The 72,089-nt window shown below is 46.3% G+C and overlaps 1 long non-coding RNA gene across 1 annotated transcript; it reads left to right on the top strand.

Moving 5' to 3' along the window:
• The first annotated feature begins 12,330 nt into the window (after positions 1–12,330).
• On the top strand, positions 12,331–68,514 carry LOC143841869 (uncharacterized). The gene is made up of 4 exons (XR_013232913.1): positions 12,331–12,378; positions 13,672–13,877; positions 18,748–18,871; positions 68,216–68,514. It is a non-coding gene; the product is annotated as an uncharacterized LOC143841869 (long non-coding RNA).
• The last annotated feature ends 3,575 nt before the right edge of the window (positions 68,515–72,089 follow it).

The raw sequence follows: 72,089 nt of genomic DNA, 5'->3' as shown, positions 1-72,089 counted from the left end.
GGTGTAAGCAACTCAGCATGCCTGAACATTGGGGAGAGTGACTTCACTTTAAGTGTATATAGGTCTTATCTCCTTGAATGGCATGCCTCAATTTGTCTTAACCATGGAATTGCCTTCTGATCTCACCTTCTGTCTTTGTCCTCTCTTTCCTCTCCCTCTTCACGTTCACATGGCCTTCCATGGAGACACTTTTTCCTCTCCCTCTTCACATGGCCTTCCATGGAGAGCAACTCCGCATGCCTGGACACTGGGGAGAGTGACTTCACTTTAAGTGTATATAGGTCTTATCTCCTTGAATGGCGTGCCTCAATTTGTCTTAACCATGGAATTGCCTTCTGATCTCACCTTCTGTCACATGGCCTTCCGTGGAGACACATGTCTCTGCTGGTCTCTCCTGTAGATACGATTCTCTAATACAGCCGCACACATGAAGCTGAACAAGCTGGCCATTTGGGATGGAGAAAGTGCTCTTCAGGTGAGACTTCTTTCTCTTCTTTTCACCGTCAACTGAAGGTGAACTGGGTCTGCTTGACAGATTCAGTTGGGTAGCTGCGTGTGGTCTGAAGCAACAGAATGAAGTTGGATTCCAGTGGCACCTTTAATGGCCATGAAGCTTAATGCTGGGTACTAGCTTTCATGTGCATGCCCACTTCTTCAGATGCATTGGAACAGATTCCCTCAAACCTTACACAGAGGTAAAGAAAGGATGGGGTCAACATGCATAAGTGACTGGTCAATAAGCATAGTTGAGATCGTATTAAAAAGGGTCATGGCATTAGGAAGGTTGAGAACCACTGCCCCAGACGGTGTCAGGATCCTGAACCGGGGTGGGAACAGTGCGGGCAGAAAGAAAAGAAAACCCACAAGAATTAACACATAAATATTGTATGAGCATGGTAGACTTCCAGGGTTGGGTTCAGAGTCCCCACTCATGAAAATTGGCCCAGAGACCAAACTCAGAAACTGCCTTTCATATGTGTAGTGAGTACAGAAAGCGAAATTGCCTCATTAAAAATTGTATATGAGCATTTGTGCTGCATTCTGCTGTGCCTGCAGTGTTTTATAAATCTTTTCAAAAACAATTGTGGTTAGCAAAATGAAGTACTAACTGTTCTTCATGTTCACAGAGGTGAATTTTCTCGATCACTCCCACTATCCTTTTGCATTTCAAAGATGCCTTTGATGTGTGCCTAGGGAGATGCTAAAATGCAGAGTCCTCCCCCCCCCCCCGCCCTTCGAAGGGCTTCTCTGTATGACCCTACTATGCCTTCGTGATTAGAGTTAAACCATCTATAACTGAGCCTTGCTAATTAAATGAATAATTAAATGACTAAATACATCCGGTGTTTCATGAAAAATCTGATGAAAGTCGAAATGAAAACAGCTTAACAAATTCTGCACTGAGATCCCTGTATTCAAGGTGGAAGGTAATATAATGAATGGACGAAAGCTAGATTCTCTCGGTGACTTGAGGCTTTAATTTAAAAAAGGGGTGGGGTGGGGCAGGAGATTCTTATGAGTGCATCTCATCTCTTGCAAAAGATGCCCTCCCGTTTTGCATTTCTAGGCTCAAAACCACTGCAGATTAAGAAGAAGAGCTCAGGATCTTCCACACCCATTCTTGCACCAAAAATGTGGACTTGAAGGTTCCCACCTGAACTTCTGTACCATGGAAGTCTTGAAACATTCTGTAGCAGCCTGTCTCAACTTTTTAACTGTTGAGAAACCTCAGAAATGGTGCGATCGTGCAGAATATGGTTGGGAGGCATAGCTGCAGACACGCCCACCTGGGGCCCCTCCCCTTCCTACCCCCCTCCAGGCTCGTCATTGGCCATTTTGGGAGGGGGAGCAGGTCGACATGGCCATATATGGTCATATCACCCAATAAATGTTTAACAAATTTAAAAAATGTATTAAAAATTAATTAACTCCCTCCCGTTCAGGAAACCCTTCTGGGGCAATCAAGAAACCCCAGGGTTTTACAAAACCCTGGTCAAGAAAGCCTGAAGGAGGTACCCACTTGAAATCCTTACCATGGAAGTCATAAAACGTTTTATAGTCTCACATGAGCCCTAGTTAGTGGCTATTCTTGGAGGGGGCTGGCTGGGCTGAATATCAGCACCGGAAAGAGCTGCCTGGCTAGATATAATCATCACAAGGCAGTAAACAAGAAAGAAAGTAAATTAAGCAGACATAAAGCCTGAAACATGAAAGACATCCACAAATTAAAAGAAAACAAAAATGATGTGATGGGGGGAATTACTACTGGCGTTGCTTTGGAAACTCTGCCAGGGAAAAAGAATGAAGGTGTATTCTTTCCTGTGTGAACTGAACAGTTAGCCAGTGTAATATTGCATTTTTATTCGGGAGACCTTTAAAAAAACAAAAAAACGCTGTGGCTGAAGGATTTTGTTCCAAGCAAGTTCTTTGACAAGGGGCCCAGTTTTGGATGCCTTGCTGCAAAGTCCAAGGAAGGACCATTCTGATGCACGTAGCTGATTTTTGTCAGCGACGGGCACATCTGATGTCCATGCTTCAAAGACCGAGCTAATGATGGGTGCAAAGCTCCATGGGTCGCACATGGAAGCAGATGCCCCACAGGGGCTCTGGACAGCAGCTACAAGTTCCAGCTCTGCTGTTCTGTCAGCCAGATCCCAATGTCTTGGGGGGTTTGTCGTTGGCAGCAGTGTGCTTTTGACCAAAGGAGGCCATCTCTGCAAAATCTTATATTTTTCACTGCCGAAATGAGTGACATCTGTCATTTTTCAGAGCAGATTAAACTGGAAAGGAAAACAAAGTGCGGGCAAAGGGAGATCCTTCGCATGATGACTTCACGTTTTGCTGGGTCAGAATGGTATGGAGGGGCCTTTTGAAAAATGTGCCACCAGATACAAATAGTGCAGTTCTTGGGGAGTGGGTGAGAGAGAGTGATATTCCAAAAGAAGACCTCAAAAATGCAAGCTGAGCAAACCCGATAAGGTTCTCAGCAGCCTGGACAATGACTGTCAGCAACCAAGCATGTGTATGTGCACAAGGCAAGTGTGCAGATATGCTGTAGCCATGTGCATTACAATCACATGCCACTGTGCAATTCCAGATTTTCCCTAGGAAAACCCCAGACCAGCTTTTCTCAACTTTTTTACCATTGAGAAACCCCTGAAACATTATTCAGGCTTCAAAAACCCCATCAGTGGCACTATCATGCAGAATATTGCTGGGAAACATAGCTGTGTACCAGCTCACTTGGGGCCCCTCCCCTTTCCACTCCCTCCAGGCCCATGATTGGCCATTTTGGGGGTGGGTGGGTCCACATGACCATATATGGTCATATCACCCCTGTGATGAAATGCTTCCCTTGCAATTTCAAAAGGACAGTTTTTTCCCCCTCTGGGCTGGGGAGAGAGGGGAAGGGCTGCTAAACCCCTGTTCACCTTCCCTTTCACATGTTAATTGACTTGGCCAAGAAGCATTCTCGAAGGCAGGAAGCTCCTTGTTTTGTAATGGAAACTGGTTTTAATAATTTAAATGTTTAACTTATTGTAATGATATCCTGTGAGCCACCCCGAGCCCTTGGGAAAGGGCGGCATAAAACCGCTAAAATAAATCAATAACTATTTTGGCACCAATTATTTCTTAGGAGTACCTGTGTGTGTGTGTTTGTGTGTGGGGGTAAGGTAAAGGTAAAGGTATCCCCTGTGCAAGCACCGGGTCATGTCTGACCCTTGGGGTGATGCCCTCTAGCGTTTTCATGGCAGACTCAATACGGGGTGGTTTGCCAGTGCCTTCCCCAGTCATTACCGTTTAACCCCCAGCAAGCTGGGTACTCATTTCACCGACCTCGGAAGGATGGAAGGCTGAGTCAACCTTGAGCCGGCTGCTGGGATCGAACTCCCAGCCTCATGGGCAGAGCTTCAGATAGCATGTCGCTGCCTTACCACTCTGCGCCACAAGAGGCCCTCTTGTGTGTGGGGGTATCTGCCCACAAATTTAAACTCGTTGACTAAAAGGAAGCAGCATGGTACCAGCCCAGGGAATGGGGAGTGGCTGAAAACCTTCCAGAATAACAACCTCCACACAACAGAGATCAGTTCCCTTCAAGAAAACCACTGCTTTGGATGGTGGAGTCTGTCATTACATATCAATGCTGTCCCTCCCAAAACCCAGTCCTTTTCAGGCTCTGTCCCTTAAATCTCCAGACATTTCCCAACCCAGAGTTGGCAACCCTAAATGTAGCTGGCTTTTGCACCCTGGAGCTTGGTTGCAAATTGGCTGAAAAGTCCATCAAAATGGCGGCCGTTCCCTTTGCAGTTCCTTTCAGCTCTCTCTGTACCTGCGGCTGAGTCAGAAAGCAGGCGCTGAAAGCAGAGATGAAACACACATGGAGAATATACGGGGAAACCAAATAAATTTACAGCCTCAGTCCCCAAGTAGCTTGTGCTGACAAACACTGGAATGCCAAGATACGTTTGATGAGCCCACCACTAATAAAGAGGGACTTGGCTGCAGTCCCAGAGACCGCAATAAATTTCGCAACTATTAAGGCCACAGCAGTGCAGGAAAGTTAATGACAGTTATTTATGGACCTCCAGCTCAGGCCGAGAGATCTAAATCGCTGGTGCTAATTTTCAGCTTGTTGATCCAGTTGTGTGCTGCTTTATTAAATTTCATTCTCTTTGCCAGTCACTCCCACTGAGCTAGTCCTCCCGAGTGTGTTATTCCTCTCACTCACGATGTTGGCACGGCTTGCCAGGCCCTTGAGCAACCTTCAGATGTCGCATTTCCCCCTCTAATGCGGCTTAATTTCCATCCGTTATCAACAGAGGATTCTAGTCGTCGGTGCATCTTCAATCATTTTGCCCAACCAATCTGTAAGATCTGGCAAAGTTTCTGTTTTTCCTGTCTTGATGCATATAAAGTCCTAGCAGCAGTTACCATATAAACAAGCTCAGTATACATTTGAATATTATTTGGTGCCGTGTCCAATAATATATATTTTTGGATTTGATTTTCAATATCTTTTGCATCTTACTATGAATTATAGTTCAGTCGTTTGACCCATCTTGGCCTGGGCAGTGAGGAGAGAAACCGATATGGCAGAAAGAAGGAGGTCTCTTCGACATGGAATCTCTCAGGGGGACACCTGAGGTTTGGGCCAGCAGCCAGTTTGACCACGTGGTTACCTGGAGAACTGGAGCAACCTTTAAGGTAATGGAACCTGGGGAGAGCTAGAGGAGCCTGGCCTGCATTTTAACAACTAATAGGGCACATATAGTGAGAAGGGCCAAGGGATTCGCATTTTTAGCCAATTTCTTTCTTTATTTTTATATATTTTTCATTTTATAGACTCTCGGCCCAGCCGTGTTGTGGTGGCTTACAAAATATTTTGGAATCTCGTGCTTATTCTGGTGCTGTGCTAAAAGTAGGCTCGTAAACATTTCCTTTTAAATAAATACTTTATAACTTTGGACTCTGGTAGTGGTTCTTGGTACCATATAGACCTCTACCATCTCACACGTTATTGTAAAGGGAGGAAGGCTGGCAAGTGGCAAGCAGCTATTCCTGTAGGGATGCACCCAGGAGTAAATTGTCCCTGTGGTGGTCAGGTGCTGGGCAGCAGAAGCCACAGAGTCAAGGCCTTAATATTAGAAAAGAGAAGCTGAGAGTTTGAACCTTCTCAATTGGCCATCCTGTATTAAGGTCAGTGGTGGCAGTGGTTACCTGAGAGAGAGAAGCCTCTCCAGGAGGTGGACTGGACTGGGTGGAATAGGTCCTGCTACCTGAAGCAGGCTCGTTCCATTACAGGCTGTGTGTAATGGATTTGAATTGGGATTTTACAGGTTGTAGTGGAACACTAACCGTTGTACCCTATTGCCTGTCTTTTCTTCATAAATGTTGTCTTTGGAATACACATTTCAGAATTTTGAAGAAGTGAGTGGAGGCTATTTAATATCCTGGGCAGTTTGCTAAGATGGAGGGGTTGTAATGTTGTTGTTGTTGTTATATTATTATTATATTTCCCGCCACTCCCTACAGGCTCGTGGCGGGTAACAATAGTCTTAAAATCCCCCATTAAACCCCCTGTTAAAAGACTGTAAAAATACCCAACACAGCGGAAAATACCCCTCTCCCCTACCCAGACAAGGGCATTGGGGGATGGAGGGTGATGATGACTACTTCAAACCCCCCAGGGGGGCAATGTTCTTCCTTGTTTTGCTAAGAGCTTGGAGGAAGGGAACAAATTCTCTCCTTCCACACTAGCACATGCAAGCAAACAAGTTTCTCTCTAAAGAAATGTTATGACAATGCATCTGGAGGAATTGTCTAATGTGTGCGGTTTCTCCCCCCACCTTCCAAATGACCTAGAGGAAATACGAATTCCAAGCCATTGTATTGTGTGCTTTTTGAGAATATCTAGCATTATGATCGGATTTGTATCATCTGACTGGTTCATCTTATTTTTGGCAAGCTTTGTTGGGCTGAATGAAGATCTGTTCAGTTCCAAGGCAAAAGAAAGGAGCAAACGGGGGATGTGCATCGAGCTGTACAGAACTGCAAAGTATTTTTAGGTTTGTCAAATTCCCATTTTGTAAGGACCTTGCAACCTAATGTGTTTTACATGCTGTCGTGCCTCTACCAACCTAGAAGAAAAAGAAGAGCTGGGTTTTATACCTTGCTTTTCACTACTCAAAGGAGTCCCAAAGCAGCTTAGCTTAGGGGAAATGGGACAAAGAAAAAGGGTTAAACCTCTCAAACCAGTTCCCCTTTGAAACCCACAGCTCCAGTGGTCATATCACCCAATAATTGTTTTCTTCAAAATATAAAAAAATGAATTAACTCCCACCCATTCGGGAAAACCTTCCTGGGCCATCAAGAAACCCCAGGGTTGTACAACCCCCTGGTGGGGAAAGCCAGCTTTGGAGAAAAGCAGCATTGGAAGGTAAGCAGGAGGGTCTTTCCTTCCACTCACCCATCTTGGGCACTTTTTCAAATCACATACTGCCATCCCAGTACTAAACAAGCAAACCTCATGTCCCCCCAAGTACAACTGAAGACAAAACTCTAACACAGTGTGCAATGTGTTGTTACGGGTCCCCACTTGTGCAAAACTAATATTCCAGCGGAGCATGGGCATAATCGATGATTGGGGAAACTCCTCCTTTCAGCCATCATGTACAGCAAGAATCTGTGGGTTGCACCGATACCCATAAATACAGCTTGCACTCTGCAAGCAAAGATATGTGCCAAGCTGACACGTCCTCCTGCTTTTAGGTCGCTGTTGAAGTGGCAGCCAGGGATGTATCTAGGGTTGCCATCTGGAGTTGGGAAATACCTGGAGATTTGGGGGGTAGAGCCTGAGGAGTGCAAGGACTGGGGCATAAGATTCTAGAGCCTAGCGTCCAAAGTGGCTGTTTTCTCCAGGTGAACCGGTTGTTATTCCCCAACAGCTCCAGCCCCCACCTGGAGGCTGGCAACCCCACATGTGTCAAAGGATGCAGAATGACATCTGTGTTCGCTCACTGCAGTGCAGCACGCTAAACAGCTGTTTCTGTTCACGTTCCGTGTGGGGCGGGCGGGAGATGACCTTGCGGTGACTTTAACAGGGCCTAAGTGGTCCTGAGTGTTTGCCCTCTGCCTATTCCAACCCAGTTGTCTAATTATAGCGGCGGTTGTGGTCTGGCTGTGTTCTTATTAGCTGATTGCTGAGCACCGGCCGCTTGAAACGTTTCCGTCTCAACTCTCGAGAGAACGCCCAGAGAGCCAGCGAGACTGAATGGCTGTTAAAGAGACTTGAAAGTGGTTAGGGAAACCAGGGCATAAGCAGCTCGCCCCCTGACAGAATTGCCTGGTGTTTTCAACAGGAAAATTTTTAAAAATAGGTTGGACGGTAACGTCTCTTATGGAATGGCAGCAAGCTGCTTCTCTCCCCCCCCCCCCCCCGCCGCCGCCTCGCCTAGCCTAATGGATTAAGATTGCAAGTAAATGGAGACAGGCTTCAGAAGGAGGAAATTCATTACTTTCCCAGAGATCCTTCAGCTTTATCAGCGGCAAATCTTCCCCCTTCACATCAAAGTTAAACGAGAGCTTAACACCCTTGGCCTTGCTTTTGTAGGCTGTTACTTGGCGGGAAACCAGCTTAAGGATCTCCCTGAAGCCTGGTCTCCACAAGCAAAGGAAGTAGGGCCAGCCTCTCTGGAAACAAAGGAAGAGAAAAATGTGTTATCAGCAGGGTCCCTTTAAGCAAGTGCAGAAGCAGAAAGAAGGAGGTGGCACAAGGAGCCAAAGGAGTTTCAACCATGCCGGTGTGAACCTCTGGTTTTTCCTGGGTTGGGTTAATGGGCAAGCAGACACTTTCCCTACGAGTCACTGCTTGTTTAGCTTAACTTCTCTCCATCTGTATTTAGAGTTAATTTAAAAAACTGCTCCTGTGTAGGTGGACAGAAGTCTGAAGCCGATGGCCTCCTCGTCCCCTTGCCATTTAGCTGAGCCTGCCAAAGAATGAGCGCATTTGGTAGGGGTGAGCCTTCGTAGTGATGGCGTCATGTTGGCAAAGTCCAGGTAACACTCTGGTGTTTGGCCCAAAATGACTGCAGACAACATTTAGACAGCCAGACAGTTAGGACTCTCTCGTCTCCTCTTTCTATACATAGTTCTTTGTTCTTTCAGCAGCCTATTTCTCCTGCCCTCTTGATTGCCAACAGAGAAAATCTTACCTTGGGACCTTGGAGAAGACTGCCAGAGGCTGTAAACTACTGAATACTGACAGCTGAACTCCAGCTCTGTATGCAGAATGCCTGAGATTGCATCACTGGCATCTACAAGGGTCAGGCTGAAAGCGATGGAGAAGACCTTGACCTGAGGCCCTGGAGAGCTGCTTCCAGCAAGAGAGGATCTCACACTTAAGGAAGCTTCCTATATGTGGATAGACTTCGCTTTGTCTCCTGTAAGAATAGATCTTGGAGGACTTTCAGTGATTTGAAGAAAAGCATAGCTGTTTTTTTGTACCCTGTTTTTAACTATCTGAAGGAGTCTCAAAGTGGCATACAATTGCCTACCCTTCCTCTCCCCTCAACAGGCACCTTGTGAGGTAGGTGAGGCTGAGAGAGCTCTGCAAGAACTGAGACTGGCTGAAGGTCACCCAGCAGGCCTTAGGTGTCTCAGAGGGGCTGACAATCTCCTTCCTCTCCCCACAGCAGGCACCCTATGAGGTAGGTGAGACTGAAAGAACCCTGAGAAAACTGTGACTGACCCAAGGTCACCTAGCTTGCTGCATGTGGAGCAGCAGCGAATCAAACCTGGTTCCCCAGGAGAGAGTCTGCTGCTCTAAACCAGTATGCCTTATTGGCTCTCTTGAGACTGGATTGGACTGAGGATTTCTGTGCCAGCTCTCTAAAAAACCGCTGGAGTCAGCTCAGAAGAGCAAATCCAAGTTACAAGAACATGCCCAAATAAAGCTAAACCGTTGAGTCTATCTGCCAAATAAGCAACAGCATAGACACGTGAAAATAAAATTTAAAAGCTAGCCAGTACCATGATCAAACAATCCATTCGAAATAGAACTGCATTGTTTGAAATCCACCTTCCCATGGAAAAGGTACCTGTTCATAACAATATAATAATGATCTGGAAGCTAGAACCTATGGGAGTTGGCAGAAGTAGAGATCCCATGGACGAATCATCACATTTCCCCCCCCCCCCGTTGTTCTCTGCATTTTCTTTGCTCCTTAATTAAATGCCCTGTTATCAGCTCCTTGCTGAGTTCCAGTTGACTAGCCCGCCAGACCAAGATTACCGAGCGGTCCAGTTGAGAACCTCATCTGCTCAGCCAAGGTTGACTGCGGTGGTTGCTGCTTATAGCAGCATAATGACTTGCGAGTACAGCTAATCACAATAATGCAGAGATCAGTTCCCCCTAGAGAAAATGGCTGCTCAGGAGACCGGGCACTACAGCATTCTACCCGCCTAAAATCTATCCCCTCCCCAAAACCCGCTCACCTGCCCGCCCCAAGCTTTACTGCCAAATCTCTGGGGATTTATTTATTGATTTGATTTAATTTATTATTGTACTTATAGGCCACCATTCTCGGCCCAGCTGGCTTGTGGCGGTTTACATCAAAACATAAGAGCACAAACCTAAAAGCATAAGACTGAATAAAACCCACAGTACATCCAAAATGGCAGCAATTGACTAAGATCCCCCCCATACCCACCCTCAGCCCTTCCACTAGCATTCGCCGTTACCCTGGAGGATGTTTGCGGGCAATGGTTCGCCTGGGGGGCCGCAGACTACAAAGGCTGCAGAGGCTACCCAGAGTCGGAAACCTCACTGGCAAGAGAGAACCACCACTGAGGATGAGGACTACCTGTTACCTGTATACCTGGCAGCAACATCCAAACACACCTGTTCCTTCATCCTTCTCTGTTGTTGCTGCCCCGATACTAGCTCCTTCCTCTTTCCCTGTCACACTAGCACAAAGTAGCCCAAAGACCTTCCCTTTCCCGGGGCTTTCTGTACTAATATAGCCCCACCCCTTTTCATCATGGTGACAGAGCTGAGTGATTTTCCTTCCTCTTCTTTTCCTTCTTCCCCCACTAGATCAGGCTAGTGGTCCTTGTAGCATTTAAGATTGCCAAGCAGATCCCTCACTCCTGGCTCCATTACCCACTGCAGAGACCAGCTGAGGAAGAACCCTAAACCTAAACAAATCACATTCAGGCATGACAATATAATTGGGGGAAAACCTAGAAATGATGCAAGTCTTCTCTAGGAATCACTGGAGACTCTATGGTTTTACCATAGAGTTTCAGGTAATTCCTAGAGAGGCATGATATCACTTCTGGATTTTCCCTGGAAGTGATGTCATGCCAACACAGATGGTGCCCTCGGGATATATTGGTAAGTAAAAACATTTACCACTACACCACAAAGTTTAGAGTTATAGCCTAACCTACCCCCACCAAGCCTCAGGACCTTGCTGTACAGAAGATAGCTAGTGATTGAATTTTGATGGTCTATTTAATGAAGAAGTTTTGAATGAAGAAAACTAACTCTGTTAGAGTTTGGAGGGAAAAAAACGTGTGGGAGGAGGAGAGCACTAGTATTTAATAAGCTACCACTTGTTTAGCATAATTTCTCTCCATCTGTATTTAGAGTGAATAAAAAAACCTCCTGCTTCTGTGTAGGTGGACAGAAGTTGGAAGCGGATGACCTCGTCCTCTTGCCAATTTAGCTAAGCCTGCCAAAGAAATGAGCGCGTTTGCTAATCTACAGCCCAAAGTTTTGCTACTTGTTTCAGATTTGCAAAATGCTCATCATGATTGTCAGGGAACCTGTACAGATGAACAGCTGTCCTTCCTGCAGGTTACCAGAAATGAGGACATGGATTCCTGAATCCCTGGAAGTAGTTATGGCCGGGTTAAGGGCCCAGGTGCTTCTATCACCTGCTTATAAAGTGAGAATGAGGACCTTTATAGCTCTTCCAAACTGTGAATCTGCACCTTCGTGGGAATATTGTTTAGCCGTCAGGCCCTAGGCCAACTTGCACCTAGGCCAACTCTGCATAAGGAGCTCCTCGCTATGCCTACATCTTCAGGTACTCTGGACACTTCAGGGGAAGACATCCTGGTTTCTCTCTAGAAGTAGACTCATGTTCAAGTTCCTTTGGAACCAGTATGCCAAAAAACCTCTGGAGTGGACATATCCACTTCCTGCACTTCCAGAGTCTCCCCCAATTCCAACCATGTAGAAGACAAAGGACCAGTGCTGAATCCTAGACCAGACAGAGAAATGCATGCTTGGGTGCCTCCTGAAGTCTTCCTGAGCAGGCAGATGCAACTGTTTAGATCACAGGAGGATTAAGGACTTAAGTGTAGATCTTTGCAGGATCAGGGACCTGGCCCTGACCACAGGAAATGGTAGAACTCTCTGTTCCCTTTATAGCCCTGCAGTTGAGTCCCAGTCTTTCTTCTGGTTCAGCATTGTCTATCAACCAGCTTGTGCTTTGGTCTGGATAGTCATTCATTGCTTTCAAGGCCCTGCTTGCCCTTGTGGAGATTTCTAGGTCCCAGCTCCAGATTTGGCCCTTGGATTGTGATCTGCTTAAATTTTTCCCTGCTTGCCTGTCTCCTTTGAACCTTGCTGCCCAGTTTGCCAGGAGACAGTGGGATGCTACCCAAAGAGGGTTGCCGGCATTAAGCTGGACACCAGTGGGAGACTCACCAGCCAGATGGGGGCCCTTCCTGGGGACATAGTGATGTCACCAGTGATGCCATAATGTGTTGTCACATCACAGGCCATGTTGATGCCACCACCTGGGTCCCCCTTATTTTTCTTCTGCTACCCAGCTGAGTGGCATCAGGAATGGCGAGTGGGAGCAAGAGGTTTCTCTTTCTCAGAAGTGGGAGACCTGGCATCACTATCAAGAGAAGAACTTATTTCTTTATATTTATTTATTTATTATATTTATAATAAATAGGCTCAGGGCAGTTTACATTGAACCGTACTTGTTTTGTACTCCACTTTGTACTACCCAAAGGAGCCTCAAAGTGGCTTACAATCATCTACGCTTGCTCTCCCCACAGCAGACATCCTGTGAGGTAGGCGGGGCTGAGAGAGAGCTGTGAGGAAACGGGAACTGGCCCAAGGGCACCCAACAGACCTCATTTGTCTTGGAGGAGCTTACAATTGAATACTTTCCTGCTCCTCACAAAAGACACCCTGTGAGGTATGTGGGGCTGAGAGAGAGCTCTGTGGGAACTGAGACTGGCCCAAGGGCACTCAACAGGCCTCATTTGCCTTGGAGGAGCTTACAATTTTTATTTTCCTTTCTCCACAACAGATACCCTGTGAGTCAGGTGAGTCTAAGAGAGAGTTCTCAGGGAACTGTGATTGGTCCAAAGCAGGGGTAGTCAAACTGCGGCCCTCCAGATGTCCATGGACTACAATTCCCAGGATCCCCCTTCCTGCATTCGCTGGCAGGGGGCTCCTGGGAATTGTAGTCCATGGACATCTGGAGGGCCGCAGTTTGACTACCCCTGGTCCAAAGTCACCGAGCTGGCTGCATGTGGAGGAGTGGTGAAATCAAACATTCATTTGGCCCGTCCCATCCTTTATTGCCCTGAGGCAATATTGAACTCCCACTGAAGTAGGTGCAGATATGCAACTGAGCTGGGCATCTTCAAGACATGGATGATGTAAAACTCCTCATCTTTGGGTCGTCTCTCCTGTCATTTCATGCAGATGTTAAAGAACATAGTTGTGTATTGGAGAGAGGGCTTCAAGATGGAGTCTCGTGCTGCCTTCCCCATCGAAAATCTCTGTGGCGTGCTTTCCAGGAACGGAGCACAGAATGCCTTGGCTTGGCCAGGTGCCTCAAAGGGATATGACTAAAGGTGCAAAAACCACCAATGACCAAGAGGTTCAAGAAAGCCGATGGCATTCGCTATTCCCACCCGTTGGCCAGCACAGATCATCAATGAGGGTGATCTCGGCTATGTCCACGGAGGATAATAGGCTGGAAGAGGATAGTATGTATCAGTCAAAATTAGTATGGGAGTCCACTATCAGTACGGGAGTCCCGTGTATTTTCGCTTTAGCTTTAATGTGTCAGAGCTCACTTCCTGGAATGACGCATCATTCAAACGTACTCATAGTGTTCTTCATTCCTATTACAGCTCTTCATCGCTCTGGACTAGAGGACTCCAAGGGCAGCCTACTCAGATATGAGCTTCACCATACAAAACAAGTTATGGATTACTTATGTCTGCTCGCCTGTCTTCTGGCTTAAGTTGTCTATGAAAGGCAGGGTCTTTTCAGTTGTGGCACCTCGGCCCTGAACTTTCTTCCTCCCAGCCTTCTGCTTGGCGTGAAACTTGACAAGGTAAAGATATTTCTTTTCCTCCCCTGTTTGGATTTTTTTTCTCTGCCCCCTCCTCCAAACTGCCTTCTGGGCTGAAGAATATTCTTTAGCATTTTTCTACTATTGGTCTTTTAAGTATATAAAAATATCCCCTTGTTTATTTTAATTATTGCTGATCTCTCGCTTGCTCTCATTTTAGATATCAATATCTTGGTAACGATAATGACTGGGGAAGAGAATGGCAAACCACCCCGTACTGAGTCTGCCAAGAAAACGCTAGAGGGCGTCACCCCAAGGGTCAGACATGACTCAGTGCTTGCACAGGGGATACCTTTACCTTTATCTTCGTTTTCAGTATGTTGAAAACTTCTTTGGGGGCTGGCATATTTGAGAAGATGATGCACAAACATTTAAAATAAATATTTTTTTAGGCAAGTCTCTCTGTGTGCGTAGGGTGCTGTCAAGTTGCAGCCCACTCATGGTGACCTCATAGCAGAGGTGGCCAAACTGTGGCTTTCCGGCTGGCAGGGGCTCATGGGAATTGTAGTCCATGGACATTTGGAGAGCCATAGTTTCGCCACTCCTGCATAGGGTTTACAAGGCAAGAGTTATTCAGAGATGGTTTCCAATGACTGTCTCTGTGTTAGGACCTTGGCTTCCTTGGGTGTCTCCCAACCCAAAACTAATTAAGGCTGAACCTGCTTAGTTTCTGAGATGTTGTGTGATTGGGTTAGCTTGGCCTATCCAGATTAGGGCAAGGCAGAATGTAGGTTGCATAATTCCGCAATTTGCATACGTTATGCAAATAAAGCAAAGCTGCGTAGCCCCTCACTTTGCAGATGCTGTTCTGTACTATTTGGAGGAAATTGCTTTGAATTTCCTAGTGATGAGGAAGGCAGGGAGGAGCTTTGTAGGATACTTAAAGGACCGACTGTAGAGGACCGACTATGCCCTTGTAATTCAGGTGCAATTGAGTCGATTGCCCACATTATATTACCCTGTGACTTTTATAGGGTTGCCAGAAGCCGTTTAATCTTGCCCTTGCTATCTAGGTTCTCTGGATTTACAGATTATCATCGATTTATCACTTTGCTTGCAGATAAAGAGAACTCTATTTCTTACACGGTGGCAAAGTTTAGCTACACTGCCAGCGGAGTGCGGAAATCTTTGGTTACTGTTGATGCTGAGTGACCTGACTGTCAAAATGCTGTAATAATGTTTGTGGTTTTGTTTATTCCCTGATGCTGAGTGTCCTGGCTGTTAAAACGCTGTAACAATGTATGTGGTTTGTACATACTTTGATGCTGGTCAATGACCATAAACAAATAATCTTAATCTGTTTAAATTCTAATCCAGCCATTAGAAATCTTGTTTGCAAACTGGCAGAAGGCCTCACTGAGGTTTCTGATAGCTGAAATCACAACATGTAGTTTTTGTTTGACTAAGAAAGGGGAGTTTGTTCAGCACGTCTGCACCCAGTCCTTTGTCTGCCTTCACACAGCACTGAAGAATGCACACCTTAGATTATGAAAATAGTTTTTTCAGCTGCTTTTAAAACAACCCCTTCGTTTACCCAAAATCAAATTCCGGCAACCTTCCAGGATACTCAGAATTCACAGGCACCTTGCTGAAGACCTTAGAACCTGGGCAAGAAAAGCAATTTTATGTTCCAATTAGCATGTTTCATGGATGATTTGCATGCCAGCCGCACTGGCGGTATTTTTGTACCCAGAAGAATGTTCAGCCAATCTTCCCGATGCCTCGCGCTGAAAAAGGAACTTTCTTTTTGCCTTCGCCAATTTGTTTGATCATGTCAGAGACAGAATGAGTTCTGGAAACGTCTTAAGAAGCAGCGTCTTGATCCAGAGGGAAAGCGCCCAACAAGTTGAAATCGGGTCATCCACCCTTTGTATTCTTTTTTTTCATAGGAGAGATGGAAAAGGTGTTTTGAACAGAATGCAGTGAAAGGAATACAGAGAAATGAATGGGGGGAAAGATATGGGAAGTTGGGAAGGGGACCACGTTTTTCAAATTCTCTGCATATTGGGGGACTTATTTTCCAGTAATCTATGGGCTGTGTCAATGGAGGCATAACATCAAAATCACAAGTTGTCATAGTCCTGCTGTATACCGCATTGGTCAGACCACACCTGGAGTACTGTGTGTAGTTCTGGAGGCCTCACTTCTTAAAAAATGTGGACAAAATGGGGAGGGTTCAGAGGAGAGTGACCAGGATGATCCGGGGCCTGGGGACCAAGCCCTATGAGGAAAGGCTGAGGGATATGGCAATGTTCAGCCTGGAGAAGAGGAGGTTGAGAGGGGACATGATTGCTCTGTTTAAGTATTTGAAAAGTTGTCACTCAGAGGAGGAAAAGAGGCAGTTTCTGTGGGCAGCAGTGGGTAGGACTTGTGGTAATGTATTTAAACGATGGGTAGACCAGTCCTGGCTAGATATCATGAAAGAAATTTCACAGTCAGAGTAGTTCAGCAGTTGAGTTGGCTGCCTAAGGAGGTGGTGAGCTCCCCATCAGTGGCGGTCTGGACAGCTACTTATCATAGATGCTTCAGGCTGATCCTGCATTGAGCAGAGGGCTGGACTAGATTGTCTGTATGGCCCCTTCCAACTCTATGATCCCTATGATGTTAAGGAATCCCAGGTTATTGGCCCCAAAATTCTTGGGCAAGCAGAAGATTCTTGGAAGCATTCTATAGTAATGTTTTCATTTTCTGTAGGCTTCTGGCCATGTGGTTGACCTGATAGCCCAGGCAAGCATGATCCCATCAGATCTCAGAAGCTAAGAAGGACCAACCCTGGCTAATATTTGGATAGGGGCCCTCCCTCACAGGGTTCCCTCCCTCTCCTTCAGCCCTGCCTCTGCCCCTCTCAGGGAACTCTATGGCCTGGAGGTCCTTTGCAATTTCAGATGGTCTCCAGCTCTTACCTGGAGATTAATAAACAAAATTTGGCCACGTGGGGAGAAGATCAAACAGTAATGAGTTTGTGTAAGGCAAAAATGCCAACAAGAAATTGTATAGCTTCTGTTTGAATACAAAAAAAGATCTTATTTAGGGAATGAATCCTTCTTGGTTCTCACTTTCCATTAAACAAACCTATTTTCATCAAGCTTCATCAGGAGAATGAAATAATTTTTATCTGTAAACAAAACATAAAGAGTTATGTGATCATCCTAAATTGCAAAAAAACATAGAGATGTTGAAAAATAATCCTGCCTCATCCATTGAGCTGCAAAAAGGTACATACTCAAATGCTCTGTAAAGTGGGCCTTGGCTCCCTTAACGAAAAAAATTGCCCTTCTTTTCTGGCTACGGGCCTTCCAAATGTCTCTTTTGAACTAATTGGAATTCACTTGAAAAATGGACCACAGCGGACTACCAACTAGGAAATGGATGGTTGGATTTCAGTGGGACGCTGGGCAAAGAAGAATGGAGGGAGTGTCTCTGGCCAGAGTCACCTGCAAGGTCACTTTCCTTTTGGGGGAGAGAGAGAAAGAACTCTGGAGACTTTTACGATATCCTTCTAAACTGCATTGCAAAGGCATACCATCAAGCTTGCGTTACAGAACCAAGCAGACAGGCTGTGGCAGGCAAGACAAGTCCCAAAGCAAAACTTACCGCTGTGCAAGCCGTCTTCCCAGCCAGAAACCTATTATTGACTCCTGTAGTTAAGCTCCTGTAATGAAGAGAGAAGAGGAATTGCCATCTTGAAGCTGGCTGGCTTTGCTCCAGCCACCTTCTCTCTTCTTAATCTACTTCACGTGGTGGTTTTGAGGATAATACACTCCATATCCAACATGGATACCCCCTCTGAGTTCCTCGGGAAGAAGGCAGCACAAATATGAGGACGGGCGCTTGTGCCCAATCCAGTATTGTATTTGAGAAAAGTAACGTGGGAAGTTCCTCCGGTGTTCTGAAGTGGTTATCGTTGGGATGGTGCCATTGTGGTGTAGTGTTTAAGGCTAGTGGACTCTAATCTGGAGAACTGGATTTAATTCCCCACTCCTCCACATGAAGCCTGCTGGGTGACCTTGGGCCAGTCACAGTTCCCTCAGAGCTCTCTCTGCCTCACCTACCTTACGGGATGGGTGTCTGTTGGGAGAGGAAAGATAGATGACAGTAAGACAGACAGTTTGGTGTAGTGGTTAGGAGTGCGGACTTCTAATCTGGCATGCCGGGTTTGATTCTGCACTCACCCACATACAACCAGCTGGGTGACCTTGGGCTCGCCACAGCACTGATAAAGCTGTTCTGACAGAGCAGTGATATCAGGGCTCTCTCAGCCTCACCTACTTCACAGGGTGTCTGTTGTGGGGAGAGGAAAGGAAGGAGAATGTAAGCTGGTTTGAGCCTCCTTCGGGTAGAGAAAAGTGGCATATAAGAACCAACTCTTCTTCTTCTTCTTCTTCTTCTTCTTCTTCTTCTTCTTCTTCGCTCCTCTGAGACACATGAGGCCTGCTGGGTGACTTTGGCCAGTTACAGTTCCCTCAGAATTCTCTCTCAGCCTCACCTACCTCACAGAGTGTCTGATGAGGTAAGAGGAAAGGTAGACGATTGTAAGCTCCTCTGAGACACATGAAGCCTGCTGAGTGACCTTGGACCAGTCACCATTCTCAGAGAACTCTCTTAGTCTCACCTACCTTTCAAGGGGCCATGTTGTGCACAGAGGAAGTAAAGGTGATGGTAAGCCACTTTGAGACTCTGTAAAGTAGGGTGTAAAAACCAACACCTCCTCCTCCTTCACCTTCTTCGTCGTCTTCCTTTGCAACTTGGAGGGAGCTGTGAAAACTGGAGCAAAAGCAGGGCAGAAGAGGCAATAATTGGCCAAGGGAAATTTTTACTTCTGACTCCTGATCACGTTCTTCTTTTTTGACAGATTGACAGCCCTTGTCAACTTAATCAAGTTCCTGGCTAACAAGCTCAGGTGGCGTGTCTGATGCTGACGCAGCTGTCTTTTAATAATGCAGCATGATCCAGGAGCCGGATGGTGTCCTCCAGTGGTGAGTAGAACTGGCAAGTGCGCAGGCAATGATGCATGGAGGTGCCCCACCGTCGTGAGGTTTTATCTTCCCTGCCAGCTGATTTTTCGTCTTTTGCCGTCTATTGCCAGGGACTTCGGTGCCTATTAATCCGCTGCCAGGTCAGCCACGGCAGGATCTGCCTGCTTCCTATCTCCTGGTGCAGATGTGGGCTGAATGGGAAAGGTAGAAGCATGTATGTTGCCATTGATCCTTGATCAGACGGCGGAGGAGGATCGAAAAGTCGGGTTATAAAATGGCCCCGAATCGGAAATTGCCTGAAGTTTGCATATCGGTTTGTCTGGAATGGTTTAAAGCAGGGGTAGTCAAACTGCGGCCCTCCAGATGTCCATGGACTACAATTCCCAGGAGCCCTTGCCAGCATTCGCTGGCGAATGCTGGCAAGGGCTCCTGGGGATTGTAGTCCATGGACATCTGGAGGGCCGCAGTTTGACTACCCCTGTTTTAAAGGGAAGAAAGTTAATGTCCTGAAATGGCTGCGTTGCAGCCCAGATCTCGGTTCAATTGAGGATCTGTGGCAGGATTTGAAGATTGCTGTACACTAATGCTACCCATCTAGCTTGAAGGAGCTGGAGCAGTTTTTGCCTTGAAGAATGGGTAAATGGGTAAGCCGCCTCGAGCCTTCGGGGGGAGGCGGGGTATAAATACAACAACAACAACAAAAATCCCAGTGGCTAGAGGTGGGAAATTGATCAGAGGCCTGCCCCAAGAGGCTTGCAGCTGTAACTGCAGCAAAAAGTATTGACTTTGGGGGACGAATACTCACGCAAGATCATGGCTTCTGTTTTTCTTGTCTTGAGTCCTGTTGTGTCAGTGACAGCTGCTAACACGGTTTTGGTTTTATTCTCTCTTGCACTCTGTTTCCCTAGTATATATATTTAAAACATTACTCCTCACCTGGATTTGGGCTTTCCTCTTTGTGTGGCTCCACCTCCCATGGCAGCAATTTTGGGCTTGTGGCCACCATCTTGCATCAGCATTCCAAAAATATCCAAGGGCTCAAAAAGGTTAAGATGCTTTCTCTACTGGTATCTGCATGAACAGTGTGGCCTCTAAGGTGTACGCTGCATGGCAAATTCCAGGACACATTTTAGCTTCCCTGGTTATAGTACAGCCTTCCTCAACTTTTTTACTATTGAGAAACCCCTGAAAACTTCAGGCTTCAAGGAACCCCCAAAGTGGCACAGTTGTGCAGAATATGGTGGGGAAGCATAGCCGTGTATACGCCCACCCAGAGCACCTCCCCTCCCCACCCCCTTCAGGTGCATTATTGGCCATTTTGGGAAGGGTGGGTGGGTTGGCATGACCATATATAGTCATATCACCCAATAAATGTTTTTAAAATGTAAATATATCTATATCTATATCTATATCTATATCTATATCTATATCTATATCTATATCTATATCTATATCTATATCTATCTATCTATCTATCTATCTATCTATCTATCTATCTATCTATCTATCTATCTATCTATCTATCTATCTATCTATCTATCTATCTATCTATAGAGAGAATTAATTAACTCCTACGCATTCAGGAAACTCCTCCAGGATTGTCAGCCCCCTCCTGGGTTTCACAAAATCTTGATTGAGACAGCCTGGCATAGTGGTTAAGAACAGTGGCTTCTAATCTGGCAAGCTTGGTTTGATTCCCCGTTCCTCCCCATGCAGCCAGCTGGGTGACCTTGTGATCATCACAGCCCTGATAGTGCTGTTCTCATAGAGCAGTCCTGTCAGAGCTCTCTTAGCTCCAGCGACCTCACAGGGTATCTGTTCTGGGGAGAGGAAGGGAAGGAGATTGTAAGCTGCTTAGAGACTCCTCCGGGTAGTTAAAAGCAGGGTATAAAAGCCATCTCTCCTCCTTCTTTGGAGTGTGACTTTTGGCCTACATGCTATACATTATATCGAGGTTGCGTGTGGCTACCTGATAAAAAGGTCCTTTGCGAAAGCATCTTATCACACTTAAAAAAATTGTTGCCTAGGCTGTGTGACAGCCCAAGAAAAATACATCTTCTGTTTATCAAGCAAGTGAGAATAGGTAATTGCTTTCCCCAGCATCTCACAAAGGCTTGACTGATGGGGGTTATGGAATATTGTTATAGTTCAGCGGACAATTTATACCTCCTCGGGCTTATGTGGACCTTGGCCTGGCTGATGAAAAATGCTAACATGAGGCCGTAATGGGGGAAAGCTGTTTATTTCGCCCACACTGATGAAAAGAGGGAGAAGAGAAGGGTACACGAGCTGCCCTTTGATGTCCAGAAAAAGCCACCCATTTTATGGTCCAAGACTGTAAACATTGGAAAAATTGTGGGAAATTGGGAAAAAAGGGGGAAAATATTATGAAGTAAATGTACAGAGTGAATTTGGCGGTACCACAGGGAGATGTCTAATGCTGAACTCAGATGATTGTTCCATCCAGGTCAGTACTGGTCACTTTGGCAGTGGCTGCCCTGGGGTCCCAGAAGAGGTCATGGACATCACATACTCCCTAACCAGGGTTTTGCTGAAAACCTTGGGTTCCTTGATGGCCCTGGAAGGGTTTGCTGAATGGGTGGGAGAAAATTAATTTTGTATATATATATATATTTTAAAAAAATTAAACATTTGTCTGGTGACACGATCATATACAGTCATGTCAACCTGCCTCCCCTCCCAAAATGGCCAATGATGGGCCTGGAAGGAGAGGGGTCCTGGGTGGGCGTGTCCCCAGCTGTGCTTCCCAACCATATTCTACCAAATCGTTCCACTTCTGGGGTTTCTCGAAGCCTGAAGAATGTTTCAGGGGTTTCTCAATGGTACAAAAGTTGGGTAAGGCTGCCCTAACTGGAGATGCCGGGGATTGAACCTGGGACCTGAATATGAGCTTTGGCAGGTCACAGTTGAGTTTAACAAAATAGAAAAATGCGAGAAAAAACTCAGCCACCTGGCAGCCAGCAGCAAGAGGCAATGAGAAGGTTTCCTGTCCTCTGCAAGTCTAACGCTCAACCATGGAAGAGCAAGGACTACCTAATGAGAGAGATGCATTTTGTCTTATAACTGGGGAATAACAAACTCTTGAAGTGCTGGTAAATAGGGATTGGCTAGACCAGGGGTAGTCAAACTGTGGCCCTCCAGATGTCCATGGACCACAATTCCCAGAAGCCCCTGCCAGCGAATGCTGGCAGGGGCTTCTGGGAATTGTGGTCCATGGACATCTGGAGGGCCGCAGTTTGACTACCCCTGGGCTAGACCCAGATCACGAAACCCCAAATCCCACAAAAATAGCCCGCGTCATGGATTGTGAATCCAGTTCTCTGTAACAGCCTGCCTGAAGGGCTTTCCCCTCTCGGCCCAGTTTGGCAGCTGGTGGAAGGCCATCTTGTTTCGATAGGACTTTGACAACTATGAAGCTGTGGAGCAAAACAGAAGTTTGGCATCGATGTGTGAAGTTTAGTCTTCAGCTTTTCTTGTTTGCCTGCCTGTTCGGTCGGTCGGTATGCGGAATATGAGATACAAATTAACAAACGTACAAAACCGTTTTTGAGGAGCTGTGTGGAAAGGGTGAACGGGTGTCAAGGGAGCTTTAGGCAAAGCATTGATCGGAGATCAGAACATTGGGAAAGGGGGCCAGTTGGTGTGAGAGGAGTATCAATTGGCTTGAAATTAAATCCTTCTGAACTTGGAGCTTAGTGCGAACACAATGGCATTTAATTCCAGAAGAGTTTTATTGATGATAACTTTTATCGATTCCAGTGTGGTTTACTACCAGGCGGTGATGATTCAGAGCGCATCTATAATGTTAAATTATTAGGCTTTTGTCACAACAAGTCGGAGAAAGCCTGAGAGGGATAAACAATTGGGAAATCTTTTACTCCTCACAACTGTATTGCAGTATTCATCTTTACCTAGTCCTGAATCTCAGCAGTTAACAAATTGGCCTACAGGGCTGTCTTCTGAAGTTCAGGACTCTATGCACCCAGGAAGTTCAGGGCTATGCTGTTATTTATTTTATCATACAGCAGAATTCCATACAAGAAGCATAATATAAATATGTTGCCAAATAGGTACAATGTTTGTGCAAACTGATTGGGCAATCCCTCTAAATACAAATAACTTAAGTTTTCAATCTACTCAGTTGCAGCTGAAGAGAGTACAAAGAGCTTCGTCACATCTCCATCGAAAGCACAACGCTCACATTCCTGTAACAGATGGAAAATAGTTTGGCGGGCTGCACCACAATCACATTTGGGACTTGGCATTTTGCCCCATTTAAACATCAGGTCTGCACAACTGCCAAAGCCTGTTCGTGTTCTTTTAGCCATCTTCCATACTTTACATGGATGGTTGAATCCTGCAGGCCTCTCGTTGGTGTTTCTCAGGTTAATAATATTGGGTAGAACTGATTTCATCCAGGACCTATTCTGCACACAATAGATAATGCACTTTCAATGCACTTTAGAAGTGGATTTTCCTGTTCTGCGCAGGAAAATCCAGCTGCCAAAGCACATTAAAAGAGCATTATCCTATGTGTGCGGAATGGGCCCTGGTTGGCAACCATTCCTTCCCTTGATTGAATTTTTGTGATTGCAGGATTTGTGCTGAGCTTATTGCGGGGTGTCAGGACTTTGGATAGGCCCGCATTAGCCATGTCTGTGCGGATGGGCAGTTCTGCATTTTCAACAGTCTTTCTATATTCATGAAGAAGAGCATCTTGCCTTCGGAGATGCGGGGAGCGATGTGCCGCGTTGTAGGTAGCAAATAGCTTTGAGTTTGTTTAAGACATCCATGGATGGTTCTCATTGTTGTATTTGAGTTGGACATCAAATTTGCGTATGTAGGGGCTGTTGAGCTACAGTGAAGCACTCTATTCCAGCTGAGCATCTTAAGTGTTGTAGCAGATGCACCCCAAGTTATACCCCATGACATTTAGATCAGGAGTAGTCAAACTGCGGCCCGTCAGATGTCCATGGACTACAATTTCCATGAGCCCCTGCCAGCAAATGCTGGCAGGGGCTCATGGGAATTGTAGTCCATGGACATCTGGAGGGCCGCAGTTTGACTATCCCTGCTTTAGGGAATGTATGCAAGGTATTTTGGTGTATGGCTGTGTGTAAGTCAGGTACCATTAAGGTAGACATTCAGTGCACAGGTGGCAAGATTGTTATTGAGATGAAAACAGGAGCATTTCAGGGGGGAGGGGGGGTAGTACTTAGGGCAAGCTGCCAGTAATAGCCAGCAAAAATTTCGAGGTCCCTAGTCAGTATTTCTTCAGTCTTTTAAATTGATTTGTGTCTTACTGCAATGGCCAAGTCATCGCTGTAAGCACACTTCCTGGGAATCTTCTTGGAAACATCAGAGATATATAGATTGAAAAGGACTGGAGCAAAGACCCAGCCCTGGGGTAGACTGTTAGTTTCTCCGGCTTGCTAATTGACTGGCACATAATAACTTGGAAAGTCCTATTACTGTCTGTGTTATTTAGCAGTCGGGATAATGTTCCGCAGGAGGAAACATGCATCTACCCACATATCTGGGGGATACCGTATGAGGGTCAAGAATATTTTACTTCCTCCCTACCTGGTATGGAAGAGAGAGGGGCTGGCAATGCATTTTCCAAACCTATTTTCATGCACCATTCCAAGATATTATATATTATTAGGAGCTGTATCTCTTCATGGGATACAAGGTGGGGGGGAGGAGGTTGGAGTCCTCATTTTATAACCTTACTAGCTTTAAAGCTCATTGCATCCATAAATACAATGGGCACTAGCATCCCCCCCCCAGGCAGCCCTCCCGTGGCAGGCCTTTTTGGGGCAGGGGGGGAGGGCTGGTGGGAGGACTGGCGGGGGGGACAGGGCTTGGCGGGCCTTTTGGGGGGGAGGCATAGATTTGCCTCCTGGACTCCCCCACAGCCCCATAAAAGGCTGCTGAGGCTTGGAGAAGGGCAGGGGTTTTTGAGGCAGGGGGGGAGGGCTGGTGGGAACTCCGTCCCCCCCCCAGCAGCCCTCCTACTAACCATCTCCCCTGCCCCGAAAAGTCCTGCCCCGAAAAGAACTCCCTTTTCAACCTTCTCAACCACACGGCCAGTCTGACCAACCTTCTCTCCCGTCGGTGGTCAGGAGCAGACTGGCAGCGATTGTGCCAGATTGCCCCTTGCTGGGTTCATTGGCGGCCACTCCGGCCTCTGTTTCCAGTCGACAGGTCTGTGCGCATCCTGATTGGCCCATGGACTGGAACCAGAGACCGTACTGGCTCCGCCCAGGAGGCCGCTGCTCAAATATTAAGAGCAGCTAAGCGATAAAGTTTTGACTCCTGCCCTGGCCTGTCTTGGCCACAGAGAGATCAAAATCTAAAAAGTTACATTGTCCTGAACTTGTGAAAGAATTAGTGCTGGGAAATGTGTCTCTCCTGGCATGCCTTCTCCAATGCTCGTTTCTTTCTTCTCAAGCTCTTAAGATGCTGATTAGGTAAAATCCCATCTCCCTTGACTTATTTTTTTCTCAATTGACCTCAGCGTTCCCAGCCTCCTTGGGTAGTAATGAGCTTGCTCCGTTGCCCTCAACATTCCATCCCTGCTGGAGATAATGAACATACTCAGTCCCCTTTCAGCCCTTCTCTTCTTTCTTTTAAAATTACTGGCCTGTTATGCGCACACAGCTTACTCTTGATTTTCAGTGAAGTCGATTTGGTGGGGCTTTACTTTGAATCTGCACGCCACATCTTTCTCTCTCTCTGATTTTCTCTTGGAAATTGCTGAGTATATGTTCTGCATACCAATGAGGTAAACCTGATAGTGTTGCAGCAATACATTTTCTCTCAATTCTTGTGCAGCAAGGTTGGTCTCTTCTTATTGGTCAGTTATTGACCTCTCCTTATTGGTCTCGTTAATTTCTGGTGTTTTTTTCCTAGGAGTGGAATAAGTCTAGCAAAGTACCTTTTTCGCTAATCTTGAATCCCTGGGGGGGAACATTAGTGACAGGGAAAGCTTTAAACATTGTGAGTGTGTTTGTGAGTGTGTGTGTGTGTGAGCTATTTAAAGTTGAAAAATAGGCTTGCCCTCAGAAGGAGATACCATAATGTGGTGTTAAGTGCCTCTTTCTCCACACAAGTGAATCAGAGCAAATTTGGAGCAGCTAGGCTTGGAAATTTGCAACTCTCCTCCAGACCCTGGGGCAGGGTGGGTGAATGAGAGAGAGAGTCAGTGCAGTAGGCATGTTGAACAGGGCTGGGTAGGATGACCCCCTAACCTCTCCTGCAGCCAATCTTGCCGTAGGTAGGTAAGAAGGAAGGAAATGAAGAAGAAGAAGAGTTGGTTCCTATATGCCGCTTTTCTCTACCCGAAGGAGTCTTAAAGCGGCTTCCAATCGCCTTCCCTTTCCTCTCCCCACAACAGGCAGGCACCCTGCAAGGGAGGTGGGGCTGAGAGAGCCCTGATATTACTGAAGAAGAGTTGGTTCTTATATGCCACTTTTTTCTACCCGAAGGAGTCTCAAAGTGGCTTACATTCGCCTTTCCTTTCCTCTCCCCACACGAGACACCCTGTGAGGTGGGTGAGATTGAGGGAGCCCTGAGATTACTGCTTGGCCAGAACAGCTTTATCAGTGCTGTGGCAAGCCCAAGGTCACCCGCCTGGTTGCAGGTGGAGAAGTGGGGAATCAAACCCGGTTTGCCAGATTAGAAGTCCGCACTCCTAAATACTGCACCAAGCTGGCTAGCAGCCCAACATGTGTTGCCCTGGTCATACTCCTTCCCAGAAGGTGAACAACCAACCAAGCCTGTCAAAGCGATGGGAACAGCAGCAGCAGCAGCACAAGGGAGCTGAAGCCAGTAGAGCAGGTGGTATTGGTGGTGACTACTCTGGGCCAAACTCTGCACCCCACGTGCCCCTTTCCCTGGCTTGCAGTCAGTCAGTCAGTAACCTTTTATTGGCATAAAACCAGAAACTGGCTTAACATCCCTGGGGGTTGGATCTTCTGGACACATCAAGAATCCTGTTTCCCCAGCAGGGAAGAGAGCACTCTCTTTGACTTGCCAGAACATCACACAAGACAATCCTCTCCTCCTCCTCTCCTGCAGCCAGTCTTGTGCCTCCTGTCCAGCCCTGCTCAACCTGACCCCTGCACAGGCTTCCTCTTGCACACTCCATTTGCCCCAAGGGATGGGGGAGAGTTAAGAACTTCCAAGCCTCCCTGCTCTGGATTTGCTCTCATTCTGATAAAACATCCATTTGTGTGAAGAAAGAGGCACTTCCCAGCTGAACACAGGGCCTCCCCCTGAGGGCACACATCTTTTAAACAGCACACAGACGACGTTTATAACTTTCCCTGTTAGTAATATTTCCCCCTGGTGATCCAAGTTTAGTGAAGAAGTCACACAGCTTAATCCCGTTTATATAAAGATATTTAGGTGGATATACAACAGTGGAGCTTTATCACTGATGAAGAGGGGAGGAATGACAGATGGTGTGGAGTGAGAGGAAATACTCAATGTGGCTGTGGATAGGGAAAGTGTGTGTGTGTGTGTGTGTGTGTGTGTGTGTGTGTGTGTGAAAAGTGCCTTACGCTCTAGCACTTCCAACTTACTGGTGATCCCTGGCCCCAGGGAAGCTCGCTTGTCCTCAACCAAGGCCAGAGATTTTCCCATCCTGGCCCCCACCTGGCGGAACGAGCTCCCAGAGGAGATCAGGGCCCTGACGGAACTTGAACAGTTCCTCAAGGCCTGCAAAAGGGAGCTCCTTCACCAGGCATTTGGTTGAGATCAACCTGTACCATCACTTCCCAAGGGCCCTCCTCCTGAGCCTCCCTCCCACCATAATTCCACTCAACCCACTGGGCTATCAGTATGAGTTAATTTAATGTCTCCCACATTTTTTCCTACTGTTCCATGTTGCTTGTTGTTTCACTTCATTCACTATTGTTCATCTAAGTTATCTGTATGGTTTCGGTTCTGTTTTATTTGAACCGCCCTGAGCCTTCGGGGAGGGCAATATATAAATATAAATATAATAAATAAATCTGAATGAATTGTTATGGAGCTAAGCAAGGGGTGGAAATTGCCACAAAACCACTCTCAGAAAACATGGGGGAACAGCAAGCAGAAAACGAACTGAGGACCGAACGGAGGAAAATCGACGCAAAATGGAAAATAAAACCTGACAGACATGGGTAGTGAAACTGAGGGGAAATGCAGAATGGATAAGAAAATCTGAGGAACTTGCATGACAAAAGCATGGGAAACACCAGCTCATAAAAGGCCCTGGAATAGTTTTTTCCTGCAATCCCGAGGCATAGCCTAGATATGGAGAACCCCCACCTTGTTTATAGATGGCCTAGGCATGGGCCCATCGAGTTTGCTTTTGGAAGGGGTGATTAGGCATGACAAACAGTTCTATTGTAAATCCCCTCTCCAATTTTCGACATAAAAAGCAGAGAATAGTAGTTATTCAGGGTAGTAACAGAGGCTGTTGTAGCAAACAAAGCTGAGCTGAGATGGAGTAGAGTGACTGTGTAGAATTTAAGTAGCATGCATATGTGCTCTATAGATCCACCATATTTAATAGCTGCTTTCCCCCCCCCCCTCTGCTGTGTGGACTATGAAATGCAGCTGCCCATTGACAAGGTAGGGGTGCATACATACTTGGCGACTCCGCAGGTATGCAGAAAAATAGGACTGGGTAAATAATCAAAATGGAGAACAGTGAAAAGAGAGAGAATGGTCTAGAACAGGGGTAGTCAAACTGCGGCCCTCCAGATGCCCATGGACTACAATTCCCACAAGTCCCTGCCAGCGAATGCTGGCAGGGACTTGTGGGAATTGTAGTCCATGGGCATCTGGAGGGCCGCTGTTTGACTACCCCTGGCCTAGAAGGAAAAGCATGTTGGGAGCAGCCAAGTGTTTCTTTAAAGGGAGGGCAGGAGGAGACACCAGCTTGTTCCAACCCCCTTAGAGGAGATCTTTGGAGGGGCATTTCCACCTTACGCCCTCCCAGTGAATTCTTGTAGGTCCCCAGAGAATGCAGCGAAAGGCATGATGAGCTGCTGCAGCCAGATGGGTGCTAAATCAATTCAAGCGTTGAAGAAAATCAATCACAATGCTGGAAGTCAGGTAGGAGCTTTAATCTCTGTGTAATCTTGTTTAAAAAAAAACGCATTAAGAAAATACTTTTTACAGCTCTAAAGCTGCAGTCCTGGGCGAAGGTATTCCAGTATGAGACCTCTTCCGTTCCTATTTTGTCCACTTCATGTTTGCCATCCTCCCGTTTGCCCACCATAGCTGCTTTTTCATCTCTTGGATTGATGTTTGCCTTGTAGGATGCGGTTGCTAGGCAGCCCAGCAGTGGCATCTCTAATGTTGTGATCCTCTGGTGGTGGTTGTTTTCAAAGTCATGTCATAAATGCCCCACTGACATCAGTGTCACGCTTCCAGTCAACTTCTCAAATAAACAGGCTTGGCATCTTTAGCAAAAGCCGATTTGTCGAAAAGCAACAAACTGAGCGCATGATATTTTTTGCTAAGACTAATTGGCAATACCCGTACAGATCAATATACCCCTCATCGGCCCCATCTTCATGCCGTGTCATATCGCCCCACTTTGGAGGCTAACCTCCATTCTTTCCCAGGTACTTTTGTTACACCCAGGTGTGAACACCAACCCCCGGACCTCATGGATCCAAGGACAGTGTTGTAGATAGCACTGAAGCTTCCTCTCTCCCAACACCTGTCTATCAGCATAAAGTTAACACAGCCTACACAGAGACTGAAACGCTAATCAACCCCATGCTCCCAAACTTTTCCAGGCTCACGCAACACTCACTCCATCCACACTCTCACAGGAAACATTAGCACACAAACAGTAAAGAACATGACAGGGTGCTGATCCTGACAATCTGTTCCCGTTTTTTTTTTTTTTAAACCCTTCCATTAAAAAAGGAACGATTTAGATTCTTCTGCAAACCTGGAGGTTTGTAGAAACATCCTCCTTGTCCATCCCTTGTGTGGATTCCCAGCCTTCAAGCAGCATTAGTACATGTTAAGAACTCTCAGAAAAGCTCTAGGGATGTTTTTGATCTGCCCCCAGGATCCAGGCTCAGAATGAAATATACAGTAGCTGGAAATAGTTTTCCCAGAGCGTTTAGGTAACAGTACGGAGCTCTTGTTAGCGGTTCTGTGTGCATTTCATTTACCCATCCCACTACCCTTTGCATTCACAGGTTCTTCTCATTCTTGTAGAATTTCAGAAACCTGTCGAGAAAGCAAGATCTGTGTGGGCCTCCTAGGCAATGAGGGTTTCCTTGTACCAGCTGAGAGCCAGTTTGGTGTAGTGGTTAGGAGTGCGGACTTCTAATCTGGCATGCCAGGTTCGATTCTGCGCTCCCCCACATGCAACCAGCTGGGTGACCTTGGGCTCGCCACGGCACTGATAAAACTGTTCTGACCGAGCAGTGATATCAGGGCTCTCTCAGCCTCACCCACCCCACAGGGTCTGTTGTGGGGAGAGGAATGGGAAGGCTAAGCCGCTTTGAGCCTCCTTCGGGTAGGGAAAAGCGGCATATAAGAACCAACTCTTCTTCTTCTTCTTCTTCTTCTTCTTCTTCTTCTTCTTCTTCTTCTTCTTCTTCTTCTTCTTCTTCTTCTTCTTCTTTCATAGGAACAGTGCTGTCTCCAGCCAATGCATTTGCTTGAGGCCAACCAGCCCGAAAACACCTACTGCCCCCTCCCAGACACCCTGTCCCATGACCGAAGAATCTGACCAACCCAAAGCTGTGTCAATGTCCCTGTTCCTGTTTAAATAGTGTTCTGGTTGACATGTTATGTTATGGTTGTTATATTTGTTGCAATGTTCTATGTAATTACCCCATGATGTTATATGCAAACCGCCCAGAGCCGTATGGAAGGGCGGTATAATATAATAAATAAATGTCCTTGCTGCTAATGCTCTCTAAGCCAGTGGTTCTCAACCCTCCTAATGCCCTTTGGGTTGCTGAGGCTGCCACCACCGCTGCTGGTGGTGGCGGCGCGGCAGTGGTGGCGTGGCAGTGCAGTGGCGGCGGCAGCCTCGGCGACCCCTGGGGAAAGGGTTGATCGACCTATTGCTCTAAGCTCTCTTTGCATTCAGGAAGCAGAAGGACAAGCGGAAGAGGAGGAGGAGGATGTGGGATGCATCAGTTGCCAAACTGGTGTTGTCCTATTTTTCTCAAGAGTGTCAAGGAACAATGCCACGGGTATCGTGCCTGCCTCGCTCTTTCTTAGTTGAGTAACAGGAAACCGAAAGGACCAACATGAGAACACAGAAAATAAATCATGTTCTTTATGTTGGCAGCTTGAGGCCATTTCTGGTGTGATCTCTGTCTGATGTTGCTCTCTTCTCCAAGAGCTGGAAGTGACAGTGCTAGGCAAGTCACTGTTGTTGATTTTAGTCACTGGCATTATTTTGTAGTCTTCTTGGTTTATACTAATGCAGTTTGGTGACTATAAGGTAGGCAAAAAAGTCTGTGTCCGTGTGGACTTTGTCCTACTGTGATGACTTCTAGCCGCAGGTTTCTTATCCCAGTCTGGTTACTAGCTTTAGGGGGATCTCTGTAGGGTACAATCACGAACCAGCAATTCTCTCCCATGGGATGAAAAAAGGAGCTGAGACATTTTCCTTAGAAAAAAAATCCAAAGCTGTTTTATTAAAGTCCAAAGAAGGAGTACATCAGGGCACTTCATGAGAAAAGAACATTGCTAAGAACAAATGGCTAAGTTAAACTTAAGGTTCCTATAGGCATCTCCCCTCTCCTCCGACACACATATTTTGCGTGCCAAAATCCGTTCCCACCGAACACAGGCTTTAAGCTACAAAGAAAAGTTAGAACAAAGAAATGACACCGCACTGCTAACAAGCACTGGTGGGCTGTAGACTCCAGTCATCATATGCAGAGATAGGGCTGCAAAGGGCAGGGTCTCGCCAGAAGCAAAACAACCTGGGAACAAACTGAGAAAGGAGGAATTGAACCGGAAACCAAAGTGTAGAAAGAAACTGGATGTTGCAGGCATGTAGCCTAGGGGGGCTGCATGACAGGTACAATGCCATAGAACCCACTCACTCACCCAAGCAGCCATTTTCTACTGGGGAACTCATCTTTATAGTCTAGAGCAGTCTTCCCCAACCCCCGGGCCGCAGACCGGTATCAGACCGCAGCAGAGGGGGAGGGAGGGAGGGAGGTGTGGGCACCAGCGTGCCAGTGAGCACGCCTCCCTCTCCCGTGTGGCACGGTGCTCACTGCGCCAGGAGCAGCTGATCGCTCCCAGGCCCCTGCTCAGCGAGTGCCGCACCACAGGGGGGGGGAGGGAGGCGCCGGCGCCGGCACTGGCACCGGCACCCCTCCACAATTTGATGGAAATTCTACAATTACCAGGTTCAACTACCCAATCCTGTGTATGGAGAGTTTTCTCTCCAACCTGGATAATCTGTGATGGTAACAGGCTGATAGTATGTATGGCACATCTTGACCAACAGCTTTCATTGCTATTTTTCATGGGCTTCAGGCAGACAGACATCAGAACTCTTGGGTTTTTCCCCACTTATTTGTTAGCTTGAGCTGGCTATGTGCAATCTGAAGGTGGGCCACCTTGAGATAAGGCTAAGACTTGTTTAAGAACGGAAAGAATATTCTTTATTGTTAAAGAAATCTACGCGGTGAGAGGAAAGGACATGCATTAGAATCATAACATCATAGAATCCTGGAGTTGGAAGGGACCAGACAGGTTGTCTAGTAAGCCTCAATGTAGGATCAGCTGAAAGCATCCAGCATAAGTATCTGTCCACCTGCTGCTTGAAGACTGCCAGTGAGGGGGAGATCAGCACCTCCTTAGGCAGCAGATTCCACTGCTGAACTACTCGAACTATGAAAAATTTCCTCCTGATATTTAGCTGATATCATTCTGCATATAGTTTAAACCCATTACTGTGGGTCTTATCTTCTGCTGCAAATGGGAACCTTTCCCTGCCCTCCTCTTAGTGACAACCTTTCAGAGACTTCAAGAGAGCGATCATGTCCCCTCTCAATCTCCTGTTCTGCATGTTGAGCATTCCGGAGTCCCTCAGCCTTTCCTCATAGGGCTCAGTCCCCAAGCCCCAGATCATCCTCGACGCTCTGCTCTCCACCTTCTCCATTTTGGCCACATCCTTTTTGAAGTGAAGCTATCTTCCTATGGCCATTGCCAGTCTACCTTTGTATTTTATTTCCGTGACTGGTTGCTAATGGATCTTTTTTCTGTCATTTCAGACAGACCCATTTTAGTAACCGTCTCTTAGTAGAATTTAGTTACCTGTTCCTACAAACCCACTTGTGTCACATTCGCAAAGCATAGTTGAGTTGCTTTTGAAGGAATCTGCTTTCTTCCATTTTCTACCTCTTTGTTGTTATTATTTGTTTTATTTTATTTTATTAGATTTTTATACCGCTCTTTCCATACAGCCCAGGGCAGTTTACATGGAACGCTTTGGGAAACATAGAACATCATATATCTATAACTGAAACTCAAATACTTTGGCCACCTCATGAGAAGGAAGGACTCCCTGGAGAAGAGCCTGATGCTGGGAGTGATCGAGGGCAAAAGAAGAAGGGGACGACAGGGAATGAGGTGGCTGGATGGAGTCACTGAAGCAGTAGGTGCAAACTTAAATGGACTCCGGGGAATGGTAGAGGACAGGAAGGCCTGGAGGATCATTGTCCATGGGGTCACGATGGGTCAGACACGACTTCGCACCTAACAACAACCTCAATAAAATATCTATAACAGTCATAACATATCAGTAACCGTTCTAACACTAAATATAATTTTAGCAGATTACTATTGCTATGTCATTCAACAGTTTCAATAGAACAACCCCTAGGAAGGTCAGAATCTGTCAGGTGATGGAGGGTATGGCTTAAGGGGGATCACCAGATGTTTTTGGTCAGATGTGCTTCTGAATCGCCATGGCGTGCTGTTTAAAATGTCCACAGCGCTTCCTACAATGCCACTTTGTCTCCCTGCAATCTTCCTCGGATCTTTTTGTAGCATTCTAGGGTTGGGTGCTGTACTTCAGTGCTATAGCGGCACCATTGAGATGCCTTGTCTCCAGTTTTACAGCAGCATCAAGGGAGATGCTGTATTGGTTTATTGCTTCAGCACTCAACTTAGAACTTAAAAAGAAAACAACAACAACCTCCAAGGAAGATCTCATGGCAAAAAAGCCTGGAAGGAAAGTGGCTCTGTTTGAAATTACCTAGTGCTTCAGAGATGGCTTGCAAATGGAAGGAAATGTGCTACATGAAACCCCTGTCCTTGTATCCCTTTACTAAAAATTGGGCCAACAACAAATGACATCCGGCTTAGAGCCAGCTTGGTGTAGTGGTTAGGAGTGTGGACTTCTCTTCTGGCGAGCTGGGTTTGATTCCCCGCTCCACCCCCACATGCAGCCAGCTGGGTAACCTTGATAAAGAAGACCGAGCAGTAATATCAGGGCTGTCTCACCTTCCTCACAGGGTGTCTGTTGTGGGGAAAGGGAAGGTGAATATAAGTTGCTTTGAGCCTCCTTCGGGTAGAGAAAAGCGGCATATAAGAATCAACTCCTCCTCCTCCTCCTTCTAGAATGGTAATGTGAAAATCTTCTAAGATAGTCAAAGACTGATTGTTGACCTCTTGGAGGTTCAGAGGAAGAGAAGGGAAAGGGAGCCCCTAAGGCCCATTCATTATGCACGGAGTGAAAGGTCCGCATTCGGGGTGGAATGGCGGTGGCTAAAATCACCAATTATGCACGCTGCAGGCAGCCACCGGACGCAGAGTCAACGTATGCCGCCGAAAAAGCCGCATTAGCGAGATGCGGAAGAAAGTGGAGCTTCCCGGGACTATGGCGCAACCAGAAGGGCCTCTGGAGTAGCCGCGTGCATAATCAGATACTTTGGGTTTTGCTGCCATTGTGTTACGTCCCATACGTAAGCGGTTTGCTTCGCTTCCTCCTCCTCCTCCGCATTCTCCATGCTGCCGTTTCAGCGGCCGTGCATAATAGGCCTAAGAATAACATTCTAGATAACAATTGCCTATATATTCCACCTGCTACATGAAACTATCTCCTATTGCAGGGTTCCGCAGACCCCTGGGGGCCCACAGGAGCTCTGAAGGGGTGTCGTTGGAGCCCTGAAGCGGTTTGGCACAAGGCGGGCTGGGCCATCTTCTGAGCTCCTACTCTTCTTTTCGGCCTACATGAGGCAGAACTGGCATGGTAGTAGTAAAGGTGGGGGGAGGGAGCAAAAGGAAGGCTAAGGGTGCAATTAGTGATGTCACCTCTGGGGGCGTGGCAGCTGACATCCCTTCTGGAGCTCCTTGAACTCTGAAAAATCATGTCAGAGGCTCCCCCACAGTCGAAAGGTTGAAAAAGGCTGTTCTGTTGTGTTAGACCAGTGGTTCTCTACCTGGGGGTCAGAACCCCTTTGGGGGTCAAACGACCCTTTCACGGGGGTTGCGGCAAGGCAAGCAGCTTGGCAGGGGGAGTGCCATCCACACAACAGCCTTGCGAGGTAAATCAAAATAGAGCGTTCGTCTGTCTGGAGCAGCGGAAAAGAGCAAGATCAGCATGGTGGGACAAGAGGCAGAACTGAACTGAGAAACCCCAGAAAAAAACCCAATTTATATACAATCCTGAACAATGGATCTTCACGCCATTGGTCAGTTTTGGTTTAATTCCTGTGAAAGAACACTTGCATAATTTTATGGTTGGGGGTCACCACAACATGAGGAACGGTATTAAAGGGTTGCAGCACTAGGAAGGTTGAGAACCACTGTGTTAGACCCTTGGTCTATCAAGGCCTGCTATGACTTGCAGTGGCTTTTGGAACTGGAAATCATTGTTTGCTGTGCAATGGTTATTTCCTGCTTAGACTAGAAACAAGGAGGTGCTTAGGATTTTTTGCTAGGCTGCAGCCATCCTATTTGTCGACCGCTTCTATGTGATTTTCTCCTTTCTTCTTGTTTATATTTACTAGGCACAGTTCAATGTTTCCTTTGCTTCTTTTCTCTGCTGGATTTTTTTTCCCTTGCTAGTGATTTTCAGCCTGGGAAATGAGACAAAGCGCAAGGCCACATTTGATTGCCTGCCATGCGGCGGTGAGATCCTCTGCACAAAACAACTCCGGCTACAATAAGTGGAGTTCTCCCATGCTAGTTTTCATTGTTGTGTAACCGTGAGTCAAACCCTTTGGGCAATGTTTACTGTGGGTTTTGTTTTTGCCTTCCCTGAAAAATATGTGGCACATTGTGTGCTGGTTACTTGCCCTGGCTCTTAGCGATAGTTTCTACACTTTAGTCCAGGGGTAGTCAAACTGCGGCCCTCCAGATGTCCATGGACTACAATTCCCAGGAGCCCCTGCCAGCGAATGCTGGCAGGGGACTCCTGGGAATTGCAGTCCATGGACATCTGGAGGGCCACAGTTTGACTACCCGTGCTTTAGTCTATAGTTGTTTCAGCTCACGATGGAGTCCCACATGCCAGGTGTCTCCACATGGTAAGGCCTTTCTTGGGATGCCAGATTCAGCTTGGGAAATTCCCAAGGGCAGGAGATGGCAGAGTCTGGAGTGAGGAGGGCATGGAGCTGCATTGGGATCTCTATGGCATACTGTAGAGCAGGTTGTTGTTATTGTTAGTTGCGAAGTCATGTCCAACCCATCACAACCCCATGGACAATGATCCTCCAGGCCTTCCTGTAATGGCAGGAGCTCATGGGAATTGTAGTCCATGGACATCTGGAGGAGCATAGGTTGACTACTCTGGCTGTAGAGTCCAGCCTTGGAAGCTACCATCTCTGCTACATAGCCAGAAGATGAATTGTCATTCTGGGAGTATTTTGGGCCCCATGTTGAGGCTGATAACCTTCGGTGTTCCTGAAGAGTGATCTACCATGTAAACACATATGACCTCCATGCCATTGCAGAGCTACTCAGCTGGGTTCAGTTGGGCTTAGGAAGATGTTTTGGCCATGTTTGATACTGATGAGGAACATGTAGAACAGGCTGTCTCAACCAGGGTTTCATGAAACTTTGGAGTTTCTTGAAGGTCCTGGAAGTCAATGAATTTTTAATATATTAAAAAAATGTTCAACATTTATCAGGTGATATGACCATATATGGTCATGTCAACCCATCCACCTTCCCAAAATGGTCAAAGATGGGGCTGGAGAGGGTGGGAAGCCCCAGGTTGACATGTACACAGTTGTGTTTTCCAATCTCTGCATGATCATGCCACTTTTGAGTTTTCTCTAAGCCTGAAGAATGTTTCAGGGGGTTTCTCAATGGTAAAAACAATTGAGAAAGGCTGATGTAGAACAATAGACTTTTGCTTCCTGTGTTGAGTACTCTGGTAAATGGACATTTGATAGTACTCCCAAACAGTAGAGGAGTAAACTGAGAGGGGATCTGATAGCCATCTTCAAGTATTTAAGGGGCTGCCATATAGAGGATGGAGCAGACTTGTTCTCTCTTGCTCTGGAGGGACGGACCAGGATCAATGGGATGAAATTAATTCAAAAGAAATTCTGTCTAAACATCAGGAAGAAGTTCCTGACATAGCGGTTTCTCAGTAGAGCAAGCTTCCTTGCGAGGTGGTGGGTTCTCCATCTTTGGAAATTTTTTAACAGAGGCTGGATAGCCATCTGGCGGAGAGGCTGATTCTGTGAAGGTTCAAGGGGGTGGGAGGTTACAGTGGATGACCGATGGGGTTGTGAGTGTCCTCCATAGTGCAGGGGGTTGGACTAGATGACCCATGAGGTCCCTTCCAACTATGTCCCTCCTGTGCAATAGGGTGACCAGATATCCCCTTTTGGACTCGTTTTTTGTGGACTGTCTTTTGCAAAGTCCAGCTTCTGCTTCTGCTCAACAAAGTGCCCCAAGTGGCTGGTGAAGCTTGATTTCTAAGCAGCTACCTGCAGTAGGAAGAACAGATGCTGAAATAAGCCAGACTGTTTGGAGTGATTTAAAGAGGTTGAGCCACCAGATGGGAGAACGTGGCCTTGAACGGTTCCCAAGCAACACTTGGGAATTGGACAGCGTTGGCACTTTGGAGAGTTGAGTTTCTATTTGTTGGCAGGGTTTAAATTTGCAAAGGAGCAGGGCAGCAGGCCGCTGAAAAGAGTGAAATAGTTTTATGAAGACAGAAACAAACTTTGTATAGAAAGAGGAGAGAGTCCTCGCTAACTGTGCTGTTCTGCATTCATTCGGGAGCCAAGCAGGGAGGAAGTGTGCTCAACAGAGCAGGAAGTCTCCAACTGAGCCAATCAAGACACAGGGATTATTTGAAAAATACCAGGAAATTCCAGACTTAAATATGCTACCTACACATCTCCTCTGACACCCCCTGTAGGATAGTCCCCATATACTACATATCTTGCATATTCCAACACCCTTCTCAGTCTCTTGTGTGCAAAGTCCTTCTGATTCACCTTCTTGTTTAAAGCCTTCTGGGATTCTTCGTAGAAAACCTATCTCTACTGGGCCACTCCCTTGCCTGGAAGCACGTCTAGGAACGTCCATGTTTGGTCCTCAACCACAGCTTCAATGTTCTCTTTTGCAGTCCTCTTCCATTTTGCTGCTTGCTTGGCTACTAGGCATCTTCTCTGTGTCTTCCCGTGTGGAAGGTTCTGCCACCATCTCTGATTAAGTTAGATAGAAGAGTGGGACCACTGCCATGCCTGTTCTTCAGATGGGAAAGGCTGCTGCTGCTGCAGTTTTTAGTATGTTATAATGATGATGCCTTGGCCTGTGAGCCAAGGGCTCCTACACAATCCCATGTGGTTAGATTCAAGTGAGATTGGTCTGAAGCAACAGGAAATGTTTGAGTTCAGTGGTACCTTTTGTTGTTAGGTGCGAAGTTGTGTCCGACCCATCGTGACCCCATGGATAATGATCCTCCAGGCCTTCCTGTCCTCTACCATTCCCCGGAGTCCATTTAAGTTTGCACCGACTGCTTCAGTGACACCATCCAGCCACCTCATTCTCTGTCGTCCCCTTCTTCTTTTGCCCTCAATTGCTCCCAGCATTAGGCTCTTCTCCAGGGAGTCCTTCCTTCTCATGAGGTAGCCAAAGTATTTGAGTGGTACCTTTGAGTGGTATCTTTAAGACCAGCAAAAAGTTCAATTCTGGGTATGAACGTTCGTGTGCAGTCACACTTCAGAATCAGAATCACATAGAGCACAAAGAAATCAGTAGCACCTTTAAGACCAACAAAGATTTATAAAGTACAAAGGGCCATCCAGTCCAGCCTCCACCTCAGGCACTTAAAAATACACACTCCTGACAGGTATTCATCCAATCTCCTAAAAGCTTCCAACAAGGAGACTCTACCACCCTCCTATACAGCTTCCTTTGGGCTTCTCCGTGTTTAGATCCATTGTACAGCCACGAGCTACTGCAAGTGAGTTTTGAGTCAGAGGTGTGGAGAACAGTTCGGCCCTGGAGAAAGCTCATGTCGGCCCTCCTTTTCTTACAAGATGGAAGCTCTTATCCGGACAATGGCTTCATAGAAGCAGGGGATTCTTTCATGCCGTGCCGCAGGAATCATCCATTCAGCTTCCGTCCCTCTATTCGGTTCTTCTCAACTTCTAAGGCAGGCAGGCAGAGAGAAGGCAGAGCCACGGCAATGACGGTCCTCTTTTGTAACGAGAATCTTCCGTCTGGCGGTGTTATTGTCCTGCCTTCAATCTGATGCAGATATCTAAGTGGCAGCTGAGATCTCCTCCTTTTGATATATGTTTCTGTCTAATTGGGTGCAGATGAAGGCAGGCTTTCGCCTTGGTAGCACAGTGGGCTTTCCTCCCCGCTTTAAATTGTCATTTCAGCTTAGGTTATCTTTCACTTTTCGGGTCGCAGTTTACCTTTGCTTCAACATAAATCAATTCACCTGCCATGTAAAGAATTCTGCCCCTTGAAAACCATAATAGCCAGCTTGTGGCAGTCCGCGAGAAGGAAATTACAGCTGGAACGAAGATGTTACAGGGAATTTGTGGCTGCAGCCGAGAACAGCAGCTTTGTGTCTCCTCCCCCTTAAAAAGGTAAAGAGACAAGGAAACCATGGAGGGCAACGATGTCCTGTGTTCATTTTGCTAGATGTTGCCAAGAAGGGTGAGACATAGGGATGGCGAGTTTGGTGGTAGCCGCCCATCCTATGCAAGGCCTAATTCTGGCCTTCAGGCCGCTGTCATCCATTCCTTGTGGAAAGAGCCCTCATTTTGAAATTGTATTACCTTGTAAATTACATGTTTAGGATGGGCACGAACCAGCTCACGTTCTAAAGCTTGTGAAAAATTTTGGCCGTTTTGTGCTTTGCAAAGTCAAGTTTGTGGCAGGGGGATGGGCATAAACTTTTCACAGACTTTCAAGCTGTTTGTGGAGGTATGTGCTGGTTTGTGAGCAGATACATTTCCAAATAGACTGTCTCTGCTCAATCAAAATGTATATGAAACTCCAAAGCAACTACTTGGAGGTCATGTAGAGGAGCATCTGGGGGAAATTCCCTGTGATTTTAGTGCACATGATCCATTCTGTACACTCCAGGTACAGACAGGAGCAGGTTTAGGAGGTCCAGGAGTTCATAGGATGGTTCCTATGCAAATTAGAGACACCAAAGTGACTACATGCTCCTGAGCCTCTTGAACATATGCCTGTCAAAATAACCACTCATTAGGGATCTCCTGTCCTCTGTTTGGTTTCTCTAGCTTGCACAGGATCCTTTCTGCACACTTCTGAACCTCCTAATGCCACACTTGTCAATATAACTTGCTAATGGCACTTTCTTGGGGCATCATCTTAGACTGGTCATAACTTGTTGTTGATGTTGTTAGGTGCGAACTCGTGTCCGACCCATTGGGACCCCATGGACAATGATCCTCCAGGCCTTCCTGTCCTCTACCATTTAAGTTTGCAGTGTCATAACTAGGACCTTATAAATCCAATCTTCCTTAAAACTGTGTAGGCAAAGTATTTATAGACTGAACGTGACTGGGACATGGTCATATGGTGGCCATGTACTTAAAAAGGGGGGTATGTCTCATGTTAAACAGGGCCCTTGTTAATTTTGAAAAATGTGGCGCAGTCATCCTTCCCAACCCACAACATTTCTCTCTCCCCATCCTCACACAATGAAATGTGAAATGTGTTTTTTTTTAAAACCTAGAATGTATATGGCAATATGAGGAATTCCTGCCTCCAGAAGGGACCTGGGTATTCCCCAGAATTACAAGTCATCTCCTGACTATTGAGATCTTTATTATCTGCTAGCTGCAGTCGTAGGATTTTAAATATGTGCTGGGCAGCAACTCAATTAATTAATTAATTAATTAATTAATTAATTAATTAATTAATTCACATACTGCCCTCCTCAGGGTGGTTTACATGAAACAAGAAACTATACAGGCAACTCCATTTGTAGTAATAACAAAGTGATAACAACAATAACATTAACATAATAACAACAATAACAATAAAAATGGTGGAAACTGCAAAGAGCATTAGCTCAACGCATACTGAGGCCCAGCAGATTGGGCGGATTTGTAGTGATCTTTGTAGGAGGGAGGCTTGGGGGCCAATGGGGAAGTGGTGGTTAACAATATTTGCCTGGCTTAAGAGCTTTGGATCTGTAGACCTGCTTGCATCCTGCCCTATTCCCTTTTGTACTCCCTGCGTAGTATGAAGGGCAAAGAAGGAGGGGGTAGTGTGTTTGTGTATGGCTGGGGAACAGATGGAAGGCCACACTTCCCCTTTCCCACAGAAATGCTCTTCAGTCATGGTGTGGTGTTCAGAGTGGCAGAATCTAATCTGGAAAACTGAGCGTTATCCTTCATTTCTTCTCCACATGAAGCCTGCTGAATGACCCTGGGTCAGTCCCAGTTATCTCAGAGATCTCTCAGCCCCATCTAGCTCACAAAGTGTCTGTTACAGGGAGCAGAAGAGAAGGCAATTGAAAGCGGCTTTGAGACTCCTTAGGGTAGGGTTAAGGGGGGATGTAAAAACTTTCCACTATGATTATGCTGACCAAAGAGAAACCTAACCTGTGGTAAATTATGGTTCTGCGTTTCAAAAAGGGATGCACAATGGAAGTTTGGGGTGACACATAGACATATTTACACTGAATTGATGAATTGCCTAAAAGGGAAGGTGATTCATCAGTGAATAGTCTCCAGTCTGTTGGGTGATTCTCATTCCTAGTTACGTACAGTGTAATCTTTGCTACTTTGTCTTTGTGGCAGAATGGGCCTGCTCCAGCCTGCAGGCTCCCTTCCACCCTGCCCACTCCAAGGTGCTCCCAACACCTGAAGATGCTTCTCTCTCTCTCTCTCTGCTAATTCACTGCTGTCCCCTGATCTTTGCATGGAATTGCCCACTGAAATGACTCACAGCTTCTGAGAACTTGCCTCTGTGTCTCCTGTTGCCCAGCATCAGATCACCATGGGGACAATTCACGGCTTTGTGCACCCCTGGAGGAATAGCCACTTGCCAACTGACCGCCTTCCCCTTGGCCTGCCTTTTAAAATAGCATGTCTGAGATGGTGGGTGTTTTATGTGGTTCAGAGCACCACTGTCAGCATCAGAAGTTCTAAAATATTTATTTAAAAGAAAATGTTCACAAGCGTACTTTTAGCACAGCACCACACTTAACAAGAGTTCTGAAAGAAATGGGTAAAATGCAATTCCTCTGTCCGTCTCTCTATACACGTCCTATCAGATGTTAATATATAGGATACGCTCCTTAGCTTAGGAAGCTGCAGATCTCTAAAGAGTTCCCAGTAACTTGTAGCTTCCTTCAGCTGTCCAGGCAAGCACATGGTCTATGGCTGCCTCCTCTAGGCCTCAGTTAAGAATTCTGACTGCTCTGATGGACTCAGCACCAAAAAGAACTTCCTCTTTCCTCCTCTGTGTTTTATCACCTGTCTTTTCCCCAACCACTGACCAGATCAGGCTGGGTCAGAGAGGCTTTTCCTGAAGTCTCCATAAATTTCCTTCCTGAAGTCTCTTCAGTATTATATAACTCAAAATGTCTGTTCTCTTCTTAGAGGAGGGAGCTTGGCCATCCCACTGCCTAGACTTATTAGCATTCATATGAAGGTGGACTGAGATAAGTCTGGAAAGCAACTAAACTGATATCTCCCCTTCCTGGCTATTCTTTGCCTGGGTGTGGGGGGAAGAGGACAGACCTTTTTAAAACTCAGAGCAAAGGTTTTGCTCATTCCAAAGGAAAAAAGGCATTTCTTCACAGTCTCCATCTGTCTCTTTAATCTATGAGAAACCAAACAAAGAGTGAGGATTGAAGCCCCCCCCCCTTAAAGGAAGGTAAGGTTTTGGCAGTCTGAAAAACATTGATGGGAGGTTGGAGATGCATTCTCAAAAGCCATTTATCTTCCCTCGAGTGGGAACACCTTGACGGCAGCTAGAAAAGGAACTTGTAAGACACGGGCCTTTCATTCCGTTTGATTTGTTTTAATTCCTGTGATTAAGCTGGCTGCTGTGATTGCTTTTGCATCTGAAAAGCCCCGCAGGAGACAAAACACCAGGCCGTCAAGGAAACCGATAGGGAGAGCATCCATCTTGCGCTTTCCCTCATTTGAATTGTCAACGGGCATCAGGAATTACCTCTGTCAATGCAGGATCATTCTTCATGTTGTGCACACAAAAGCTGGAAGCTACCTTCTTCCATGGCTATTATGCAGGGCATAAATGCTGCAGGAGAATCGGCTGTCTTATCCCCCTTCCCCAGAGATAATGTTCAGAGCTCTTCCCAAACAGCCAACCAGAAAAATAACAAGGGTTTTCAAGGCAGGCGTGCACAGGAGGCACCAGCCTCGTGGTGATCCTCGAACACATGAGGTTGTCTTTGATCGAGGCAGATAATTGGTTCATCTAGCTCAGTGTTTGAGTCCAGGAGGACTTTAAAGACAAATAAGGTTTGCAGGAGGATAACGTTCAAGCCCAGTTACACCTTTAAGGCCAGGAAAGTTTTATTCAAGTGTGCATGGAATTGCCCACACTTCTTCAGATACAATGAAACAAAACTTCCTCAACCATCACATATAGGGAGAGAGGGGGGGTTAATGGCCAGGAAGGCATGCACTCTGCCCCTCAGCCGTGGCTCCATGCACTTTTGCCGTGATACTGATGGGGGTCAGGAAGGAGATGGATAAATAGTCCTTCTCCCAAGTCTCCCAAAATGGAAAAGAAGTGATTAAAAGTGGCAGGGCAAGTTTATACTGGAAACATTCTATCGAAATTTTTTTTCTTTTCTTATTTATAATGTATTCTCATTATTTGGATAAACTATGTATGTTTTTGTGTTTACTATGTTCTTTGATTGACATCCTTTCTTACGTATAACTGTTTGGATTTTGGGGGGGGTATATTTTAGCCTGTCTTCTGCTCACATCTATAGGATTCAATGTGTTTTTTATATTTGCATGTTGGAAACTTGCTGGTCTGTGACCGTATTAATTTTTTTAAAGTATGTTTTTGTTGTCTTTAAGACTTTCTGTGTTAAGATCCTATTGTCATGAATTGTCATTAAGCTATAATGAACTATAAGAACAATGATATTAGCAAAGAAAATGGCAAAATTATATTATAGTGAAAGTTTTGTGATAGATGCTATACTTTATTTTCCTTTCCTCCCTTATTCTAAATATGAAAAAAGAGATGAGGGTTTTTGGTGTTGGTTTTTTTTACAACATAAGAATTATTCCTTCTTCAGACATACATTATGCAATGTTAAATTTCCACAACTCTTACAGCATCTGGCAGGTCAGCAGTTCACGCTCATCAGACTGGGGGAGCCGTCTACTTCCGTTAGAAGTGTGCACTTTGGAAAAGATGGTTTTGTCTTCTTACAGCCAACTTTGTGCTCCTTCAGTTGAATAGAGCAAAGTGTGGGATGATGCTCACAAGAGAGTGTTCTCAGTGCCTTGCAACTGGAGAGGAAATTAACATTTCAAAGCCCTGACCAGGGCTGATTCTGCACTTACTTTTTTATTTGATTGTGGATCCTGCTGAATTCAGATTGATTTGATTTCGGGTCTTCCTCCCCCCCCCCCATTGAGACAGAGAGTGCTCTGCACATGATTAAGAAAGCTCAGGGGGGAGCCAAGTGCAACAGGAGCCTCTTTCTTTCCCTGAAGGGCAGGGGAGATGAATGGAGACAGCAGAGGAGGGGGAATACATCCAAGAGGCAAATCTCTGCCGAGAGAAGTTAGGGCTTCCCCTTTAAGGGAAGCCTTGCAACCTGGGAACCAGGAACTGATGCCTTGGCCAATCAGGGCTTTTCTACAGCATTGGAGGCTGGGCAGCAAGTTAGTTCAGGAAAATCAGAGAGCTGCACCTTTACTCATGCCGATTTTTCAAATATCAAGGATTATATCCACTCCAGAATATCATGGAGGAAAGGTAGGGTCACTCCGGATCAATCATACTTGTTGCAGATGAAAAATTTAATCGTCCAAAATTGAAATGGAAACCACATTCAGTGTAGATGGCAGGGACTGAATCAACCTGGGATTGGAATAAAAACTCCATGCAGACTCAGCCCAGGGTAGCCTGATCTCATCAGCTCTTGGAAACCAAGCAGGGTCAGCTCCGGTTAGAGCTTGGGCCAAGGAGGTCCAGGGTTGCTACCTAGAGGCAGGCAATGGCGAACCGCCTCTGAACATCTCTTGCCTTAAGAATCCTATGGGGTGGCCATAAGTCAGCGGCAACTTGACGGCACTTCCCACAGCCACCAGCATTTCAAAGTTTCCAAAGGTGCAGGTGGTAGGCAGGGTCATAAGACGGGAGGAAGTTGCAGGTGGTGTCAATGTCTGGCCATGATTTACTTGGGGATTAGGTTGCAAGTTTGTAGAGCAGCGGTTCTCAACTTTCCTGCTGCCGTGACCCCTGCTGCCGTGGTGGCGACTCAAAGGGGGTTGTGTGCTCTGGCGTGCTGGCAGCCATGGAAGGCCTTTTGTGATTGCCAGCGTGCATGCAACCCCACAACTTCCTTTGGGTGGCTGAGGCCGCCACTGCAAAAGCAGGTAAACCAGCAGTTCTCAACCTTCCCCTTTGGGTCACTGAGACAGCAGTGGCCTTGGTGACCCCCCTGAAAGGGTCGATTGAGCCCCTCGGGGTCGCGACTCCTAGGTTGAAAACTGCTGTTGTAGAGCATAGGGATTGTGGCTGAAATATGAGAAGCAAAGTGGGGGCTTTATAAAGAGAAGATCACTTTGAAAACAAAACAAAAAGAGAGCCATCTTGGTGTAGTGGCTAGGAGTGCCAACTTCTAATTTAGTGAGCTGGGTTTGATTCCCTACTCCTCCCCCACATGCAGCCAGCTGGGTGACCTTGGGCTTGCCACAGTGCTGATAAAGCTGTTCTGACTGAGCAGAAATATCAGGGCTCTCTCAGCCTCACCTCCCTCACAGGGTATCTGCTGTGGGATGGCCAGCAAAAATAAAGGATACAATTCAGATGCAGATAATGCAAACATCTGGTTTAGGCTAAAATGGTCTTTGGGTATGGCCCTGTTGTAATGCATGGTGGTCTTATTGTTTCTTGTTCTCCTTCTAGAATCTATACATTAGAACAGTGGTCCCCAACCTTTTTATCACCGGGGACTGGTCAACACTTGACAATTTTACTGAGGCCCGGGGGGGGGGTAGTCTTTTGCCGAGGGACGTCGCCACCACCAGCTGAGCCCCTGCTCCACTTGCTTTCCTGCCGGCGCCCCTGACTTCCCACTGCCCGCTGGGGGGCGCTGCCAGCAGCAGTTGCACAGTGTCACGCCGAGGGGGAGCCCCAGCCATGGTGGCCGCTGGAGAGCAACAGAAGTGAGCCGGCGGCAGAGTGGCAGGGCAACCCCCAAGGCAGCAGCCAGGGAGGAGGATGAGGAGCTGCGGCCTGGTACCGACTGATCTACGGACCAGTACTGGTCCCCAGACTGGGGGTTGGGGACCACTGCATTAGAACATGATTATTCAGGAAATAATTTTCTGAATGTCAATGCGGTGGTTAAGAGTGGCAGATTATAATCCGGTGAGCCGGGTTTGATTCCCTTCTCCTCTACATGCAGCCAGCTGAGTGAGTTTGAACAGTCCTGATAATACTGTTCTCGCAGAGCAGACTTGTGTCTGATGTTGGGAGAGGAAAGGAAGGCAATTGTAAGCCGCTTTGAGACTCCTGGTAGAGAAAACGTGGTATAACTCTTCTTCTTCTAAGTAATACCTTTTCATTTTATTGTAAACAATGCATTTGTCACTGATGTATAGCCATTATAACCTTGCCGATAGGTCCACAGAACTTCTTATGTTTTTTGGTTAATAGCTTTTATGGTAGTCTCTTAATCTTGTTTTTTGTTTTATATTTTAACAGCTTTAATAGTTTTATTGCTTTTCATAGCTCATTTTATCCTTGTAAAATAGTCAACGGTATTTAATGCTTTTAAATGTTGACTTTTATGGTGGAGAAGTTTTTAAGTTTTATTGTTGATGCATTTTTAACCCTTTAATGTATTGCCTTGCCTTTTACAAACTGCTATTGTATAGTAGTGCATCTAAAATTTTCGTCTAAATGACCATAAATAAAGATTGGTTGATTCCAGACAACGGAAAGTCTAGATTCATAGTGTTCAGATGTGTAGAATGATCTCTTATTATCTGTTAGTAACCCTGAAATGGTAGAAGATGCCTTGAGGGGGAAAAAATATTTAATTTCCCAATCTATCTAGATCTACCTGTCTAAAATTTCTCCTAGGGCAGCTTTATCTAAATGCACATCTGTTTGAGCGATGTAATTCAGATGACTCATCCCCTTTCGGAACATGACCCTATCAATCACAGAAAACCAAAACTTATTAACAAGCCTTTGATTGTGAAACATTAGATTTTGGGGGGGGGGATTATTTTGAGCATTTGGGTAAGTATCACAAAACAAAATCATAAATGCCAAGGTAATTTGCGGCATGTCACACGGGACAATTTCGAGACAATCAATTTTCAAAGGATAGCATTGGCTGCCATTAAAGCCGACATGTTATGGAACGGCAAACCCCCTCGATCCCACTTACAATCATCTGTAAACCGCTCCGCGGGAGCGGTAGTAATAATGCTATAAGGGCAATGTGGGAGGAGAAAGGGGCGGGCAGAATCCAGGATAAAAACTTGAAGGGGCCAATCAGGAGCCACAAAGCGGCTCCTCATTGGCCCCTTCAAGTATCAGTCCAGGAGGTGAGGGGGCCGGGGGGAAGAGCCTTCGCCGCTGGGAAAAGAGCAGGGCTGCCGTGTCAAAAGGCGTGTCTTTGACGCAGCGGGCCTGTTCCTTTTGCCACGTGGAAGCATTTCCCCGAATCCTCTCTCCCCCCCCTGAGGTCCTGGCTTCTGGGCAGCAAAAGGAGCAGGGCCGGCGTGTCAGAGACGCGCCGGCCCTGCTCCTTTCGCTGCGCCGAAGCCGGGACCTCAGGGGAGGGGGGGGGAGAAAGGCTTTGGCATGGCGGGCCCAACAGTATATTGTATTAGAATATACCTCTAGTAATGCAATAAAATATGAAATCAACAACTGCCTATAGCAACCGGAAATGGTAATACACTGAAATGGAGCAGGAAATAAAAAGGCAATGAGAATTAATTTTAAACACCGATTGAACAGTGGCGGCGATTGATTGTACCATGTGGGCATCGTGGAGGAGAGGTTATATATGTATGTAAAGTGCTGTCAAGTCAGTCAGCTGGGTGTAGTAGCTAAAGAATGGCAGCCTCTAATCTGGAGAATCATGTTTGAATCCCCACTCTTCCCCCACATGCAGCCACCCGGGCGACCTTGGGTGAGTCACAGTTCTCTCAGAGCTCTCAGTCCCACCTACTTCACAAGGTGTCGGTTGTGGGTAGAGGAGAGGGAAGGGGAATGGAAGCCACTTTGAGACTCCTTCTGGTAGAGAAAAACCAACTTTTCATCTCCTACTTTTGCAGACACAAAATGCCAAGGAGCTCGGTACCCTCCCCACCAGCCCTTGTCTTACGCGGTTCTTCTGATGCCCTGGCAGGAATCTCAGGACAAATGAGAGGCTACCTCTGAAAGAAAGAAACTGGGGGAAGACCCCCTCTCTTTCCTGAACTCTTTTAGCGTGAAAGCCAGCATGGTTTAGTGGCTGAAGAACGGCAGACTCTAGCTTGGAGAACTGGGTTTAATTCCCTGCTCCTCCACATGCAATCAGTTGGGTGACCCTGGACTCATCACAGAGTAGTTCTGTTAGAGCTTTCACAGCTCCACCAACCTCACAGGGTGTCTGTTGTGGGGAGAGGAAGGGAAAGGTGTTTGTTAGCTGCTTCAGGTAGTGAAAAGCAGGATATAAAAAAACAGCTTTTCTCCTCCTCTTCCTCCTCCTCCTTCTGGATCCAGCAATGCTGCTGGCAAAACCACAAAGAAAACTGCAGCAATGGTGGCAAGACCCGCAGTAAAGCCTGAAACGAATCCAAAAACTTCTGCAAGAGTTCCGCAGACCACCCAGGCCAGGCATCAGGCAAATCTTTGTGGGGGTGGCATCCCATAGCTGTGGTGCCACCACTGAGAAGCCCTGGTTTCTGGTCACTACCCACTGAGCTTCAAACAGTGCAGGCGCACACAACTGGGCCTGTGATGCCAGGTTAACCGTGGGAATGCCGGTCTCCAAGCATGACCTGAGGATCCACCTGGAATTTCAGCTCATCTCCAAGTGACAGAGATCAGTTCCCCTGAAGGAAATGGCTGCTTGGGAGGGTGGACTCCGTAGCGCAGGGGTAGTCAAACTGCGGCCCTCCAGATGTCCATGGACTACAATTCCCAGGAGCCCCTGCCAGCGAATGCTGGCAGGGGCTCCTGGGAATTGTAGTCCATGGACATCTGGAGGGCCGCAGTTTGACTACCCCTGCCGTAGCGTTATACTCCACTGACCCCCCACCCCAAAGCCCACTCCCTCCCAGCTCCGCTATCAAAGTCTCCAGGTATTTCCCAACTCAGCTGGCAGTCTTACCTAGCAGTGCAAACTTAAACAGGGCGATACTTTCTCTGCTGAAGACAATGGAGAGAGTTACTCTCATTAGGAATGCATTGTCAAAAAAAAAAGGCGTGCTTTTATTATCCCTCTCAACTGTCCTCTTCTTCAGCCATGACTGTTCAGTATTTTCTCAGGAATCTATGCCTTGTTGCACACACACACACACACACACACACACACACACACACCGGTCCAACATGCACTGTTCCCACCTGCAAACCATCTTGAATCCCAGCCCAGACGTGTTCCCTTACGGGCAATCTGCTGGGATGCCTCCTTTGTAGTCGATCCCCAGGACGCTTCTGTGTTTGAAAACAGCCTTCTTATTAGTCATGGAGATCTTGTTTTTTTCCAGCTATTTATGTTTAGGTTTGAATGACAGATAGAGGGCATTGTTCATTTCATATCGAGCAAGCGGTGTTTGCAAAACTAGGCTCTCCGGCTAAGCTGGAGCAAATTGCTTCCTTAAATATTTCAAATTAGAATTTCTTGACATTTCTTGTAATCTGATAAATCCCAGAGAATTATGCATTATAGAGCTAGATTCTAGCCCGGCAGCATCTTACAGACCAACAAGATAGGCCTAGGTGTAGGACGGCAGGTGTGGGTTCTGTAGACTTCAGCAGATAGGGTCAAAGCTAAAGTTTAAGCAAGGCTTAAGATTTAGATGAAGCCCTGGCAGTCTCTAGGAGAGTAGTTTCCAACCTTGTCCCAATTTACTTGGTATGGTGATCCATCCAGGTTTTTCTCCCCTGGTTCTAGGTCTCCATCCGGCCCTCCCTGGGCATTGTTGTGCCTCTGTGTCTAGGTTTCTCAGTTACTACTTTCAGTGCTAGGTAAATCCTGTGGATTTCAAAAGACGGTGATTGTTCTGGATGCTGGACAGCGTTTAATGTGTTGGTTTATATTTAGAGTCAATCAATTATGCTTCCTTTTCCTGTTTCTCTTCTTACAAAAAAAAAGGCATTGTTTCGTTATCAGACAGGTTATGTTATGAATTTTTAGTGAGTTTTCGAGCTCGTGGAAGAATCAAAACTGGAGAAGGTGGGTGGTCCCACCAGGGAGACAGGAACAGGAAGTAGTTTTTGGTCCTGCCTCCCTAGCAACAGCAGTGAGAACCACCCATCAGGGATGGAGTCCTAGAACCCAGGGAGAAGTACCCTTCACGGTAAGTTCCAGTGGGCATGCTGGCACACTAGGGACTCTACAACCTTGGTCCCATCTAGTTCGGCATTCAATTTTCTCCAGTGGTTCACCAGTTATTTCTGAGGAACTAATTAACATCACACAAAGAGCACAGCTGCATCCACTGTATGAACCGCAAGCAAGTGGCATTTCAACATAACACATTATGATTGTCTGGTCTTGTCCTTCCCTCCCACCAAAGGAACAATGGCGGTTGGATAGACGTTCTTTGGGTGCTCCTCTTTGGGTGCTCATAGAATTGGACCTTCTAGTCCCATTGTTTTGAAACTTGGGGGTTCTTTTGAGGAAAAGCTCCAGCAGCTGTGCTACAAATTTGGTGCCTCTCCCTCAAACCTCCCCCAAGAACACGGAACAGATGAAAAGGTTTCCTTTCCCATTTACCTTAATGGCCCCATAGGCTATAATAGAGCTGAACTGATTCAGAGAAATCTGAATCACCTGAACTCAAATCCCCTATACTAATAATGGGATTCAGGTATTCCCAAATCAATTCGGATCGAATCAATCTGAATTTTAAAAACTGAATTTTTTAATGGCACATGTATTGTGATGGCCAAAATTCTTCTCATGCATCCAGCTTAAAAATCACCAAATGAAAAGATTTAAATCTAGAGTTTAGAGAAAAAAACTTCCAGAAATGAATCCGTAGAGAACCAAAGTAATAGCAAAGCACCAGCTGAGGTTGTTCTGAATTTAGTGAGGAAACCGTAAACATTTTCTAATGAATGGGCAAAAAACTAATTGTGATTGAGCCCATGTGACATAATTAGGAAACTGAATGCAATTACGTTCCATTAGAAGTCATTAAGCAACGTGGGAACCCTGTAATTGGCTAAGTGTATCATATGTTCAAATGCATTTTGTCTTCAGAGAGGTGCACCAGATAATGGTGATTTTGGAGTTTTGAGGAGGGGGTTATACCTCTTTCCTTTAGGACAGGGGTAGTCAACCTGTGGTCCTCCAGATGTCCATGGACTACAATTCCCATGAGCCCCTGCCAGCATTTGCTGGCAGGGGCTCATGGAATTGTAGACCATGAACATCTGGAGGACCACAGGTTGACTACCCCTGCTTTAGGAGATACTCAGCATCATGAGTATGGGGTGTAGTGGTTTTTATACCCTGCTTTTCACTGCCCAAAGGAATCTCAAAGTGGCTTACAATCACCTTCCCTTCCACTCCCCACAACAGATACCCTGAGAGGGAGGTGAGGCTGAGAGAGCCCTGAGAGAGACTGCTCTGTGAGAACAGCACTATCATGACTGTGATGAAACCAAGGTCACTCAGCTGGCTGCATGGGGAGGAGCGGGGAATCAAACCCGGCTCGCCAGATTAGAAGATGTCGCTTTTAACCATTACACCAAGCGTAGGTGCAGGAACTGACCTTCATGCAGTGGTCTGAAGGGCCATTTCCCTGTCATATCCTCTGTTCTGATTCCCAGCCCAAATGAAAGCCACATGGGTGCAGCGTACTTGAAAGCCACTCACCTGCTTCACCCTGCTGTTTGCTGCTGTTTTAGCAGAACCGAATCTGGAGTTGAAAAGAGTTTGCAAGTGCTGTTCAGCACAGGGAGAGACTTGGCCGCCTCCACCTTCTCCCATGACTCACCGCTGGAGTATTTCAGAGGAATATGATTTTTAGATAAGCGTGTCCTTGAAAGCCCCACAACAGCTTAATAAAGGATCAAAAGGAATTGCCCCAATTAATTACATCAGATTCTTGAGTGTAAACCCCAGGAGGACCCAGTAATGCAGCATTGTTGGGAGAAGAATGTGTTGAAATGGAAGCAGGAGGAGAACTAATCAGGATTTCTGAAGCCCTGATTGCCTGCGTGCATTCGATACCTCTGGTTCAACGCTGCAAAGTGTGTCATTGTTAAAAGAAAATTGAGTTTAGTCTCAACAAGCTGAACATACTTTTTCTCCCTACCAGGTATATAGGGCTGATTCTGCACTTAGTTTGTTTTTTCTGTTGTGGATCCTGCTGAATTCAGATCAATTTCAACTTGGGTCTTCCTCTATCCCCCAATTAAATAGAAAGTGTTCTGCACTTCTTGGGGGAAGCTCAGAGCAGGAAGGGGTGCCAAGCACAGCAGGAATCTCTTTCTTTTCTTGAATGGAGGTGTGTGTGTGTGGGGGGAGAGGACTTGAGACAGTAGACAGGGGAGGAATAAATCCGAGACAACTCTCTGTTGAGAGAAGTTAGGGCTTCTGGAGCGCAGTCCCTTTAAGACAAGCCTTGCAACCGGAAACCAGGGAGTCCTTGAACTGACGCCCTGGCCAATCAGAGAAGACTGCTTTGCTGCAGCATTGGAGGCATGAGGCAGGAAGTTAATTTGCAAACAGCAGAGATCTGCACATTTACTCATGGTGGTTTTTGAAATATTGAGGCTTATATCCACTCCAGAATATCATGGGGGAAAGGTAGGGTCACCACGAATCAATCATGCATGTTGCAGAGGAGAAATTTAAAGTGCCCAAAATCAAAATGGAAATCGAATCAGTGTAGACTACAGGGATTTAGTCGAACAGGGAGTGGGTAAAAAGCCCTCTGCAGACTACACCTACGTCTGCATATATAGGGAGGGAATGCTCTAGTGCAGTGGTCCCCAACCTTTTTATCACCGGGGACCACTCAACGCCGGGGACCATTCACCGGGGACCACTCAACGCCTTTTACTGAGGCCCGGTGGGGGGGGGGTAGTTTACTCCTCTACTCTCAACCACTGCCCTAGCCCTCTCTGATCGCTATGGTAATGTTTAAACATCCCTTCAAAATAAGATACAGACACGCCACAACAATGAAGTGTGTTGTAAAGGGCTGGGGGGGATGCAGTAAAGGGCCGGGGGGGGGGGGGGAGAAGGCGTCCTTCGGGGCCCACCTCCAATTAGTCAAAGGACCACATGTGGTCCGCAGCCCACAGGTTGGGGATCGCTGCTCTAGTGCACACAGATCTTGTCCCACTGCTTCTTCACCTTCTCATCAGGCTTATCAGAGAACAGGGATGCAAGTCTTCCTGTAGAGTCAAGTGGAAAGGCCAGCCCAATGCCTTTGTTGTGTCACTTGTTCCTTTGGCTTCCAGAGAAAGGACAGATGCATGCTCAGGAATCTAGCCTGACTTCTTCCATTTTCATGCTGTTTTAAAACCAACAGTGACATGTTTTCCAGCCAGAGTTCCTTCCCTAGGGGAGCCAGCATTGTAAAGATGGGTTGTTTTACATGTTTACCTGTTTGTAATGCCCTTGAGGCTTCAAGGAGCAATTAGGGAAATCAACTGCTGCTATGGGAACAAATTGAATGTGCAAAAGGGCTAGAACTCATTCCAGGTGGGACGCTTGGCAGCGCATCTCTCAGTCCCCTACTGTAAAATTCAAGGCAGAGACTTGCGTGGGGGGTAGGTGGGAATGGGACGGGGATGAAGGATCAGTTCTCATGATAGCCAGACATGAATATCACTGGCTTAATTAGCAATCCCTGAGAAAATAATTAGGAAACCTTATGCGGGTTTGTAGACCATGTCGCCCATGTGTGCAGTACAAAGGCGCATGGACTGTGCAAGGTAAGTGCAGGCTCTAAACCTCCAAATGACAAGAAGACCAAATACAGCCAACTAGTTTCTGATCTTTCATGCAGACAGACACAAAGCGTGATCTACTTTCACCCAGGGGATGTTGCAGACAGATGCCTGTTGAACAAGGGGTGTGGTGTACAACAACCAATAATAGCAAATTGCAGATCCAGGAAATGTATAGGCATTCTACTCAAGTAAAGATTCTCTCCCCCCCCCCCCGTTGAATTTTTCCTCCATGCTTATATTGTATTTGTTACTATGTATTGTTGTATTCACTTTTATGAAGATCTTATAGATCAAAATGCATTAGGTCCAAGTTTTTTGTAGCTATGGTATACATTTGACTGATATATGTGTGACATATAGGGTAAAGAAGTGTTCTCTTAATGGTTTCTAAAATATTTTTAAATACCCTGAGCTCTGTTTAAGAAATTGTTTAACACTTTTGTGTCCTTCAGCCCCTTTGGCTCTCACCTGTGTTTCAGGTTGTTTTTTTTTTTGTTTCCCCTTCTTTTCTGCTGTTTGACCAATTCCAGGCAACTGGAGGCCAAACATGAGGCACACTGTGGAGCATCTGGCATCTATAATTTGGATCTGATCCCCCCGGCTTCCATTTGCACTCTCCTTCTTCCAGTGCATCGGCGGTGCTCTGATGCTTGAGCACATTCCTCTGGCACTAGGCACTTCCAGTTGTGCAGAATCAACTTCTTTTAAGGAGGCAAAGAGTACCCAGCACCAGAAGAATGCTCTTCACGGTGGAGGACCACCTCTGTAATGAGAACTGCATAGAAGATCAAAGCCAAAGCCAGCTCTATTAACTCTGAAGCATCTTTTCCCGTGGAGGCAGGATAGCTTGTATGTTTTCACTCTGTGCAAATACAGACAAATATAGAACGTTGAATGCCATGGACTTGTGCTGCTTGCATTTTAAACTCAAGTTTTGCGGCCTTACGTTCGTGAAGACGTGCTTGAAAAGGAAGTCGAGCAGATATAATTAGAGACTGGAACAGTTCAGATTATAAGGAAACTGTTTAGATGGAAGCTGCTTTCAAAGAGGAGCAGGCTTCTCCATCTAGGGGCTGTCAAGACTTATGGTGATCCCTGCAAGGGGCTTTCGAGGCAACTGGGAAGTGGAGGTGGTTTGCGGTTGGTGTATTCTGTAGAGTCTTCCTTGGTGGCTCCCCATCCGACCTTGCTTGGCTGCCAAGACCTGATGAGATTGGGCTATATGGAACCCATTCTGCACTCAAACCAGGTTCATCCAGGCATATTTCTGTGATATTTTGTTGACTTTGAGTTTGTTGCGTTTGAGTTACTTCATCTCAGGTTTGCTTTTTGTCAGGTTCAACATTGTTCTAGGCTCGTGAGTTGAACATTGACTTTTGTTTTTCCTTCTAGAAATCCATGGCTGGCTGGGGATGTCTCATTCAGAGGACCATAGAATTTGATATTTTGGTCCAATTCACTTGCAATTTGGGAGGTATTTAAAGGCCAGGCACCAGCAGTTTTCTGCTGTTTTGACTAAACAGTAATATCAGGGCTCTCTCAGCCTCACCTACCTCACACTGTGTCTGTTGTGGGAAGAGGAAAGGGAAGGTGACTGGAAGCCGCTTTGAGACTCCTTTGGGTAGAGAAAAGCAACATATAAGAACCAACACTACTTCTTGTATAAATTGTTTGAACTGGAGGCCAGGAATGGGGATTTAAGATCCTTATAGGAGCTGATCTTCCCTCTTTTAGCAGTGAGGCCAGCTCTTCTTGACCTCTATTTGGGCCTCAATCATAGGCCTGGTGGAACATCTGTATGATAGGCCCTGTGGAACTGGTTATGGTCCCACAGGGCCCTGATCTCTTTGGGAAGAGCATTCCACCAGGTCATGGCCAAGGGTGAAAAGGTCCTGTCCTTGGTTTGGCCAGGGATCTCTTTTAGGCCAGGGATCTTGAGCAAATTTTGTTCAGATGACCTCAATGCTCTTGGGGTGGTGGGGGGGAGGGTGTGATTTGTATTTCTTGTTATATTTCTTTTTCTGAGGTTTGTCCTTTGTAAGTCCTACAGTAGCGTTCAATAGATTGAGGAATAAAAATATATAGAATTAAGATTTTCCTCAAACGAAAGCCAAAATATTGCAAGAAAGCAAAGTTAATGTCATCCATAGTATCAGAAAATATAATAACAGTAACTGCAAATAAACTGCTTTATAACTAACAATCTACCATGGACTAGGGAGATATATGGGATGGATATTTCTCCTTGAGCTTGGTTAATCATTTTAAACAAAGATACATGTTGCAACAAGTAGAAATGATAAAAGATGGATAAGATCTAAGATCTTGGAGAAATATTAGTTTGGCTGCAGGTATCTATTATCTTTAGTAATGAATTTCATGTAGCTGAGTTCTTTGTCAACTTTAATGTTTGGAACAGAAGCGGTACGCCTTGCATAACAGATTTTATTAAGGCTGAACGCAAACTCTCATGTTTGAGGAGATTAAATCAAGAACTCAATATGAATATTTTTCTTTTTTTTTTAGAACTTGCAAATAAATAGGATTATCTAGAAAGCTTCAAGGATAGACTCAGAGGAAATTTCCTAAAGAGAATATATGTTTGGTGGTATTGTATTGTAAGCAGACGTCATAAGATGTATGAAGTGGGAAAGGAAAAAAAAAAACTTGTAATGAGAAATATGTAGGTTTCTTCCTGCAATACTGGAAGAAAATTATGTTGACTGAAAATATGCGTTGGGAAATGTTGATTTTGATTTGATTCGTTACAGAAATGCGTCTTCTGTTCTGTTGTTAGAAAAGTTTTGCTCTGCTGTTTTGGAATTTCAGGATCAGGCATTTCAGAATTTCTTTGCTACCCGATTGTCCTTCAGTCAGATCAGTGGAATTTTTTTTTTATTTGCTTGTTAGTATGCAGAGTTTGGGGTTAAGAGTAAAGTTTTGCATTCCAAATAGCAATACTGTAGATTTTTCTTGTAAACATTCATTCCTCCCTAAAGATGCTCGAGGGGGTATGGGCAGTGCCTGGCTCTATTTCAGCCATCTGAGCTGGGCTCCATTGCCCTGTACATCTCTTTGATTAAGAGCAGCAGCATAAATTATGCAAAATAGTAAACATTGCAGAATGAATAATACAAAAGTGCAAACATTATGCAAATGCTTGATTTGTATAACTTATAGACATCCTAGAATGCAGCTTTTCTGGGCACAGATTTCTATTGCCTTGGTAGAGAACTTAGCTATTTTTTAAAACTCCATTGGTGTAGGTTGGGTAATTCCTTGTGATTGGGGGAGGAGTCTAATAGGGTTGCCAGTCTCTAGGTTATGGCTGGAAACCTGGCATCCCCCCAAAAGGGTCAAAATGAGGGAAATGTGCTCAAGCCTCTGTAGGGTAAAATGTGTTGTAAAATTGAATATTCATATTTATTAAAATTATAACCCGAGGCTTGAAATATAGCCTCATTAAAATCCAAGTGTACATTCATACTAATGCCACCTCTGACCAGACACATTTCAGCATCGCTGCCTTTATCAGTAGTCAGGCATAAATAACAACAACAACAACAACAACAACAACAACAACAACAACAACAACAACAATAATAATAATAATAATAGAGTTGGTTCTTATATGCCGCTTTTCCCTACCCAAAGGAGGCTCAAAGCGGCTTACAGTTGCCTTCCCATTCCTCTCCCCACAACAGGCACCCTGTGAGGTGGGTAAGGCTGAGAGAGCCCTGATATTACTGCTCGGTCAGAACAGATTTATCAGTGCCGTGGTGAGCCCAAGGTCACCCAGCTGGCTGCATGTAGGGGAGCACAGAATCGAACCTGGCATGCCAGATTAGAAGTCCGCACTCCTAAACACTACACCAAAAGCAGCACACATAAAATACAGAAATGTTAAATATTCAGTTAGTTCCTTTACATACAGTGTTAACTATGTAGGTCACTAAGGACCTTAATCGATTCTATGGACCAGAAGGCCAGATAAAATCCATTGAGGCTGAGGTCACACTTTGGGGAAAGGCTGGCTCCTATAGGGCACTCACTGGTCACTGGAAGTGCTCATCTGGACCAGGGTTTGCTTTAGAAACATAAGAGGCCTCAGCTCGTGCAGAGTTTTGGGCTGGGTTGTCATCAATACCCAAGTGACACCCAGCTCTGTCTCATCATGGACAGCCGTCCGGACTTCCCCTTGGAATCATTTGCCAGATGTTTGGAAGCCATAGCTGGGTGGCTTGAACAGAGTTTTCTGAAAATCACCCCCTCCAAGATGGAGGAAGCGGACAGGTCAGAAAGAGTGTTTACCAGACTTGGCTGAGACGCAACTTAACATCATGCCCCATGGCAGGAATTTGGGAGTGATCCTCGACACTTCCCTTTCTAAGGAGGCGCAGATCATGAGGGTAGCCTGCCAGGCATTTTACCAATTATGCCAGGCGATGCTACTCGTGCCCTACCTGTCCTTAGAGCACCTGGCCATGGTGATCCAGAATTGACTTCTATAGCAGGCTCTACGCTGGCCTACCCTTGTCTCTGACCCAGAAATTGCACCCGGTAGAGAATGCAGCTGCTAGAGTCCTCATGGAAACATCTTGGAGGGCTCATATCCAGCTTGTGCTGAGGCAGCTACATTGGCTGCTGGTTGCAGCCCGGATCAGATTCAAGGTCTTGGTTTTGTCTTTGAAGGCCTTACGCAGTCTGGGACCCACATGAGTGACCGCTGGTTGCCTTATGCCCCCCACAGAGCTTTATGCTCTGTGGGTACCAACTTGCTGGTGGTACCCAGCCCCTGGGAGGTTCGCCTGGCCTTGACCCGGGCCAGAGCTTTTTCCGTCCTGGCCCCAACATGGTAGAGTGAGCTCCCGGAAGAGCTGAGGGCCCTGCGGGGACTCTCTGTGTTCCACAGGGCCTGTAAGACGGAGCTCTTCCACCAGGTCTTTGGTTGAGGTCAGAGCATGAGAGATCAGATTGGCCCCTCTAGCCCAGATCATCATTGGCAATGGGCTGCTGGCATTCGTAGATTGTCCCTTTTTTTTGCCATTGGGATATCGTGGTTTAACAGGGGGATTAATGGTTCTATGTATTTTTATTATGTGGGGTTTTATATTATGTAACCCACCATGAAATGGCTTGGCTGATAGTGGCGGCCAATTGATGATGATGATGATGATGATGATGATGATGATGATGATGATGATGATGATGATGATGATGGCGACAGGACATCAGCACATATTTCCTCCCGCTCCATTTCCTCCCACTAGTTCCTCAGGTGCTGGCAGACAAAACAAAGAGCCAGTTTGGTGTACTGGTTAGGAGTGCGGACTTCTAATCTGACAAGCCAGGTTCAATTCTGCGCTCGCCCACATGCAACCAGCTGGGTGACCTTGGGCTCACCACGGCACTGATAAACTGTTCTGACTGAGCAGTGATATCAGGGCTCTCTCAGCCTCACCCACCCCACAGGGTGTCTGTTGTGGGGAGAGGAATGGGAAGGCGAATGTAAGCCGCTTTGAGACTCCTTCGGGTAGGGAAAAGCGGCATATAAGAACCAGCTCTTCTTCTTCTTCTTCTTCTTCAAACGGGATACAAAGAAGCCAGGTATCTCGAGGTGTACAGTTTTACCTCTTTGTAGGGGGAACGAAAACTGACAACGCCAGTGAGCAGAGACAGGAGAAGAGCACAAGGCCAGGAGCCGGGAAGGTCATGTGGGTTAGATTCATAGATCAGTTAGAAACTATTTATCGAATTGCTGGATGCCGAATACATGTCTACAGGGATTTCCCCCCCCCCCCAAGTGTTTAGGCAGCTGCCTCCCCCTCCCCCTGATCCTCGGCACTAGCTAAAGATTGCTGCTTTGAAAAAATGCCAGGAAAGCGCACGTCAGAACCATTCTATTGTGATGTGTGTTTCAAAGCTCAGCTTTTCAAAGGCACTACCCCAATTTTGCCCTCATTTGCAAGGCTTCTGTCGATGCGTCTGTGGCAGTCACTTCTTGTTTTCTCCTAAATACCTCCTTGAATTGAAGAATGATTCTATAGAAGATGAAGCGCTCTGCTTTCCCTTCCTGGCAATTTGCTGATGGAATCTTTTTTTCGTCCCCCTCCCGATCACGTATAAAGTTGAACTCCAAAGTCCTTTGCAATTTGCGGCCGTTTCTTTTTCAGGGAGTTTGATGAGGACGCCTGAAACGATTATGTGGGCTGCAGGCAGAGAATAAGATTTGTTTAGACGAACAAGGGCAGGCATACCTGCACTGGTACAAATCCATTTGTGAGTTCAGATGTGGCTGTGCGGAAGTGTTCTGACACCCCGCGCTGCCTACTCCCCGTACGTTGATTGGGCTGTAAAGTACCGCTTGAAGTGGCTCCTCTTTCTGTGTTAGGCTGTGTCCCTCCACCCCTCATGGGCACGAGTAGAAAGCTGGTGTTTCCAGTAGCAAACAGGCAAAGTTAGGACTAACACATAGGTATCTGCAAAGATCTTCATTTGGGGAGTCACACCTGTGAAGTCATGTGTGTGGGCTGAAAGAGTGCTATGTTCAGAAATGCCTGGAGAAGATTTAGGGATGGGGGGAACATCTGTGGGGGGTTTTGTCATAGAGTCCCCCCTCCAAAGCACCCATTTTCTCCAGGGGAACTGATCTCTGTCATATGGAGATGAGTTGTAACAGTAGATCTCCACTGCCTGGAAGAAGAAAAGCCTTGATTATTATTTTTTAAATGCCCTGCTTTCTCATTCAGGGTTTCATGAAACTCTGGGGTTTCTTGATGGCCCTGGAAGGCTTTTCTAAATGGGTGGGAATTAATTTTTAACTATATTTTGAAAATCTGTTAGACGTTTATCAGGGGATATAACCAGATATGGCCATGTCAAACTGCGCCCCCTCCCAAAATGGCCAGTGATGGGCCTGGAGGGGGTGGGAAGGGGAGTGGCCCCAGATGGCCATATACACAACTATGCTTCCCAACCATATTCTGCACGATCGCGCCATTTCTGGAGTTTCTTGAAGCCTGAAAAATGTTTCAGGGGTTTCTCAGTGGTAAAAAAAAAGTTGAGAAAGGCTGTTTTAAGGAGTTGGCACTTTGTCCCTTTGCATATTTAAACTCGGCCAGTGAGTCAGCTCTCCAGATAACTCCAGCTCCACTTTCTACCAAAGCTTTTCGTTCCGCTTGGGTCCCGAGAAGCAGAGGCGCACTGTCTCCTTCTCACCTTGTTAGCACATCTTCATTGCCTCCGTCTAAATAGTGAACAGACTTGGCCCCGGGGAAGCAAGCCCCTGTTAGGGATGTATGGCCATCACCTGCTGCTCCAGACAGATTCATCAGACTCCTGATTTGTGTACATTACTGCAGTGCCACCCAATTTGGAAGGGTTATTCAGAGATGTCACCTACGATATTAATGGGAGGGCAATGATGAAAAGAGGAGGGGGGGCACCTTAGGAAAGCACAACTGAAGCAGCGGAGATAATTCTGGCGCAATCATAGCGTTGACCCAAGCCCATTTCCTGGGCGAGGGTGCAGCCTTACTTGTTTTGACAAAGGCAGCTTAAACACAGCTGTAATGCCTCAGAACCTGGGCACACCTGCGGTTCCCCTTATCATCTAAGTTTAACCACCTGTTTGTAGTCCTGTTCCTGAGCCAGAGGCTCAGCCACCTGGTGGCTCTTCTTTTAGGCATTTTTAAAGGAGAGGATCTTATTTAATGAGACGGTAGATTCCAATGGCAGAAGTCTGGATGGTGCTGCTACAAGTGTGGTGGAGACTGATTTGTGCTGGGCCCATAACCTACAAGGAAAGGGACAAGGGACCGCCTCTCCCAATATGTCCCCTGGAGGGCATTATGCTCTGCAAATAACAAGTTGCTGGTGACCCCTGGTGAACATCTGTAGGGCATAAGGCCCTCTAGGGGACATATTGGGACAGACAGCTCTGGCCTTTTTGGCCCTGACTCCAACCTAGTGGAATGAGCTGCCAGCTGAGATCTGGAGCTGTTGAAGTTCCACAGGGCCTTTTTGGCCCTGGCTAGTTCCGTAGGGCCTTTTTGGTCCTGGCTCCAACCTCGTGGAATGAGCTGCCAGCTGAGATCCGGAGCTGTTGACGTTCCTCAGGGCCTGTAAAATGGCACTCTTCCACCTGACTTACAGTTGAGAACAAGCCAGTCCTAAACTTTATGGACCTCTCTCCATCTCCTCCTTGGCTCCCCCTACTTGTTTATTTTTATCTGATGTCATCGTAGCTGGCAGGAGGTGCAAACGGGGTGGGGAGGGGGTTTTAAACTGTATTTTATTGCGATTTTATTACTGTAATTGATTTTATTGAATGTGTTTTTATATGATTGTGAGCCACCCTGAACCCCTAAGGGCAGGGGCGGTATAGAGTGAGTGGGGGGAGGAAGGCCTTCCCTTTCTTATATGCTGTAATTAGTGTATGGAGATAGCATGATTTAGTGGTTAAGAGCATCAGCTTCTAATCTGGAAAGCCGGATTTGATTCCCTGCTCCCCCACGTGCAGCCGGTTGGGTAATCTTGGGCTAGTCCAATCCTGTTAGGGGCTATTCACACAGAGCAGTAAGATCAGGGCTTTCTGAGTCTCACCTACCTCACAGGGTTTCTGTTGTGGGGAGAGGAAAGGTGATTGTAAACCGCTTTGGACTCCTTTGGGTAGAGAAAAGCGGCATATAAAAACTAACTCCTCCTCCTCCTCCTCCTTCCTGATCTGAATCAGGATCCCAACTGATCTGGGAATCAAGTTTCAAGCACAAAGCTCCCAGGGTGCATTTGTCTATGAAACGCAAGAGGATTTCATAGCATGTAATTTGACCTGAGTGTCCTCAAAGCTGTCACTCCATGGCTTTCAAAACTGGGATAAAACCCAGTGGTGTTCTTAGGCACCGTTTTGCATTAACGTTGTTCTTCCATTATTGCCGTTTTATTAAATGGCACTTTAAAATAGGTTTTTCCCCAGTGCTTGTAGTGTTCCGAGATAATTTTTTTCCTTGAGTCACTTAAATGCACAGTAGGGTAGAGAAAGAGGGTGGAAATGATAAAAACAAGTAAATAATTAAGTCTCTGCGTGGGCGTTCAGGGGGAGGAAACCCATGAATCTTGCTGGCTGCTTGCTTCTCTTGCGATTGCATCCAAAATGACATTGCTTTGCTTATAACTGGCAAGATTCTGGAACTCCTGCCGAGCCCTGAGGCCATCCAAATGGTGAGATATGGGAAGTCCATTGGCCAAGACAACCATGCTACCGAGTTAGGTGTCCCCTGTCTGATTGGTGCTCCAGGGTGAGTGACTCCCCAGGGGCCCAATCAGGTAGGTGATGAGTCCCAACTCCTCCTACCACCCCAGTCGGGCTTTATTTATGTTACAGGTGTGTGGAATGGGCTGAGAGTGGTTGCAACATGGAATGAATAAATGCATGGATGCATGTGTCAGAGACAGAGGAACTCAATTATCCTTCCATTCTGGCTGCTCCTCCCTCCCCCTCGTTTTAGATTGCACTGCTCACAAGCTAAAGGACAGTCGGTCAGCAAGGCTTTAAAGAGCAGTTCAGCAGCTCTACAAAATGCACCAAGGAAATAAATGTAAAGGAGGAGGGAAGAAGGGGAGCTGAGTTCGAAGCATTCTGGACCCAGTCCAAATAGACCTTTCACCTGGCAGTTACGTATCCTTGCAAAAATACCACACAGACTGCCTTGGACTGCTTAATGATTCTCCTTAAGTGAGAAGCTATATCTTTTTACTCGCTGGTTTGACAAGATCTGCCGCTCTGCAATTGCACAGCGCCTTGCCTGTTATCTGGTGTCCGAGCGTGTTGAAGGGCACTCCTGGAGCAGCTGAAAATTAGATTTTATGAAAAGCCATAAACCCAGCAAGAAATGTGTATAAATGTCTCTGCAGAATGCTGTGATTATGGACCCTCCGCCTCGAACCACCCTTTCCCCTCCTGCTACGAACGCATGTGGCTCTATTTTACAGGGAAGGGCTTGCGTAATTCTGCAGTGGAAAGCCAGTGTTATCAAAACAAGAGAGGCCCATCTTTGAAATCTAGGAAAGCACTGCACCATTTTTAAAATGAACCATGTTCAGTATTTCATTGGAGAGCTGCCCTGCTGGATCAGACCAGTGATCCTTCTAGTCCAGCATCCTGTTTCACCCAGCAGCTAACCTGTTCCTCTGGAGAGCCAACAAGGGGGCAAAGAGGATGAGGCCTTCCATGGTAAGAACATAAGAAGAGCCCTGCTGGATAAGACCAGTGGTCCACCTAGCCCTGCTGGATTAGACCAGTGGTCCACCTAGTCCACCATCCTGTTTCACCCGGCAGCTAACCAGTTCCTCTGGAGAGCCAACAACAGGGCGTAGAGACCAAGACTGATGTTGCCTCCTGGCTCTGGGATGCAGAGGCTTAGTGTCTCAGAACATAAAGGTTCCCCACTGTCACCATGGCTAGTATCCATTGACAGGGACTTCCTGCTTCAGCTTCTCAGAGCCAAACCAGACCACTGAAATTCCAGATGTGCAAATGTAACCCTTCAAAAGCCCAACCAAGATCAGGGCTATGGCACTTGGGAAGAATTTAACCCTCTGCGGTTCCCCAGTCTGATATGTTCTCTTCTCTGGAAAAGTATGGATTATGCCACTCTTGTTTTTGTTTGTTTGTTTTTTGCCACTGAGGTTTTAGGTGGCATTGGAAATGCTGATTGACAAAGGAATCAGCTATATCTTTAAAAAAAAATTCTTAATTTGAGAGTCAGCTTAATGCAGGTATAATGCTTAGGAGTGCCAACTCCTAATCTGGAGAGCTGGGTTTGATTCCTTGCTCCTCCACATGTAGCCAGCTGTGTGACTTTGGGCTTGCCACAGCACTGATAGAGCTGTTCTGACCGAGCAGTAGTATCAGGGCAGTCTCTGCTTCACCCACCTCACAGGGTGTCTGTTGTGGGGAGAGGAAAGGGAAGGTGAATGGAAGCCGCTCTGAGACTCCTTTGGGTAGAGAAAAGCGGCATATAATAACCAACTCTTCTTCTAATGGTTAAGAGCAGTGGCCTCTAATCTGGAGAACCAGGTTTGATTCTCCACTCCTCCTCCCCATGTAGCCAGCTGGGTGACCTTGGGCCAGTCACAGTTCTCTCATAGATCTCTTAGCCTCACAAATGTCACAGGGTGTCTTGTGGGGAGAGGAAGGGTAGGCAGTTGTAAGCCCCTTTGAGACTTTCAGGTAGTAAAAAAGTAGCATGCAACCCCCACCCCACCCCGAGCTCTTCCTCTTATGGTTGATCGCTGATGAGGACATCTTCATCGAAACACCCTTGGCTTTTTATCCTTTGATCAATATTTTGAAAATTGTATACACTGTGATAATTTTGCTACACTTACTTATGAAAGGACATTTATGTGTTTTGTTTTCAATACTTATCTTCAGATACATCTCAACTTTCGGGAGTCTTTTGTTTTCAGCCTTTTCAGGGTGACTTGCAAGTCCCGTCCCTCCAACCCTTTAGTGCATTCACACACACAAAAATTGCTTTGCCAAAATATAAGCCAGCTGTGAATTGGGCAGAGATACTTTATTTAGCCATCTGGTCTGAGTCACAGGCAAAACATTTGCTTCGCATGAAATTTAGGACTGGTTCCCATGTAGGAGCTGGTGATCAAATAGGGTAATGCTATCACAGAGAAGCTGATATCCTAATACTGCTGGCTGGTCCCTAGATGCCTTAATGAGAGCAAGTGCCATGGCGGCAGCCACGTACCACTTAATGCACTCTTTCGCTTCTTGGTGAAACGTTTTTCAGTTGGAGACTCACAATGCTAGTGGTTAAGGGGGAATCCTACCCCCCACCCCCCACAACCCCAAGCTCCTGCTTCTTTCCCTCTTGGTTTGCCCAGTCTCTTTCCCCCAGATGTCTGTTTTCCTCCTGACATGCTTTGGTCTCCTCCATTTCCTGCCTTATGACAGTACCCAGTACCATCTTCAAAAATTCCAGGACTGACCACAGGCTGACTAGAACTGGCCACAGGCTGAGCTAGCCCACTGGAAGGGCTGTAAAATAAATAAATAAATGAACAATCGCTGAGAGTCCCTGCTTTCACAGCTTAGTCCAGCCTTTCTAATTTTTTTTATCCATTGAGAAACCCAGGAAACATTCTTCAGGCTTCAAGAAACCCCCAAAGTGGTGCGATCATGCCGAATATAGTTGGGAAGCAGAGCTGTGGACCCGCCCACCCGGGGCCCCTCCTCTTCCCACACCTCCAGGCCCATCATTGGTCATTTTGGGAGGGGGAGGGAAAGATTTACATGACTATATATGGTCATAGTACTTGTTTAAATAGTCCACTCTTTCGCTCCGGCCTCAGGTCAATCAGTTGTCCATGAATGCTGTGTTTCAATAAAATCCCACCCTTTGGCATCTGTCTTTGTTGTCCTCTGCGGAATCAACAGAGGCCAATCAATTTGAATCAGCATGGGCTTTGTGCACTGTTTTGGGGGAATCTAACGCAAACCAGTTTGGCCAGCACTGACGGCTATTCAGGACGAACAAAAACAGACCAAGCAATTTGCTTGCATCTGATCAACACCTTCGAATACGGTCAGTTGGACAGCTGAATATATTTACAGCACATTTTTCAGGATTCCTGTTGGGATATGCAAGATAAGTAGTGCGCATGATTCAAGAGCAGATGAGGAGAATCCTACAGGGGGGTTGGAGGAGATATGTATTTGTACTGTTAGAATAGGTACTTCCTGATATTTTTCAAATAGTTCTCCAATGTCCTGATTGGCTCATTTGGAGACTTCCTGCTCTTTTGAACACACTTCCTCCCTGCTTGCCTCCCCAACAGACATAGTGAACTACAGAACCAGGCCAATAAGACAGTTTGGAATCTCTCTCTCTCTCGCTCTCTCTCCCTCTTCCTATACAAAGTTGTTTCTTTTCCAAATAAAACTATTTGATTCTTTTAAGTTACCTGGTGCTTAGCTCTTCTTCTTCTTCTTTTTTTGCATATTCAAACTCTGCTAAACACTCCCAGTGTGAAGCCTAAATAGATCTTGACCCTACTATCATTGTCTCCCTGCCTGCCTGGTGAATCTCGGTCATGTTTAGACTTTTAACTCTACTGGGACTCGCTTGGTTTTGTTGACGTTGCTCCATTGATCAGCATGATTGTTAATCCAAGTCCAGTGGCACCTTGAAGACCAACCAAGGTGTATTCGAGGCGTGAGCTTTCGAGTGCAAGCGCTCTTCCTCAGACTGAGGAAGAGCGCTTGCACTCGAAAGCTCATGCCTTGAATACACCTTGGTTGGTCTTCAAGGTGCCACTGGACTCGGATTTTGTTTTGTTGTGCTGCTTCAGACCAGCACGGCTACCCACTTGAATCCATGACTGTTAATAAAAGCGATACTACTCACCATGTGTCCCTGGGCATTACTGTCTGCTGCCTCTCACCAGCCTCATCTTCTCCTTTTGCAGGCATATCTCAGGACGGAACACAAAGGCAAAGCCGATCAGGGAGCCATTGACTGCCGGCCTCTTCTTTCTCCTTCCAGGTGGCTTCCCCCCCACCCCCCACGGTTTATTTGGGAGGAGGGTTAAAGCTGCACGACCTGCAGACGTGGAGGTACATTCAGTTCTATGCTACATTCTCATCTTGTTGCTTCTGATTCTGTAGACTAATAAATTCTTCTCGAGACCCAATCGATTCGGCTGCCTCTTTGTCTGGGAGAAGGATACCCTCGCTGTTTCAGAATGTCTTAAAACAGGGGACTGTCTTGTTGAGAGTTTTTGTGAAATTGAATTAAACGTGCGTGCTTGTATAATTTGCCAGGCCAAGCAAGTATTAGCTGAAATTGGATTCATTATGAATTAAGGAGTTTGCTGAACAAACATAGGAAGGAGTGGGTGGGGGGAGGGGGGGAATGTGGTGGCAATTAAATCATATGACAGTTTCCCCCCAAATTGACTGAAATGTTTCTCTCCTCGGAATTCTTTAACTCCAGATCATCTGTTCCCATCTTTGGGTTTATTGTAACCATATGTTTTGTGTCTTGCAGGAGTACAAAGGGCCCTTATTACTGGCTGCAAAGGAAAACATAGGGGGGATAAATGGGCTAATTAATTGAGATCTGGTGCTAAAGAGAGAATCCCATCGTAAGAAAGCAAGAGAGAACAAACCTTGGTTGAGGACCTGTGTAGTTGTGTGTAGTTGTCCAAGATCATGAGAACTTCTTGCCATACAAACCATCTGCACTTTTGTTGTTCCTTCTGCAATTTCTGCAGACCGATACAAGGAAAAGGTGGACTTAAAGGGTCTTGACAGGAAGAAGGAGAAGGATAAGACCTGGGTTTTTATTCCCCACTTTTCACTACCTGAAGGAGTCTCAGAGCAGCTTACAGACACCTTTCCCTTCCTCTCCCTATGACAGACACCCTGTGAGGTAGGTGAGCCTGAGGCAGTTCTAAGAGAACTGTGGGCCATTCTGCACCGGGATCCATGTAGCAAATTGTTTGCTGAACGAAAAATCACCATTTTAAATAGTGGAATTCGGCGTAACGCATACCTGCCTTTGTAGTGGAATCCAGTTGCGTTTCTATCGTTTCCCACAGGGTTCTGGTCTCTGCAAAAATCGCTAGCCAGGAAACGATATTGCTAAGCTGTGTCCCGCCCCTGGCCGTCAAGCAGCCAATGGGCGGCCGTTATCATGCTCCCAAACAGCCCCTTTCCCTTTAAGGAAGGTTTAAAAAAAAAAAAAACACCCGTTGCAACAAATATGCATTGATTCGTTGCAACGGAGAGACCCATCCAGCTAGCAGGTGGTGTTTGAGCTGCCGTTTCATCGTTGTCACGCTCCCCCCGAGTGAAAAAAAAATCCCCCCCTCACGGGTGTGATTTTTGGCCGAAAACAGTGTGAAAATAAAGTGAAAATAAAGTGAAAATAAAGTGAAAATAAACCAGCAAACGGGCTTGTGTTTGGTGACTTTAAACAGAGGGGCTGCAGCCGGAGAAAAAAAATGGCGATCGCTTCGCCGGAAGATCAGAGGAGAGAGCCAGGGGGAGGGACTTTGCAGAAACCGCAACAATGGTAGAACTTTCCCGCTAGTGTTGCAGATTGGTTGCAGGAGTGTAGCGCTTTCTGGTGGGTGAATCCACTTTTTGGGATTTCCCTGAAAGCGCTACAACGAAGTGCTTTTTGCAGATCGGTTTCAGGAGTGTTGCAGATTGTCAACGGCGTTGTGCATAATGGCAAAACTGTAGCGATTTCAATTAGTAACCATTGTGTTATTTTGGACGAATGCGGAACGGCCCTGTGACTAGCCCAAGGTCCCCCAGTTGGCTGCATGTGGAAGACTGGGGAATCAAACCTGGTTCCCCAGATTAGAGTCTGCTGCTCTTTGCCCACTGCACTATGCTGGTGATCTTCAGGATCGATGAAATTGTGAGGATGTCTGCGTCTTCCTTTATGTGGAATCTTGTGAAAGGTCGGGATGAGATTGTACCTTGATGAACCCTCAAGCACCGGACTCAGAGACAGGGTAGACAGGGTGTTCTGGGCTGGGTGTCCTATTTAGGGAGCAGCCTCTGGAGGAATTAACTAGTTAACACCAATTAACTAGTTTCCTTGCTAAAAGAACCCTTGGAAGGAAGCACCGGATACTAGCAAGGCTGCAATGTCCAATGTCCAACCCTTCTGAGATGGGCATAAGGACAACTGCTTATACAAGTTCCTTCCCCCATTCCCCCATTCCCCATTAACAATAATCTCTCTCTCTCTCTCTCTCTCTTTCTCTCTCTCAAATGGGTTTAATCAAATACTGGGGTTTCTTGACAGCTCTGGAAGGGTTTCCCGAATGGGTGGGTGTTAGTTAATTTTTTATTATATTTTAAAAACGTGTTAAACATCTATTGGATGATACAACCATATATGGTCATGTCAACTCCTCTCCCAAAATGGCCAATGATGGGGCTGGAGGGGGTGGGAAGGGGAGGGGTTTTGGGTGGGCGTGGACCCAGCTTCCCATCTACTGTGCAGATGCAGAAGGGACTTGTGGAGTCGAAGGAAACAAAACGGAAACGCTACAGGTCTACTGTGGAGCTGCAAAGATGTCCAGCGGCGTTTGTGATTGGCATCTCTAAGGTGACTGCATTCGAGGCCGGGCTCAGAATCGATTGCAGCGGTTGAGCATGGCCGATCCACCTGCCAGGGTTGTTTGCTGGGGAGCTTGTCCCTAGATCCTGTGGGAGGATGTTTGCATCTTGGCTGTCTGAATAGTTAGAGTCAACTATGGGGAAATGACATAGACACTGCTTGCTTTCCATACACCTCGGCTGATGACAGCAAAACGAAAATCCTCTGTAAAAAGAAGCTGCACCCGGCAACAGAGACCTCTGCCATTTTAAGGTATCAAATATTATACAGTACACATCTGGATTTGGAACTGAATATTCGCTCAACGGAAAGCTGGAGCCGATCCCTGCGGGTCCTTGGGGAGAACATTAATGTGATTTATATGCTTATAACAGTCATCCTGTACATTTTAGGTGCACATAAGTGACTCATAATCTGGAGATTTAGGAAGCACATAAAGAAAATTAACACTCTTCGAGTCTATATCAAGACTGTGTCGCCAACCGTACGCAATCTTTTCGGCTATACCCTGGGATTAATCCATCATTTCTTAATGGAATTTGGTGCTCAGCTTCCGGATCGCCGTCTTGTTATCACTCGGGCAGGCGTAGCTTGATTATGAATTACGTTTACACCATCCTGGTAACTGTTACTTTATTCCACAGATGTCTCCTGTGGACGCGGTTATGATTGCAGATATTGAGTTGGCAGCCGTGACCAAAGCTTCGCTCTGTGAAAAGAAACATCGGGATTTGTTTTTTTTCTCTATTTCCCTGCATGCGTTAGAATGTGGCAGAAATATTCATAATGCAGGGAGACTGGGTGTTTCGTGAAAGCCAAGGAAAATCATTAGATAGCAGTTAGAAAGGACCATATGTTCCAGCTGGCAGAGGTCCCCGTGAGATCCTCGGGGGCCGGCCATAGACCTTGCCATGGATTTAACAGTAGAAAACAGTAGAAAGAGCCAGATTAAGTATCAGGGAAGCTTCTGGGATATTTCTCAAGACTTCTAGGGATGGATTATTGAATCTGTGAACCAGAGAGCAGTAGTAAAAGGGAAAAAAGTTGCGAGGGGAATACAGATAAGGGAACAAGATGTGATTTAACAAATTTCCCGTAAAGAGGCGAAGCACTGAATGTGTCAGGCCTCAGCCAGCTGCAACCCTGTCTGAGGAAGAGGCAGATCTGAGAGTCTTGCTTGGAGCGTCAGCCTCAGAAAC

The sequence above is a fragment of the Paroedura picta genome, chromosome 7 (genome assembly GCF_049243985.1).
Source record: "Paroedura picta isolate Pp20150507F chromosome 7, Ppicta_v3.0, whole genome shotgun sequence".
NCBI lineage: Eukaryota > Metazoa > Chordata > Lepidosauria > Squamata > Gekkonidae > Paroedura > Paroedura picta.
This window is presented reverse-complemented; position numbering and strand designations above follow the sequence as displayed.